The 62,929-nt window shown below is 38.7% G+C and overlaps 4 protein-coding genes across 4 annotated transcripts; 1 reads left to right on the forward strand and 3 right to left on the reverse strand.

Moving 5' to 3' along the window:
• Positions 1-3,067: 3,067 nt before the first annotated feature.
• Positions 3,068-10,075, reverse strand: LOC100888632 (kyphoscoliosis peptidase). The gene is made up of 5 exons (XM_003723753.3): positions 9,896-10,075; positions 8,238-8,892; positions 6,194-6,426; positions 5,063-5,223; positions 3,068-4,355 (listed from the first exon to the last, which is right to left on the reverse strand). The coding sequence occupies exons 2-5, from the start codon at positions 8,781-8,783 to the stop codon at positions 3,100-3,102; spliced, it is 2,196 nt and encodes a 731-aa protein (XP_003723801.2). The 5' UTR covers positions 8,784-8,892; positions 9,896-10,075; the 3' UTR covers positions 3,068-3,099.
• A 6,154-nt stretch (positions 10,076-16,229) lies between these two features.
• On the reverse strand, positions 16,230-23,774 carry LOC115927402. Its single transcript, XM_030993215.1, has 5 exons — positions 23,658-23,774; positions 22,044-22,698; positions 20,079-20,311; positions 19,090-19,250; positions 16,230-18,686 (listed from the first exon to the last, which is right to left on the reverse strand). The coding sequence occupies exons 2-5, from the start codon at positions 22,587-22,589 to the stop codon at positions 16,327-16,329; spliced, it is 3,300 nt and encodes a 1,099-aa protein (XP_030849075.1). The 5' UTR covers positions 22,590-22,698; positions 23,658-23,774; the 3' UTR covers positions 16,230-16,326.
• Positions 23,775-28,892: 5,118 nt separating this feature from the next.
• Positions 28,893-37,373, reverse strand: LOC100888570. Its single transcript, XM_003723752.3, has 5 exons — positions 37,148-37,373; positions 34,865-35,516; positions 33,082-33,314; positions 32,071-32,231; positions 28,893-31,669 (listed from the first exon to the last, which is right to left on the reverse strand). Exons 2-5 carry the CDS (start codon positions 35,408-35,410, stop codon positions 29,310-29,312), a joined length of 3,300 nt encoding a protein of 1,099 aa, XP_003723800.2. The 5' UTR covers positions 35,411-35,516; positions 37,148-37,373; the 3' UTR covers positions 28,893-29,309.
• A 2,717-nt stretch (positions 37,374-40,090) lies between these two features.
• On the forward strand, positions 40,091-57,714 carry LOC592910 (LIX1-like protein). The gene is made up of 5 exons (XM_792410.4): positions 40,091-40,198; positions 47,693-48,222; positions 53,192-53,355; positions 54,092-54,232; positions 55,587-57,714. The coding sequence occupies exons 2-5, from the start codon at positions 48,057-48,059 to the stop codon at positions 55,986-55,988; spliced, it is 873 nt and encodes a 290-aa protein (XP_797503.2). The 5' UTR covers positions 40,091-40,198; positions 47,693-48,056; the 3' UTR covers positions 55,989-57,714.
• Positions 57,715-62,929: the final 5,215 nt, after the last annotated feature.

A 62,929-nucleotide genomic window follows, 5' to 3' on the forward strand; every position in this document is an offset into this window, starting at 1 on the left:
TAAAAAAATAAATAAAAAGGGAGGGGGTTAATTAAAAACATCCCCCCCCCCTGCGTACGCGCCTGCTTGTATGTATGCGTCAATACGGGCCGGACTTGTTGCCTTATAAGTACCCCTTTATCGGAGATTTTTGGAACACGAATGCGGTCCCTCCGAGTGGGGGGGGGGGGGGGGGGGGTCAAGAGAGCTGAGAGCTCCGTGGAATTATTGCCAGCCATCCCACCCCCCCCCACCTCCCAAACTGCTTCTCTCCATCTTTTTGTTTCTTTCGATCCATGCATCTCTCTCTTTTGCACTCCCATCACTCCACCCCGATCTCTCTCTCTCTCTCTCTCTATCTCTCATACTCTCTCTGTTTGACTCCCTTCTCTCTTTCTCTCTCTCTCTCTCTATCTCTCGATCGAGTATTTTGTAAGACATTCTTGAGTGTGAACAGTCATTCTCACTCTTTTATTCACTCCCGCTTCTAATCTCTATGAAGTTTTCGCCAATCTTTTTCTCTTTTATTATGGATGTGTATTCTGTTCTAGACCCCCCCCCCTCGTTCCCATTTTGAATTTCATCCATTTTCTTCCACGAATCCTATACTTTTTTGTGTTTATAGTTACAACTTCATATTCTAAAAATCAATTCTGTCCACTCTATGCTATTTAAAGAATCAATAACAAAGATTCATTGGACATTATTGCAAAATATATTTTCTTCCATTTACAGTCATAAAAACATAGAATGTGTGATCTTGAACATCTTATGAATAAATAAATGCAATATATACTACACACTATAATAACAATTACAATAACAAGAACAAAACAATAAAATATAGAAAATATTAGTTTGCATAGAGTCTGTCATTTTCTTTGGTCCTCCCTGAGAATACTGTTAATACAATTATATACATTATTTGTGTAATCTTATTGTCATCTTGAATATCTGATGAGAAAATAAATGCAATATACACAACACACTAATAAAAAAATTACAAGAACAAGATCAAAACAATACAATATAGACAATATTATTTTGCATAGAATCTGTCATTTTCTTTGGTCCTTCCTGAGAATACTGTAAATATAAGGTACAGCGTGCAACACCAGACATCGTTTAACAATTAAAAAAAATATGAGATGCATGGCCCTACGTGTTATCAGAGTCTGTGATATGGTGTAATATTGAAGCCCTAAAGATATTGCGCTTCAAAATGATCATTTATAGGGCCTCGAAAAAGTAAAAATCTTTGAGTGACCGGTATTACCATACTCATTTCCCCCAGTAGACTGTAGTGTTATGAAAACCGTTAGGAAAACGCAAAATGAAATTTCGATTTTCAATCATGAATATCTTGATACTGCAGACAGGCGATCGGCTTGTACAAAGCCAAGGGATTCCTGAATGACCTAAAGGTTTATAATTAGTAGCATGAGCTAAATCAAGGATTTTGTTTAAGGATCTGAGACAAAGTTACACAATCCCTTTAATCCTTGAAAGACATATTGGGGGAGGAGTGGGGTTATGGGGGGGGGGGGGGCGGCGAAAGATACTACTAGAAACACCGCATGGCGTTACCCACTTTAAGTTGTAATACTGTAACAGGATCATAACAACTTTCAGGAATTCAGATTCTTAGGGGAATTCTGATATCTTATTGCTTAACTTAAAATAAAATTATGTTCGGGTTACATAAATATTATTCACCTTTCGGTAGGGGAGAGGTGTATTACCCAAAATAATTTATCTTTAGGACAATTATTTCTAGGGTTTCTGGATCTGCAATGATCCCTTAACCTGCCAATCATGAGGTTATACAGATAGTTTTTGCATTTCTGTTTCCCGATCGGAAATCTGCCATGATGGGCAAACTACCCCCCCCCCCTCCTGCACACCTGCCCCGTTATCATATACGCTGATGATTTGGTCTCTTTATACAGACTTGATTGTACTTCACGTCTTCATTGCCATCAAGGCACATTGCATGTCAGATGAAGGTTAGCGTTTCACTTCTTGTTCCATTCCATAAGCCATCTCCCTACGAAATCATGCTTCCTCGCTTTCGGCTCCGAGTCCGCAGCGAACACGCTTAGGGTGTATAACCCTGGACTTGGCAGCTTCACGTCACAGGTGAAAGACGGCTTCCCGGTTTCCGATTTAGTTTTAGAAATCTTACACCTGCTATCCTCTGCTTGGAAGATCACACTAAAGGGTTTGTCCCGAAGTACTGTGAGCGTGCAGAGTCCGTCAGCGTCGGCGGGGAGGGTCGAGCAGTGTGGCGCTTTTGTTGATAGACCCATCTGGAAAAACTGGGGGTCAGGTCCCTTGGTGCCTCTGACATCTGGAAACATTGCCTTGGTGGTTGCTTTGGCGCAGTCGGCCAGCCACACGCCTGCATTTGACTTGCCTGTCTCGTCTTCGGTAAAGACCACAAGGTCGTAGATTCCCGGTTTCTTGACCCTAAGTCGTATTCTTGTGGATGTGATTTCTCCCTCATCCGACCACCCAGCTTCGATCAAGGAGGAAGTAACAGAAGAGCTCTTGTCCTTACGCCCGCCCTCTGCGGTTTCCAGGTGCGCAGTGATTCTCCGATTCGTGCCCGGTTTGTGAGTAAAGCACAACTCACCTTCTCCGTCGGACAGATCAAGCCTCTTTGAAACCCCATCGTCTAAGCCTAATCCTGAATCCCAGAAGATGGATTTTGGTCCATAGGTCGTTTTCCTTCCAGGATACGTCGGTTTCTTGCAAACTTTCTCGTTCACCACCAACCATATGCCAACGTAGTCATGCTTCTCGCTACCTTCCGACTTGGCAAACAGTCGGAATGCAAATGTGCCTGTCTTATCCATACGGAAATGAAAACGCGTTATGCGTTTTGTTTCCATGACGTAAGTATCTGCAAATACTTGACGTTTAACTTCATCTTCTTCTAAACCTATCTTTAGGTTGAAGCGGAATTCGACAGATGATTCTGGCCTACTAAACACTTCAAAGGTACCTTCCCCGTTTTCACACACCACTCTGCTTTGTGTCGCTGTTTGTAAACCTAGAGAGTGGAACTTAGCTTTAGGTCCTACGTCGGTGGCACCTTTTGGAAAGGGCTCCTTCTTGCTAGGTTTGCGACAACATACTAGCCATTGACCTACAAACTCGTTTTTTCGGCGTCGGCACTGATTCGGTCTTCGGCTTAGCAAAGAGTGTCAGTTTGAAGAACCCTTTCGTCTTGAGTCTAAGGCTAACGGTTGTAACCTGTTCTGTTTCCGTTTTGTTGGTCTCTACAACGTAGTCTCCATCATTATTTGGTGATTCGGAAATATCCTTCAAGCCAGCAATAATCTTCATTTCCTTGGTTGTATCACAGGTGATGACTAATTGCCCTTCTCCTTCTACTGTAACTATTGTCGATGTGAGGGTGTCCCTGAGGCGGAGACCGAGTCCTGCAAATTTAGCATTTGGACCGGAAACGCGGCTCATATCTGGGAGGCGTATCGGGTCGAATTTTCCTGTGCAAACAATAATATAGGTCAGCCTACAAGAGTAGTCCTCATGGTCAGACTTTACATACATGGTAAGAGTGTATTTCCCGGCAGAAGGACACCGGACGTGGCAAACCACCCAGTCGTCAAAATGTTCGCAGTAAACGGACGATTCCATCTTCTTGTTCTGATCACCGACTTTGCAAACGTCTACACGGACAGAAGAAGGGCCTTCATGAAGCTTCTTGAAGACCACATGAGCACTTCCTGCAACTGCCTGAACGGTTGCTTCGTTCTTATCAGCTGGGGTCAAGCCATAGTCCGGCAAATTCAAAGGTGCACCATACAAGTTTATCTCTTCAGTGGACATAGGATCGAGTTTCTCACCACCTGTTGCTTTGATTACATAGCTTACTATCGTATTACGGATGGCATCTGAGGGTTGTTCTGGATACAGGACCTCAGTGTTGCCATTGTCGTTGCGCTGCCATGAAATTTTCCCGATGAGGACGAAACTGTACCTACCAGCTTTTGGAAGACGGATGCTGCAGGACAGTTCGTTCTTATTCCACCACTGCAGCGCCACTCCTTTCAGTTTCGTACCATCCTCATTCTTAACGATGCAGAATGTGTTATAGAGCGCCCTCTCCAGTTTGAGCTTGATCAGGCAACTGTTACTTGGTGCCTTGATGATACCTTCTTTGTGGCTCACACATTCGAGTCCGGAGAACTGCGCTAGGGCTCCTAATACAGGAGTGTTGTTCCAGTCTTCAAGGGATTGAGTGGAAAATATCTTCTGGATGTCTACGCCTTTCGGGAAATGGTGGTTTGCAAAGCTCTTTGGCTCCGCTAAGAATTGGCCCTCCTTCCAATGCCTTGTGAAAGCAGTATCTGAATGAATAGGGATATTGGATGAAAACAAAATTAACGGATGGAATAACTTCGTTCGAAAAAAAAGTTAATGCAATATTTTATAATTTGGAATACCGATACAATCCCATCATGATAATATTCTAATCAAGAAATCGCTAATAATATCATTGTCATTTACGTTTTCCTGACATCCTATTTGTGAGGCGAGATCACTCGGTGGTAAAGCAGTAGTCTCGTAACCGGGTGTCCAGGGTTCGAAACCAAATCAATGCGCTAGTGCCCTTTGCTAAGGCATTAAACCTCATTACCAAGTCCATGGAGAGGACTTGAAGCCGTCGGTCCCCTGGTCGCTTACTTACAATCATACACATGCTTTCTCAGCAGTCGAGTAAAACAAGCAAAAAGTTTTTAAAAAAACAACTAACCAAGCAAAAGTTTATCAAACCTCATTATCAAGTCCCTCGGAGATGACTTAAAGCCGTCGGTCCCCTGGTCGCTTGCTTACAATCATACACATGCCTCCTTATCAGTCAGGTTAAACAAGCAAAGGAAACCAATTGACCAAGCAAAAGTTTCTCAAACCTCATTATCAAGTCCCTCGGAGAGGACTTAAAGCCGTCGGTCCCCTGGTCGTTTAATTTCACATGCTTTCTTATAGCAGTCAAGTAAAGCAAGCGAACCAACCAACTAACCAACCAAGAGTATCTCAAACCTACAGCACTTACCAACACTGCCCGCAGCCCATGTACAGTCGCATAAAAATGTGCTGCCATTCAGGGTGACCCTGTTCCAAGCATGGGTCATCTTGGACAGATTCTCCTTGCCTGGCCAATATCCGCTTCCTTTAGCGTATCCAGTGATCTTCACGCACTCTACGCCTGCTTTCCTAATTGGGAGAAAACATAAATATGATTATTGATTGATTTATTGATTTATTGATTTATTGATTTATTCATTTATTCATTTATTCATTTATTCATTTATTCAAAACACGGCAAAAAAGACATTCGGCATCTGAGCTAGTTAACAAAGGGTCCATGAAATAAATACTATGTATAATTGATCGTCTACTTCTTCGAGTCACTAACGAGTCCTGATTGGGAGAAAATATTATATAATTATTGATCGATTGATTGATGCAATCAATTATTCATTTCTTCATATATTCATTTATACATTTATTCATTTATTTAACACAGCAACAACAACAAAATTCACAGCCAGTTTTTTTCTTCTTTAACATTACTCATTACAATGAAAGTATTAGCACCCGAAACTTGAAGTTCTCTTATTTGGCATCGAGGCAATCAAACAATTTCATAATGTTGTTTTGTTCTTCTTTGTTCTTCTTCGTCTTCTCCTTCATTTACCCCCTCCTCCTCCTCCTTCTTCTATTATAATGTCTCCTGCGACTTTATAATCACCATCGTGATCATGATCATCGTCATCTAGTTTTTTTCTTCTTTTTTCCTTCTTCTTCCTCTTCTTCTGATTAATAAAGAAAGGAGCCTTAAAGTTGCGCATATTTTATTAACTTTCATTCTCCATGCACTTTAAAAATGATATCAAATTATTTTGTCTTTATGTATGATATCAATATCCACATTCAGTCAATAAAAGTGTTTTTGAATAATTTAATTTGTCACTAAATTAAATTGAATTGTAATAACATAATTAATAAACAACAATATAACTGTGATATAATCATGTTATTATGGTAATTTAGGGACATATCAAATTATTCGAAAATATATTCATGTATATGGACACTTAACATTCCATACTTTAGTCGGTGGATTAAACCATGGACTAAAGTTAGTCCACTTTCAAGAATACCACCCAAAGCATGTACTTACGCGCACATAGCCACCATAAGATTGCTGTATCCGCCACAGACTGCGAGTCCGGTCCGTAGGACAGCTTCAGCCGAGTTATCCCCGTACATTCCTGTCCGGAACCCTTCAACGTTGTACTCCGTGTTATGCGCCACCCAGCGAAATATGACCCGTAGTTTTTCTAGCTCTGAGTTGGCAACCGTAGTCAGATGGGCAACAAGTTGATCCATGTCTTTCCGAAGTCCCGGGGGCGTCTATAGATTCAGTAAAGAAAAAGAAAAACACAGGGACACAAATCAATGAGTAGATAGGTATATATGACAATTATTGCCTCATGCGAAAAGTGTATCCACGTCTTTTCGAAGTCCCTGGGGAGTCTATAATAGATTCAGTAAAGAGCAGGAAAAACACAAGGAAACACATTAGCAGATAGGTAGGACAATTGACTCCTGCCCGGACTGTATATGCCGGATGGACGATTACCACCTGCACAATTTACTTACTAGAAGAGGTTGACTGGCAATGGGGGGGGGGGGGGGGGTTGAGCCGTTTTCCTATATTTATACGGGCCGCTCTATATTTTGGCTTGAGGGCCGGCTGATTTGTGGTCTGTGGGCCGGTTGGTTTGAGGTCCATGGTTAGAATGGACTGATTGCCTCGAAATTCCCGGTAACAGTCCGACCCCCCCCCCCCTTCCACCTAGGGGTGAGGGCACTCGCCACCTTGAATGTTGATAGTAATTTCCTTAAAATAGTGCGTTCGAAGAATGATTACCAAGACCCACGTAATTATACATAAAAGGGAATGTGATTGGTCTTGATGGTGTCTCGCATATACAATGAGAAATATATATATCTAAAAACTATGAATGAACACAATAATTGGCCATGTATATTAGGGTCTTTTTTCAATGAATTATGAGTTGTAAAGAAACAAGTGACTGTCTTCATCAGTCAAAAGAAGACGAAAGTCTCCTTACATGCAGGTTTCTCCATTTGAACAGGGAATCAATAGTGGTATACATTACGTAGTCTTCAAAGGGAGGCAGAAAAGATGCTAAATTATGAAATTAGATAAGAAACGAACTGATAATAAGAATATGATGGGGAGGGGGAGGTAAACGTTGCCCAATTTGATCGAAAATCATTTTCCTGTAATATCATATTTTCAGAAAAAAATAGATTTAAGTTTTCGAGTGCTCCCTCCCTGTTTGTGATTAGGTCCCATTGTCTGACTTTATTATTAAACTCGAGTCCCATCCATCAGTTCAACTTAATTTTAAAATTTGCCCCTTCCCCCCCCCCCCCCCCCTAAGATGTCCCGGCTGTTTTTATTAGCAAAACAAAATACGCAGAAGGGCACTAATCTTTATAGGGAGATTTTGATATTGCGTTAGCCGAAAAGGGTGAAATAGTCTCCTTGTCCCGGTTTTAACCGACCAATAATAATATAGAACGCTTAAAAAAATTATAATTATCCAGGTGACCGTATTCAGTTACTATTCCGCAAAAACTTTAAAAAACGCAATTACTAAACCTGTTACAACTGCTACATTTCTATGACAAATTTGCTCTCAGCCAATCAGATGCCATGATTTCAGTAGCTTATAACAGTAGCTTGTAACAGTAGCTTATAACAGTAGCTTGTAACAGTAGCTTGTAACAGTAGCTTGTAACAGTAGCTTATAACAGTAGCTTGTAACAGTAGCTTGTTACTCGTTATTGATATCAAGTTTCATGAAACAGGGCCCTACATTAAATTGTTCATTTTCCTCTCCCTTTTAACGGGACCCGCATTTACAGCTTGCTCGATGACATTAAAGCTGCACTACTTATAGCAACTTTCGCCCTCTATATAGCAAACAATGCCTAATCGGTGACCATTGGATCCCATGATCCTCTTTTTCTTATTTTAATTGAGAGCTTGTTTGATGAGATAACCACCTGTCAGTGACCATAGGGAGGTCTAATCGTTCCTGGCCGAACCAGTGTGATGGTGCTTTAATTATGACAGCCGATTTTGCTTTCATGAATTACGGGTATATAATTATATACAGTGTACCTACCTCTATTGCATGTTTATCCAGTTTCTTCATTTGGTTGTAGTCGGGTATCAGGGCTCGTTTGCCTGGCCAGAACGTGTCCTCAATCTTTAAATCAGGAGTGTCTTTGCTCAATGGAAACGCGGCTCGGCCGAACACTGGTATCGGCTCCTCTCGGTATTTTGCGACATTCACCGATGGATCAAAAGGCGATACGGTTTTGGGGTCAGTCGGGATTTTGTAAGGAGCGCTCTGTCTAACATTTTGTTTACTCTTCCTCTCGATCGAATCTGGTTCGTCACGCTGCTGATTAATAACAACGCCGTCATCGATACCGGTCGTATGTCCATTTATTACATTTTTATGTTTTAAAGGGTGAGCTATCTCCTCATTTACTTTTACCGATTGTCCTTCTGTAACGTTTCCGCTATTTTGTTCAGTGTAACCTCTGCTTTCGTCTACTGTTGCTCTCTCATTGATGACGTCATTACTTCGTTTGATGCCATTATGACGTCGGACGTCGACGTTGCTTTCAACGACTGCGGTGCTCTTTGATCCTCCGCAGCCCATGATGAGACTGGTTACCAGTTTTTCATACGTCCGAATATCTGCCTTCTGTTCAGTTCTAGTGGAGAATCATTAATTGAGAAGCGATACGCAACCTATCTGTCATGATTGTCTGTAAAATAAAAGATAAAAAAATGTCTACCTTAATTACTTTTCATATCTTTAAAACATTGATGCCTAAGCAGCGATTATAAAGGCTTACTTGATATTCAGCATATTCTTTACAAAATTCATGTTAATCCTCGCTTGGAATGGCCGGGCAGGTCGGTTATCCAGATGGATGATTTTGAACAGTAATTTGATCAAGTTCGTGGTGGTCAGATCATTTGAAGCATAATTATCTTCCGTAAGAGCTCATGGCAAGTATTGATAGCTTTAAATTTGTTAAATGCCCGGATACACAACGCCCATGTTCTATTACAAAAGAAAATCCATGTGGCGTCTCCAATATCCTGTTCCCCATTATTATTGTTCTGTTTTAATTTTCAGATATTGAATGCAATCATTTTCATGCTGAAATAAAACTTGATTTTGTGAAGCAGTACATTAATGATTGAATAACTAATGACTGAAAGAGCTATACATTCATTTCTTGCAATGTAAAGCCATTCCCACGAACGTGAATCACACACAAAAAATATAAAGATGTTTTTTTTTTGCTGCATTGTGTAGCTCACATAATATGCGTTGCGTTGCAAAATCATCTATTGTTACGTCACAATCATTCTCTATTAAATCATAATTTCGATTCGGTCGTCATTAACCTGTAAACCTGTGACCGCACAATGCTGGTCGATTCATTTACCATGTTAATATCTCTCTCTCTCTCTCCCTCTCTCTCTCTCTCTCTCTCTCCCCCTCTCTCTCTCTCTCTCTCTATCAATTATATTACGCTCTTGTATTGGACACGTTGTAAACAATGAAATTATTGTTCATTCCACAGTCACACCACCAAACCAAATCCAAACCGACTGACTTTTTAGCCATTTGAAGTAATGTAACACTGTACGATCGGTCTGTTGTCGATCTTGTTGGTGTAACCGGGATATAAATATTGGCGAAGGAATACAATCATACGGTTCATACCAGTCACAATCAATTATATATATACGTACCATTTTATGTTCGTCTCGATGTATTCGAATCCATTCCAATTTGTCATCTCCCGATCTCTTTTGATGTTCTGTTCCTTCTGTCTGTTTCCACAATAATAGGCTGGTAACAAGAGGCATGGCATACAAGAACATACTGTAATGTGATTAATTATAGGACATTTACAACGCAGGTACCCTCAATAGTAGTAATTCCCTTACTACCATTTCATGTATTGATTATATTTCCCCATGCACTAGCTATATAATTATGACAATGGGACTTTGGACAAAATCATCTAGTCTTCCTTCATACTTCTCATGGTATTTTTGTCATTGCATATGAAGGTAAATATCAATAAATTTGTAACATAATCATTTGTATTGCATGGTACATTATCGTTTAAAAATCGTTGTTGATTTGATAATTAAATATTGATGAAAAAGGTTTTTAAAGTCATCAACAGATCAAAAGTAGCTCTTTAAATGTATGACAAATTGAAAGGTCTGGGATTAAGAATAATTTTGTTAATGAAAAGGACCTCTCAAATTAATGTCTGCTCGCACATACTTAATGGGACCGTACTCTAGAGATAAGCTGCAATGACAAATAGAGCGTTTGGTCGCTTAGTAACAATGGTCGTGTTGCAAGTTGAATGAAATGGTGACAGAGAGATAATGAGAGAGAGGGAGAGCGTATAGATTTCACACACCAACAAAAAATTAAAGATTTCGATTTAAGTATAATGTACGGAAAATAAGTAAGAGGTTTCGAAATATAAACAATTAAAGATTTCGATTTAAGTATAATGTACGGAAAATAAGTAAGAGGTTTCGAAATATATACTCTTATTTCCACGGAGTTAAAGTGACACGGATTCCGAATCAATTTGACTCGGATTGTGTGGCATCAGCTGAGAATTGACTCAATTCAGAGTCAATATGACTCCTTTTCCGTGTCACTTTAACTAGGAATGGAGTTGACTCCCAGCTGACGCCATTCAGAGTGAAATTTGACCCCGTGTCATTTCTATATATATATATATAGAAATGACAGGCAAGGTAAAACAACAAAAAAAGTAAAATGTGGGGAGCCTAAATAAAAAGCATAGCTTTTATGTGAATATAGGCTCCCGTATACTGAGGAACACAATATATAGCAGGTCTGAATTTAAAAGGAATTGTAGGAGGCGAAAACGGAGTAGTATAGTCTGAGATTCTAGAGACGTACAAGGAGAGTGAATTTGAGAATAAAAGAAAAAAATAGAATAAAGAGTAAAGAAAATAATATAATAATGATAAGTAGGAGAAGGTGAAGAAGGAAAGAATGAAGAAGAAGAAGAGGAAGACGAAAAAGAAGTGGAAGAAGAAGAGGCAGAAGAAGAAGAGAAAGCAAATTGATGAAATCAATGGCATTGTAAAATAATTATAAACAAATTAAGAGGAGACAGAGGGCGGCAGTGAACTAAATACCAATAAAAGGTAATAAAGCCCAGTTGTACTTCTTGTACATCATCATTATAGACAGACTAAAAAGGGGGCAAGACAGTGTTGATAAAGTTTGGAGATAGAATCAAAGGGAGAAAGAGAGAGAAAGGGAGAGAGAGAGAAAAAGGGAGAGAAAGAGAGAAAGAGGGGGAGGGGTGCAGACAGGTATAGGCAACAGGAAAAAAGTAATATACAGTGTGCGGATACTAATTTTCATGATAACATAATTATTATAGGCGTTAAAAAAAAATGTTTTATTGCCCTTTGCGACCGACCCAAAAATCCACGGTAGGCTTTTTAAAAAAGCTTCTTTTTTAAAACCGTTTTTTTAGAGAATTAAATAAAAAATGAATACAAAAATGTGTAATAAAGCATTAAAAACTGAGAAATACCAGCCAAAAAGAGGGAGGAGGACATTTTTTAAAAAGATTTCCGACCGACCGACCCATGTTTTGGCACCTATAAAGGGCAAAACAACTTATTTTGTTTAGGTCTAATAGGGACTTTTAGATTCGCACGAAGACAACGGGGATTGCTACGGTCGACGTCCTTTTAATACACTGCCTTGAATGGACGTCACACGTTTCAGTCCACGCAAATCTAAAAGTCCCTAATAACAAAAATTATGACGCACTGCATTCCCATCTGAGAGGATGAGTGAGACTAAGTTACCCTGAGGTAGCAAGCCCATGTAGGTCCCATTGGGGTTTAAATTGGGGTCCCACCATATTGGCCTATATGTGCATGCTGTAGTCACATTGAATTAAAAACGGGCAGAAGAGAACATGAATATTATTTATTAAACGAAGATCGCTAGACACTAATACAGTTCTCATCAAAGGGGTGTCTCTTTTTATGCGTCGACACAGGAAGACTTTATTTTGGAAATAATCGGGCGGTGGGGGAGTTAACCTACAGCCACCCTCCCTATACCGCACGCACCCACCAATAAAATATTAATGCTACGGGCATGAATATTATTCCAAACTTGCGCGTTTAATGTCCTTATTAATTTTGTTTGCCATTATCGTATTATAATGCTCATTTTTGTTTAAACATTAGTTGTACATTATATTATGGACTACTATCCCATTTTTTAATTATGTTTTCTTAATGCGATGTACAATTTCATTGTCACCGTGACGTCGGGCACAAAAATAGTAACCCATGCAGTGGAAATGTTACTTTTAATTTATTTTAGCACGACTTGCTTTCTTCTTTCTTTTTATTGAAAGAGAAATTTTAGCTAACAGATCAACAAAATGATATATGTGTTAAATAAAACGTCATTAAAAAAAATCTAAAGAGGTCATTATAAACGTTCCCATCCTGCCCGGCCGGATTGATAAAGAGAGAGAGAGAGAGAGAGAGCGGGGGGGGGGGGTACGTTTAATAAGAAGAATATCACAGAAGATTACATTTTCAGATGAGAGAGAAGGGTGCTAAGGTAGTGACTTCAATGCTATATGTACAAAGATGTATAAAGATAATCTGAGAGTTTGATTGAAAACGGACGATTTTTAATGATAAAAGTTGGGAAAAACTTATCTGACGGATTCCTTAATTCTCCTAACTATATTATTACAATATAATTACATTTTTGGTGAATTTAAATCGCCACAAAGCTCTCATACCATTCCAGACAATTAAGAGTTTTTAAAAGTCTGTCTCATGTCTTCTTTTCAAGGAAAAACGGTTGGGAAAATTTACTTTTAATCACTGTTAGAGGGTGTGGCACAGTGACGCCTTCAAAGAAAACCATAAATAAGTTGTGGTTTGAGAATTTCCACAGGATAAGGGTTAGTACAGAAGAAGGAATATAATAAATAACATCATACAAAGTTTATACAGTTTTCTCATCAACCTTCAACAGTGTTACCGAGTCACTTTAAAGATTGGGACTTGAAGTTAACGTTAAAACCAAATTCATATCATGATGTCATAATCAATGTCTCGCCTGAAACTTGTTTTGTACTGAAAATAAATAAGAAACTGACAACAAGAAGAATTGAAGAATTTCAAAAGACCTCTGGTAGGCCTATATACAAACGAATTACAGTTCTTAAATAGCTTCTTATGATTCACTTTTGCCCAATTTCTTCCTTTCGACATGGGCATCCAGATTTTAAACGGTTGAGGAACCATGTTCAGATCGATCGAGATTGATCGATAACGCGAAGGACTCATTCTACCAGCGCAAAGTTGAACATCTTAAGAAATCGGAGCCTGGGATTAAGTGGCATCAGCAAATCCGTCATCTTGCTGGTATCCGTAAGAAGCAGCTTAATCTTTCATCTGACGGCAGATCAGATATTGACATTGCTAATGAGCTAAACACGCACTTCGCTGCCATCTGCTCTTCATTGCCACCACTCGATCGACAGGGGTGCTCTGTCGGCTTAATTTTCTACCAGCGCCCTCACCCCCTCCTGTGATCGACCGTCGGAGGGTTTATAAGCGCCTATGCACTTAGCTCTCCCCATTTTTTCTCCCTCTCTCTCTTTCTGTTTGACTCCCCTTCTTTCTGTCTGTCTCTCTTTCTTTTTCTCTCTCTCTCTCACCCACACACATTCACACTGTCCATTTTCAGTCTCAGTCTCTCACTCTCTCCAGCTAGCTCTCCCAACCCCCCCCCTCTCTCTCTCTCTCTCTCCCTCGATCGAGTCTATACTCTTGAGTGTGAACAGTCATTCTCACTCTTTCATTCACTCCCACTTCTAATCTCTGTGAACTTTGCGCCATTTTGTTTAATATTTTTATTTTTACTATAGATGTTTACCTGTTCTAGACCCCCCACCCCCCCCCCCCGCCCTCGTTTCCGTTTTGAATTCCATCCATTTTCTTCCAAAAATCGTATATATTATTTTTGCTTATAGTTGCAAAATCATATTTTAATAATCAATTCCGTCCACTCTATTCCACGCGATTTAAAAAAAAATGATAACACAGATTTTCATTGGACATTATTGCAAAATATATTTTCTTCCATTTACAGTCATAAAAATATAGAATGTGTGATCTTGAACATATTATGAGTAAATAAATGCAATGTATACTACACACTATAATAACAATTACAATAACAAGAACAAAACAATAAAATATAGAAAATATTAGTTTGCATAGAGTCTGTCATTTTCTTTGGTCCTCCCTGAGAATACTGTAAATATAATTATATACATTATTTGTGTAATCTTGTGTCATCTTGAATATCTGATGAATAAATAAATGCAATATATAGAACACACTTAAAAAATTACAAGAGCAAGATAAAAACAATACAATATAGACAATATTATTTTGCATAGAATCTGTAATTTTCTTTAATCTTCCCTGATAATACTGTTAATATAATTATGTACATTGACTGCATAAGGAATAGCGTGCAACACAAAGAAAATTCACTAACTCATAATTTGAACAAATTACATATGGATGGAAAGATTTTCTCTTGAAAAACACGAACAATTTGCTGAGAAATCATGTAGATATCTGATAGGCGTAAAATGCAATTTTTCAAGACCCTCCTTAGACCCCCGAACGTCCCTGAACGTAAGTCAAACACACAAGCGTAGCGAGCTCTGAATTGTGACGTCACACACTGGACGAACAGCTCAATGCCGTTTAGCAGTATGCAGCTATAGCCAGCCGTGTCCCGTATGTGACGTCACAAATATTGACGCTCTACAAAGGACCGCTTAAGGCAGAAATCTGGATCTCAAAACTAACATTTTTGAGAGTTGATTACTGCGGGCCCCAAACATATTTTGAAGAGAAGACTTGTTGTATTTGATCGGCAAGGCTTCCCCTTCGCAATGATATGAGTTTTGCATCAATTCAAAACACTTTTGATTCTTCGTGTGGCTACTTTAATCCTTGAAAGGCAAATTGGGGGAGGGGTGGGGGTTATATCATAATGGAGGAAACGTCGGAAGCGGGTCGGAAGATACGACTAGAAACACCACATAGCGTTACCCATTGTAAGCTGCAATAAAACGATCTAAAAACTTTCAGGAATCCAACTTCTTACGGCAATTTTGATACCTTATTGCATTATCTAAAATAAAAAAAATCATGTTCAGGTTTCATAATTTATATGTAAATGTCATGTTTGCACGTTAACCATAGTGTCGTGGCCAAGTGGTTTAAGGCGCTTGACTAGCGGGGGACGAGGGTTCGAATCCCGATACGGCACTAATGATTTATATCCTTTGACAAGACATTAACCTGCACTTCCTACTCTCCACCCAGGTGTTAAATGGGTACCCGGTAGGATTCGACCGTCATTGTTTGTCAAACAGTTTTTAGGCGTCAAGTATAGCACATCGCTGGAATGCTCCCCAGGGAGTGGAGATTGTGTTCACAGTGTGTGCGGGCAAGCACTGAATCCAATGACCGGGTATATACCTGTATAAAGCGCTTAGAGACATCATAATGTTAAGCGCTATATAAAAGCGGAATGTTATTATTATTACAAAAGGTGAGTCACCTTATGCCCTTTATTTGTCACAGTCATTGCAATCATGTCTTCGGTTTAAGACCGTCGAACAAAGTGTAGAGGGGGGGGGGGGGTACATCGATAATATACTGGATACGCCGCAAAGCACTCTCACCAAAACCCGAGGGACTAACTAAACTGAACAATCCTAAGATCGTGTTTGGATGGAGATAGTAGAACTACATGTGGCGCAGTTTCGTACCCATACCTTGGGGGCAAACCATATCATCTAGTACATTTATTGTGTTTCTGGATTTACAATGATCCCCTAACCTGCCAACTATGTAGATAGTTTTTTTTGCGTTTCTGTTTCCAGGTCGGAAATCTGCTAGGATGGGCAAACTACCCCCCCCCCCGCATCCCTACCCCTTTATACGCTGATGATGTGGCCTCTTTTTAACAAACTTGATTGTACTTCACGTCTTCATTGTCATCAAGGCACATTGCATGTAAGATGAAGGTTAGGGTTTCACTTCTTGTTCCATTCCATGAGCCATGTCCCTACGAAATCACTCTTACTCGTTTTCGGTTCCGCAGCAAACATGTTTAGGGTGTATAACCCTGGTCTTGGCAGCTTCACGTCGCAGGTGATCATGAAGGACGGCTTCCCGGTTTTCGATTTTGTTTCGGAAATCTTACACCTCTCATCCTCTGTTTGGAAGATCATACTAAAGGGTTTGTCCCGAAGTACTGTGAGTGTGCACAGTCCGTCAGCGTCGGCGGGGAGGGTCGAGCAGTGTGGCGCTTTTGTTGATAGACCCATCTGGAGAAACAGGGGTTCAGGTCCCATAGTGCCTCTGACCTCTGGAAACATTGCCTTAGTGGTTGCTTTGGCGCAGTCAACCAGCCACACGCCTGCATATGTGAAGGACTTGCCTGTCTCGTCTTCGGTAAAGACCACAAGGTCGTAGAGTCCTGGTTTCTTGATCCTAAGTCGTATTCTTGTCGACGCGATTTCTCCCTCATCTGACCACCCAGCTTCGATCAAGGAGCTCGTAACAGAGCTCTTGTCCTTACGCCCGCCCTGTGCGGTTTCCAGGTGCGCAGTGATTCTTCGATTCGTGCTCGGTTTGTGAGTAAAGCACAACTCACCTTCTCCATCGAACAGGTCAAGCCTCTTTGAATTTCCATCGTCTAAGCCTAATCCTGAATCCCAGAAGATGGATTTTGGTCCATATGTAGTTTTCCTTCCAGGGTACGTCGGTTTCTTGCAAACTTTCTCGTTCACTACCAACCATATGCCAACGTAGTCATGCTTCTCGCTACCTTCCGACTTGGCAAACAGTCGGAACGCAAATGTGCCTGTCTTGTCCATACGGAAATGAAAGCGCGTTATGCGTTTTGTTTCCATGACGTAAGTATCTGCAAATACTTGACGCTCTACTTCATCATCTTCTTTACCTTTCTTTAGGTTGAAGAGGAATTCGACAGATGATTCGGGCTTACTAAACACTTCAAAGGTACCTTCCCCGTTTTCACACACCACTCTGCTTTGTGCCGCTGTTTGCAAACCTAGAAAGGGGAACTTAGCTTCGGTTCCGATGTCGGTTGCACCTTTTGGAAAGGGCTCCTTCTTGCTAGGTTTGCGACAACATACGAGCCACTGCCCTACAAACTCGTTTTTTGTCGGCACTGATTCGCTCTTCGGCTTGGCAAAGAGTGTCAGTTTGAAGAACCCTTTCGTCTTGAGTCTAAGGCTAACGGTTGTAACCTGTTCTGTTTCCGTTTTGTTGGTCTCTACAACGTAGCCTCCATCATTATTTGGTGATTCGGAAATATCCTTCAAGCCAGCAATAACCTTCATTTCTTTGGTTGCATCACAGGCGATGACTAATTGCCCTTCTCCTTCTACTGTAACTATTGTCGATGTGAGGGCGTCCCTGAGGCGGAGACCGTGTCCTGCAAATTTAGCATTTGGACCGGAAACGGTGCTCATATCTGGGAGACGTATCGGGTCGAATTTTCCAGCGCTAACAATGATATAGGTCAGCTGACAAGAGTAGTCCTCATGGTCAGACTTTACATACATGGTAAGAATGTATTTCCCGGCAAAAGGACACCGAACATGGCAAACCACCCAATCGTCAAAATGTTCGCAGTAAACGAACGATTTCATCTTTTTGTTCTGATCACCGACTTTGTAAAGGTCTACACGGACAGAAGAAGGGCCTTCATGCAGCTTCTTGAAGACCACATGAGCACTTCCTGCAACTGCCTCAACGGTTGCTTCGTTCTTGTCAGCTGGAGTCAAGCCATAGTCTGGCGAATTCAAAGGTGCACCATACAGGTTTATTTCTTCAGTAGACATAGGATCGAGTTTCTCACCACCTGTTGCTTTGATGACGTAGCTTACTAGCGTATTGCCGATGGCATCTGAGAGTTGTTCTGGATACAGGACCTCGGTGTTGCCATTGTCGTTGCGCTGCCATGAAATTTTCCCGATGAGGATGAAACTGTACCTACCAGCTTTTGGAAGACGGATGCTGCAGGACAGTTCGTTCTCGTTCCACCACTGAATCACCACTCCTTTCAGTTTCGTACCATCCTCATTCTCAACAATGCAGAAGGTGTTATAGAGCGCCCTCTCCAGTTTGAGCTTGATTAGGCAACTGTTGTTTGGTGCCTTGATGATACCTTCTGTGTGACTCACACATTCGAGTCCGGAGAACTGCGCTAGGGCTCCTAATACTGGAGTGTTGTTCCATTCCTCAAGGGATAGAGTGGAAAATATATTCTGGATGTCTACACCTTTCGGGAAATGGTGGTTTGCAAAGCTCTTTGGCTCCGCTAAGAATTGACTCTCCTTCCAGTGCCTTGTGAAAGCAGTATCTGCATGAATAGGAATATTGGAATAAAAATAAATTATAGAATGGAATAACTTCGTTTAGAAGAAATAGTAAATGCAATGTTGGACTATACCGACACAATCCCATCATGATACTTTTCTAACCAAGAAATTACTAATAATATCATTGTCAATTACATAATTATGTTTGAGCATCCTTTTTGGGAGGCGAGATCACTCGGTGGTAAAGTAGTAGTCTCAAAACCAATTTAATGCGCTAGTGCCCTTTGCTAAGGCATTAATCCTCATTACCAAGTCCTTCGGAGAGGACTTGAAGCAGCCGGTCCCCTGGTCGCTTACTTACAATCATACACATTCTTTCTTAGCAGTCAGTTAAAACAAACAAAGCACACCAACCAACTAACCACTAAAACCTACAGCACTCACCAACACTACCCGCAGCCCATGTACAGTCGCATAGAAATGTGCTGCCATCAACGGTGACCCTGTTCCAGGCATGGGTCATCTTGGACAGATTCTCCTTGCCTGGCCAATAGCCGCTTCCTTTGGCGTAGCCACTGATCTTCACGCACTCTACGCCCGCTTTCCTGATTGGGAGAAAACATAAATATGATTATTGATTGATTTATTCATTTATTCATTGATTCATTTATTCAAAACACGGGGAAAACGGCATTCGGCAACTTAGCTAGTTTACAAAGGGTCCATGAAATAAGTATAATTGATCGTCTTCTTCTTCTTCGAGTCACTAAGCCACAATCCTGATAGGGAGAAAATATTGTAAAATTATTTATCGATTGATTGATGCATTCATTTATTTATTCATTCATTTATACATTTATTCATTTATTTAACACAGCAACAACAACAAATTAACACCTAGGCTAGTTTACAATGGGGTCTATGAAACAAATACATTAGGTTAATGGCTCTGAAATGGACTATCCAATCGTTTTATCATTCTATTGTTGTTATATAAGTCTTTGATTTCGTTATATTGTGTTATTGTTTTTTATGATGATTTTCGGAAATAAAACAAATAAACAAACTCTTTATTAGATTATCAAAATCCAGTGTTGGATGCATTACATCACGTAGGGGATTAGTGCTTATAAATCCCACTTGGTGCAATGGTCTGATAAATGTGGGCAGGCTAAGCGAATACAAATACAAAAGTATAAAAATCAATCTTTGATATAAGCCTAAATTTATTGGATGATACGAAATTATCAGAGTGAAAAATCTTTATTTCTAACGACATATATAATTATTATCAATCATGTAACTGCAACGGCAAAAGGCACGTCCGCCCCCTTCCTCATCGGAAGATGGCAGAACAAAAAAAAAGGTGAGGAAGATGTATGATATCAATATCCACATTCAGTCAGTAAATGTGAATGCATGTATAAACTTACGCGCACATAGCCACCATAAGATTACTGTACCCGCCACACACCGCGAGTCCGGTCCGTAGGACAGCCTCAGCCGAGTTGTCCCCGGGCATCCCTGTCCGGAACCCTTGAACGTTGTACTCGGTGTTATGCGCCACCCAGCGAAATATAACCCGGAGTTTTTCTAGCTGTGAGTTGGCGACCGTAGTCAGATGGGCAACAAGTTGATCCATGTCTTTCCGAAGTCCCGGGGGAGTCTATAGATTCAGTAAAGAAAAAGAAAAACACAGGGACACAAATTAATGAGTAGATAGGTATATAGGACAATTATTGCCTCATGCGAAAAGTGTATCCACGTCTTTTCGAAGTCCCTGGGGAGTCTATAATAGATTCAGTAAAGAGCAGGAAAAACACAAGGAAACACATTAGCAGATAGGTAGGACAATTGACTCCTGCCCGGACTGTATATGCCGGATGGACGATTACCACCTGCACAATTTACTTACTAGAAGAGGTTGACTGGCAATGGGGGGGGGGGGGGGTTGAGCCGTTTTCCTATATTTATACGGGCCGCTCTATATTTTGGCTTGAGGGCCGGCTGATTTGTGGTCTGAGGGCCGGTTGGTTTGAGGTCCATGGTTAGAATGGACTGATTGCCTCGAAATTCCCGGTAACAGTCCGACCCCCCCCCCTTTCCCCTTGGGGTGAGGGCACTCGCCACCTTGAATGTTGATAGTAATTTCCTTAAAATAGTGCGTTCGGAGAATGATTACCAAGACCCACGTAATTATACATAAAAGGGAATGTGATTGGTCTTGATGGTGTCTCGCATATACAATGAGAAAATATATATATCTAAAAACTATAAATGAACACATTATTATTAGTGAGTATATTGGCCATGTATATTAGGGTCTTTTTTCAATGAATCATGAGTTGTAAAGAAACAAGTGACTGTCTTCATCCGTCAAAAGAAGACGAAAGTCTCCTTACAGGTTTCTCCATTTGAACAGGGAATCAATAGTGGTATACATTACGTAGTCTTCAAAGGGAGGCAGAAAAGATGCTAAATTATGAAATTATATAAGAAACGAACTGATAATAAGAATATGATGGGGAGGGGGAGGTAAACGTGGCCCAATTTGATCTAAAATCATTTTCCTGTAATATCATATTTTCAGAAAAAAATAGATTTAAGTTTTCGAGTGCTCCCTCCCTGTCTGTGATTAGGTCCCATTGTCTGACTTTATTATTAAACTCGAGTCCCATCCATCAGTTCAACTTAATTTTAAAATTTGCCCCTCCCACCCCCCCCCCTAAGATGTCCCAGCTGTTTTTATTAGCAAAACAAAAAACGCAGAAGGGCACTAATCTTTATAGGGAGATTTTGATATTGCGTTAGCCGAAAAGGGTGAAATAGTCTCCTTGTCCCGGTTTTAACCGACCAATAATAATATAGAACGCTTAAAAAATTATAATTACCCAGGTGACCGTATTCAATTACTATTCCGCAAAAACTAAAAAAAACGCAATTACTAAACCTGTTACAACTGCTAAATTTCTATGACAAATTTGCTCTCAGCCAATCAGATGCCATGATTTCAGTAGCTTATAACAGTAGCTTGTTACTCGTTATTGATATCAAGTTTTATGAAACAGGGCCCTACATCCCTGTGGATCATCCCAACTCGTCGCCTTTTAACGGGACCCGCATTTACAGCTTGCTCGATGGCATTAAAGCTGCACTACTTATAGCAACTTTCGCCCTCTATATAGCAAACAATGCCTAATCGGTGACCATTGGATCCCATGATCCTCTTTTTCTTATTTTAATTGAGAGCTTGTTTGATGAGATAACCACCTGTCAGTGACCATGTAGGGAGGTCTAATCGTTCCTGGCCGAACCAGTGTGATGGTGCTTTAATAATTATGACAGTCGATTTTGCGTTCATGAATTACGGGTGTCATAATTATATACAGTGTACCTACCTCTATTGCATGTTTATCCAGTTTCACCATTTGGTTGTAGTCGGGTATCAGGGCTCGTTTGCCTGGCCAGAAAGTGTCCTCAATCTTTAAATCAGGAGTGTCTTTGCTCAATGGAAACGCGGCTCGGCCGAACACTGGTATCGGCTCCTCTCGGTATTTTGCGACATTCACCGATGAATCAAAAGGCGATTCGGTTTTGGGGTCAGTCGGGATTTTGTAAGGAGCGCTCTGTCTAACATTTTGTTTACTCTTCCTCTCGATTGACTCTGGTTCGTCACGCTGCTGATTAATAACAACGCCGTCATCGATACCGGTCGTATGTCCATTTATTACATTTTTATGTTTTAAAGGGTGAGCTATCTCCTCATTTACTTTTACCGATTGTCCTTCTGTAACGTTTCCGCTATTTTGTTCAGTGTAACCTCTACTTTCGTCTACTGTTGCTCTCTCATTGATGACGTCATTACTTCGTTTGATGCCATTATGACGTCGGACGTCGACGTTGCTTTCAACGACTGCGGTGCTCTTTGATCCTCCGCAGCCCATGATGAGACTGGTTACCAGTTTTTCATACGTCCGAATATCTGCCTTCTGTTCAGTTCTAGTGGAGAATCATTAATTGAGAAGCGATACGCAACCTATCTGTCATGATTGTCTGTAAAATAAAAGATAAAAAAATGTCTACCTTAATTACTTTTCATATCTTTAAAACATTGATGCCTAAGCAGCGATTATATAGGTTTACTTGATATTCAGCATATTCTTTACAAAATTCATGTTAATCCTCGCTTGGAATGGCCGGGCAGGTCGGTTATCCAGATGGATGATTTTGAACAGTAATTTGATCAAGTTCGTGGTGGTCAGATCATTTTGAAGCATAATTATCTTCCGTAAGAGCTCATGGCAAGTATTGATAGCTTTAAATTTGTTAAATGCCCGGATACACAACGCCCATGTTCTATTACAAAAGAAAATCCATGTGGCGTCTCCAATATCCTGTTCCCCATTATTATTGTTCTGTTTTAATTTTCAGATATTGAATGCAATCATTTTCATGCTGAAATAAATCTAACTTGATTTTGTGAAGCAGTACATTAATGATTGAATAACTAATGACTGAAAGAGCTATACATTCATTTCTTGCAATGTAAAGCCATTCCCACGAACGTGAATCACACACAAAAAATATAAAGATGTTTTTTTTGCTGCATTGTGTAGCTCACATAATATGCGTTGCGTTGCAAAATCATTTATTGTTACGTCACTATCATTCTCTATTAAATCATAATTTCGATTCGGTCGTCATTAACCTGTAAACCTGTGACCGCACAGTGCTGGTCGATTCATTTACCATGTTAATATCTCTCTCTCTCTCTCTCTCTCTCTCTCAACGTATATTACGCTCTTGTATTGGCAACGTTGTAAACAATGCATTATTGTTCATTCCACAGTCACACCACCAAACCAAATCCAAATCGACTGACTTTTTAGCCATTTGAAGTAATGTAACTGTACGATCGGTCTGTTGTCGATCTTGTTGGTGTAACCGGGATATAAATATTGGCGAAGGAATACAATCATACCCGTCACAATCAATTATATATATATACGTACCATTTTATGTTCGTCTCGATGTATTCGAATCCATTCCAATTTGTCATCTCCCGATCTCTTTTGATGTTCTGTTCCTTCTGTCTGTTTCCACAATTATACGTCCTTGTTTTCACGAAGTGATGGTAGTGAGGAAAATCGTAACGCAAAGTGAATGCAATTTTTTTCACTACCGTCACTTCGTGAAAACAGCGACGAATAATAGGCTGGTAACAAGAGGCATGTCATACAAGAACATACTATAATGTGATTAATATAGGACATTTTACAACGCAGGTACCCTCAATTATAGTAGTAATTCCCTTACTACCATTTCATGTATTGATTATATTTCCCCATGCACTAGCTATATACTTATGGCAATGGGACTTTGGACAAAATCATCTAGTCTTCCTTCATACTTCTCATGGTATTTTTGTCATTGCATATGAATTAAGGTAAATATCAATAAATTTGTAACATAATCATTTGTATTGCATGGTACATTATCGTTTAAAAATCGTTGTTGATTTGATAATTAAATATTGATGAAAAAGGTTTTTAAAGTCATCAACAGATCAAAAGTAGCTCTTTAAATGTATGACAAATTGAAAGGTCTGGGATTAAGAATAATTTTGTTAATGAAAAGGACCTCTCAAATTAATGCCTGCTCGCACATACTCAATGGGACCGTACTCTAGAGATAAGCTGCAATGACAAATAGAGCGTTTGGTCGCTTAGTTACAATGGTCATGTTGCAAGTTGAATAAAATGGTGACAGAGAGATAATGAGAGAGAGGGAGAGCGTATAGATTTCACACACCAACAAAAAATTAAAGATTTCGATTTAAGTATAATGTACGGAAAATAAGTAAGAGGTTTCGAAATATAAAAAATTAAAGATTTCGATTTAAGTATAATGTACGGAAAATAAGTAAGAGGTTTCGAAATATATACTCTTATTTCCACGGAGTTAAAGTGACACGGATTCCGAATCAATTTGACTCGGATTGTGTGGCATCAGCTGAGAATTGACTCAATTCAGAGTCAATATGACTCCTTTTCCGTGTCACTTTAACTAGGAATGGAGTTGACTCCCAGCTGACGCCATTCAGAGTGAAATTTGACCCCGTGTCATTTCTATATATATATATAGAAATGACAGGCAAGGTAAAACAACAAAAAAAGTAAAATGTGGGGAGCCTAAATAAAAAGCATAGCTTTTATGTGAATATAGGCTCCCGTATACTGAGGAACACAATAATAGCAGGTCTGAATTTAAAAGGTATTTTAGGAGGCGAAAACGGAGTAGTATAGTATGAGATTCTAGAGACGTACAAGGAGAGTGAATTTGAGAATAAAAGAAAAAAATAGAATAAAGAGTAAAGAAAATAATAATGATAAGTAGGAGAAGGTGAAGAAGGGAAAAATGAAGAAGAAGAGGCAGTAGAAGAAGAGAAAGCAAATTGATGAAATCAATGGCATTGTAAAATAATTATAAACAAATTAAGAGGAGACAGAGGGCGGCAGTGAACTAAATACCAATAAAAGGTAATAAAGCCCAGTTGTACTTCTTGTACATCATCATTATAGACAGACTAAAAAGGGGGCAAGACAGTGTTGATAAAGTTTGGAGATAGAATCAAAGGGAGAAAGAGAGAGAAAGGGAGAGAGAGAGAAAAAGGGAGAGAGAGAGAGAGAGAGAGAGGGGTGCAGACAGGTATAGGCAACAGGAAAAAGTAATATACAGTGTGCGGATACTAATTTTCATGATAACATAATTATTATAGGCGTTAAAAAAAAAATGTTTTATTCCCTTTTGCGACCGACCCAAAAATCCACGGTAGGCTTTTTAAAAAAGCTTCTTTTTTAAAACCGTTTTTTTTAGAGAATTAAATAAAAAATGAATACAAAAATGTGTAATAAAGCATTAAAAACTGAGAAATACCAGCCAAAAAGAGGGAGGAGGACATTTTTTAAAAAGATTTCCGACCGACCGACCCACCCATGTTTTGGCACCTATAAAGGGCAAAACAACTTATTTTGTTTAGGTTTAATAGGGACTTTTAGATTCGCACGAATACAATGGGGATTGCTACGGTCGACGTCCTTTTAATACACTGCCTTGAATGGACGTCACACGTTTCAGTCCACGCAAATCTAAAAGTCCCTAATAACAAAAATTATGACGCACTGCATTCCCATCTGAGAGGATGAGTGAACCGGGACTAAGTTACCCTGAGGTAGCAAGCCCATGTAGGTCCCATTGGGGTTTAAATTGGGGTCCCACCATATTGGCCTATGTGCATGCTGTAGTCACATTGAATTAAAAACGGGCAGAAGAGAACATGAATATTATTTATTAAACGAAGATCGCTAGACACTAATGCAGTTCTCATCAAAGGGGTGTCTCTTTTTATGCGTCGACACAGGAAGACTTTATTTTGGAAATAATCGGGGCGGTGGGGGTGTTAACCTACAGCCACCCTCCCTATACAACACGCACCCACCAATATTAATGCACCAGGCATGAATATAAATCCAAACTTGTGCGTTTAATGTCCTTATTAATTTTGTTTGCCATTATCGTATTATAATGCTCATTTTTGTTTAAACATTAGTTGTACATATGGACTACTAGTATCCCATTTTTTAATTATTTTTTCTTATGATGCGATGTACAATTTCATTGTCACGTTGGGCACAAAAATAGTAACCCATGCAGTGGAAATGTTACTTTTAATTTATTTTAGCGCGGCTTGCTTTCTTTTTAAAATTTGTATTGAAAGAGAAATTTTAGCTAACAGATCAACAAATGATATATGTGTTAAATAAAACGTCATTAAAAAAAATCTAAGAGGTCATTAGGGTCATTATAAACGTTTCCATCCTGCCCGGCCGGTACAATACGGACCGGACTTTGATATTGTTGAGTTAAAAGTACGCCTTTACGGGAGATTTTAGGAACACGAATACGGTCCAGCCGGGTGTGTATGTGTGTGGGGGGGGGGGGGGGGGGTAGGGGGAGGTGAGCTCTCTGGAGTGTTTGCCCCCTCCCCCCCCCCATCCCAAACTGCTTCTGGCGTGCCTGCACACATTGTGACACACATACACACACTGTCCATTTTCTGTCTCATGCAGTCTCTCCCTCTCCAGCTAGCTCTCCCCATTTTTTTTTCTCTCTCTCTCTCTCTCTTTCTGTTTGACTCCCCTTCTTTCTGTCTGTCTCTTTCTTTTCTCTCTCTCTCTCACCCACACACATTCACACTGTCCATTTTCAGTCTCAGTCTCTCACTCTCTCTCCAGCTAGCTCTCCCAATCCCCCCCCCCCTCTCTCTCTCTCTCTCTCTCCCTCGATCGAGTCTATACTCTTGAGTGTGAACAGTCATTCTCACTCTTTCATTCACTCCCACTTCTAATCTCTGTGAACTTTGCGCCATTTTGTTTAATATTTTTATTTTTACTATAGATGTTTATCTGTTCTAGACCCCCCCCCACCCCCCCCCCCCCCGCCCTCGTTTCCGTTTTGAATTCCATCCATTTTCTTCCAAAAATCGTATATATTATTTTTGTTTATAGTTGCAAAATCATATTTTAATAATCAATTCCGTCCACTCTATTCCACGCGATTTAAAAAAAATAATAACACAGATTTTCATTGGACATTATTGCAAAATATATTTTCTTCCATTTACAGTCATAAAAATATAGAATGTGTGATCTTGAACATCTTATGAGTAAATAAATGCAATATATACTACACACTATAATAACAATTACAATAACAAGATCAAAACAATAAAATATAGAAAATATTAGTTTGCATAGAGTCTGTCATTTTCTTTGGTCCTCCCTGAGAATACTGTTAATATAATTATATACATTATTTGTGTAATCTTGTGTCATCTTGAATATCTGATGAATAAATAAATGCAATATATAGAACACACTAAAAAAAAATTACAAGAGCAAGGTAAAAACAATACAATATAGACAATATTATTTTGCATAGAATCTGTAATTTTCTTTAATCTTCCCTGATAATACTGTTAATATAATTATGTACATTGACTGCATAAGGAATAGCGTGCAACACAAAGAAAATTCACTAACTCATAATTTGAACAAATTACATATGGATGGAAAGATTTTCTCTTGAAAAACACGAACAATTTGCTGAGAAATCATGTAGATATCTGATAGGCGTAAAATGCAATTTTTCAAGACCCTCCTTAGACCCCCGAACGTCCCTGAACGTAAGTCAAACACACAAGCGTAGCGAGCTCTGAATTGTGACGTCACACACTGGACGAACAGCTCAATCCCGTGTAGCAGTATGCAGCTATAGCCAGCCGTGTCCCGTATGTGACGTCACAAATATTGACGCTCTACAAAGGACCGCTTAAGGCAGAAAATCTGGATCTCAAAACTAACATTTTTGAGAGTTGATTACTGCGGGCCCCAAACATATTTTGAAGAGAAGACTTGTTGTATTTGATCGGCAAGGCTTCCCCTTCGCAATGATATGAGTTTTGCATCAATTCAAAACACTTTTGATTCTTCGTGTGGCTACTTTAATCCTTGAAAGGCAAATTGGGGGAGGGGTGGGGGTTATATCATAATGGAGGAAACGTCGGAAGCGGGTCGGAAGATACGACTAGAAACACCACATAGCGTTACCCATTGTAAGCTGCAATAAAACGATCTAAAAACTTTCAGGAATCCAACTTCTTACGGCAATTTTGATACCTTATTGCATTATCTAAAATAAAAAAAATCATGTTCAGGTTTCATAATTTATATGTAAATGTCATGTTTGCACGTTAACCATAGTGTCGTGGCCAAGTGGTTTAAGGCGCTTGACTAGCGGGGGACGAGGGTTCGAATCCCGATACGGCACTAATGATTTATATCCTTTGACAAGACATTAACCTGCACTTCCTACTCTCCACCCAGGTGTTAAATGGGTACCCGGTAGGATTCGACCGTCATTGTTTGTCAAACAGTTTTTAGGCGTCAAGTATAGCACATCGCTGGAATGCTCCCCAGGGAGTGGAGATTGTGTACACAGTGTGTGCGGGCAAGCACTGAATCCAATGACCGGGTATATACCTGTATAAAGCGCTTAGAGACATCATGTTAAGCGCTATATAAAAGCGGAATGTTATTATTATTACAAAAGGTGAGTCACCTTATGCCCTTTATTTGTCACAGTCATTGCAATCATGTCTTCGGTTTAAGACCGTCGAACAAAGTGTAGGGGGGGGGGGGTACATCGATAATATACTGGATACGCCGCAAAGCACTCTCACCAAAACCCGAGGGACTAACTAAACTGAACAATCCTAAGATCGTGTTTGGATGGATATAGTAGAACTACATGTGGCGCAGTTTCGTACCCATACCTTGGGGGCAAACCATATCATCTAGTACATTTATTGTGTTTCTGGATTTACAATGATCCCCTAACCTGCCAACTATTATGTAGATAGTTTGTTTGCATTTCTGTTTCCAGGTCGGAAATCTGCCAGGACGGGCAAACTACCCCCCCCCCCCCCGCATCCCTACCCCTTTATTATATACGCTGATGATGTGGCCTCTTTTTAACAAACTTGATTGTACTTCACGTCTTCATTGTCATCAAGGCACATTGCATGTAAGATGAAGGTTAGGGTTTCACTTCTTGTTCCATTCCATGAGCCATGTCCCTACGAAATTACTCTTACTCGTTTTCGGTTCCGCAGCAAACATGTTTAGGGTGTATAACCCTGGTCTTGGCAGCTTCACGTCGCAGGTGATCATGAAGGACGGCTTCCCGGTTTTCGATTTTGTTTCGGAAATCTTACACCTCTCATCCTCTGTTTGGAAGATCATACTAAAGGGTTTGTCCCGAAGTACTGTGAGTGTGCACAATCCGTCAGCGTCGGCGGGGAGGGTCGAGCAGTGTGGCGCTTTTGTTGATAGACCCATCTGGAGAAACAGGGGTTCAGGTCCCATAGTGCCTCTGACCTCTGGAAACATTGCCTTAGTGGTTGCTTTGGCGCAGTCAACCAGCCACACGCCTGCATATGTGAAGGACTTGCCTGTCTCGTCTTCGGTAAAGACCACAAGGTCGTAGAGTCCTGGTTTCTTGATCCTAAGTCGTATTCTTGTCGACGCGATTTCTCCCTCATCTGACCCCCCAGCTTCGATCAAGGAGCTCGTAACAGAGCTCTTGTCCTTACGCCCGCCCTGTGCGGTTTCCAGGTGCGCAGTGATTCTTCGATTCGTGCTCGGTTTGTGAGTAAAGCACAACTCACCTTCTCCATCGAACAGGTATAGCCTCTTTGAATTTCCATCGTCTAAGCCTAATCCTGAATCCCAGAAGATGGATTGTGGTCCATAGGTAGTTTTCCTTCCAGGGTACGTAGGTTTCTTGCAAACTTTCTCGTTCACTACCAACCATATGCCAACGTAGTCATGCTTCTCGCTACCTTCCGACTTGGCAAACAGTCGGAACGCAAATGTGCCTGTCTTGTCCATACGGAAATGAAAGCGCGTTATGCGTTTTGTTTCCATGACGTAAGTATCTGCAAATACTTGACGCTCTACTTCATCATCTTCTTTACCTTTCTTTAGGTTGAAGAGGAATTCGACAGATGATTCGGGCTTACTAAACACTTCAAAGGTACCTTCCCCGTTTTCACACACCACTCTGCTTTGTGTCGCTGTTTGCAAACCTAGAAAGTGGAACTTAGCTTCGGTTCCGATGTCGGTGGCACCTTTTGGAAAGGGCTCCTTCTTGCTAGGTTTGCGACAACATACGAGCCACTGCCCTACAAACTCGTTTTTTGTCGGCACTGATTCGCTCTTCGGCTTGGCAAAGAGTGTCAGTTTGAAGAACCCTTTCGTCTTGAGTCTAAGGCTAACGGTTGTAACCTGTTCTGTTTCCGTTTTGTTGGTCTCTACAACGTAGCCTCCATCATTATTTGGTGATTCGGAAATATCCTTCAAGCCAGCAATAACCTTCATTTCTTTGGTTGCATCACAGGCGATGACTAATTGCCCTTCTCCTTCTACTGTAACTATTGTCGATGTGAGGGCGTCTCTGAGGCGGAGACCGTGTCCTGCAAATTTAGCATTTGGACCGGAAACGGCGCTCATATCTGGGAGACGTATCGGGTCGAATTTTCCAGCGCTAACAATGATATAGGTCAGCTTACAAGAGTAGTCCTCATGGTCAGACTTTACATACATGGTAAGAATGAATTTCCCGGCAAAAGGACACCGAACATGGCAAACCACCCAATCGTCAAAATGTTCGCAGTAAACGAACGATTTCATCTTTTTGTTCTGATCACCGACTTTGTAAAGGTCTACACGGACAGAAGAAGGGCCTTCATGCAGCTTCTTGAAGACTACATGAGCACTTCCTGCAACTGCCTGAACGGTTGCTTCGTTCTTGTCAGCTGGAGTCAAGCCATAGTCTGGCGAATTCAAAGGTGCACCATACAGGTTTATTTCTTCAGTAGACATAGGATCGAGTTTCTCACCACCTGTTGCTTTGATTACGTAGCTTACTAGCGTATTGTCGATGGCATCTGAGGGTTGTTCTGGATACAGGACCTCGGTGTTGCCATTGTCGTTGCGCTGCCATGAAATTTTCCCGATGAGGATGAAACTGTACCTACCAGCTTTTGGAAGACGGATGCTGCAGGACAGTTCGTTCTCGTTCCACCACTGAATCACCACTCCTTTCAGTTTCGTACCATCCTCATTCTCAACAATGCAGAAGGTGTCATAGAGCGCCCTCTCCAGTTTGAGCTTGATCAGGCAACTGTTGTTTGGTGCCTTGATGATACCTTCTGTGTGACTCACACATTCGAGTCCGGAGAACTGCGCTAGGGCTCCTAATACTGGAGTGTTGTTCCATTCCTCAAGAGATAGAGTGGAAAATATATTCTGGATGTCTACACCTTTCGGGAAATGGTGGTTTGCAAAGCTCTTTGGCTCCGCTAAGAATTGACTCTCCTTCCAGTGCCTTGTGAAAGCAGTATCTGCATGAATAGGGATATTGGAATAAAAATAAATTATAGAATGGAATAACTTCGTTTAGAAGAAATAGTAAATGCAATGTTGGACTACCGACACAATCCCATCATGATACTTTTCTAACCAAGAAATTACTAATAATATCATTGTCAATTACATAATTATGTTTGAGCATCCTTTTTGGGAGGCGAGATCACTCGGTGGTAAAGTAGTAGTCTCAAAACCAATTTAATGCGCTAGTGCCCTTTGCTAAGGCATTAATCCTCATTACCAAGTCCTTCGGAGAGGACTTGAAGCAGCCGGTCCCCTGGTCGCTTACTTACAATCATACACATTCTTTCTTAGCAGTCAGGTAAAACAAACAAAGCACACCAACCAACTAACCACTAAAACCTACAGCACTCACCAACACTACCCGCGGCCCATGTACAGTCGCATAGAAATGTGCTGCCATCAACGGTGACCCTGTTCCAGGCATGGGTCATCTTGGACAGATTCTCCTTGCCTGGCCAATAGCCGCTTCCTTTGGCGTAGCCACTGATCTTCACGCACTCTACGCCCGCTTTCCTGATTGGGAGAAAACATAAATATGATTATTGATTGATTTATTCATTTATTCATTTATTCATTTATTCATTAATTCATTTATTCAAAACACGGGAAAAACGGCATTCGGCAACTTAGCTAGTTTACAAAGGGTCCATGAAATAAGTATAATTGATCGTCTTCTTCTTCTTCGAGTCACTAAGCCACAATCCTGATAGGGAGAAAATATTGTAAAATTATTTATCGATTGATTGATTCATTCATTTATTTATTCATTCATTTATACATTTATTAATTTATTTAACACAGCAACAACAACAAATTAGCACCTAGGCTAGTTTACAATGGGGTCTATCAAACAAATACACTAGGTTAATGGCTCTGAAATGGACTATCCAACCGTTTTATCATTCTATTGTTGTTATATAAGTCTTTGATTTCGTTATATTGTGTTATTGTTTTTTATGATGATTTTCGGAAATAAAACAAATAAACAAACTCTTGATTAGATTATCCAAATCCAGTGTTGGATGCATTGCATCACGCAGGGGGTTAGTGCTTATAGATCTCACTTGGTGCAATGGTGTGATAGATGTGGGCAGGCTAAGCGAATACAAATACAAAAGTATAAAAATCAATCTTTGATATAAGCCTAAATGTATTGGATGATACGAAATTATCAGAGTGAAAAATCTTTATTTCTAACGATGTATACATTATTATCAGTGATGTAACTTCAGAGGCTAAAAAGCACGTCCGTCCCCTCATCCCCATCGAAAGATGGCAGAACAACAAAAAAGGCGAGGAAGATGTATGATATCAATATCCACATTCAGTCAGTAAAAGTGAATGCATGTTTATATATACTTACGCGCACATAGCCACCATAAGATTACTGTATCCGCCACAGACCGCGAGTCCGGTCCGTAGGACAGCTTCAGCCGAGTTGTCCCCGGGCATCCCTGTCCTGAACCCCTGAACGTTGTACTCCGTGTTATGCGCCACCCAGCGAAATATAACCCGGAGTTTTTCCAGCTGTGACTTGGTAACCGTAGTCAGATGGGCAACAAGTTGATCCATGTCTTTCCGAAGTCCAGGGGGAGTCTATAGATTCAGTAAAGAAATCGAACAACACAAGGAATCATTTATGAGCGGATAAAGGTCATTGCAGAACAAATTGTGAAATACACGGAGACGAAATACTGGATACGTGCTCATGAAAGTTATGTAATCATTAATCATTATAGACAAGCAGTGCACTCCATTAAACACAGGTGGAAGTATTCTTTGAAAAGTGGAAACAAAGGCTATTTATGTAGCACTTCTATCGCTGTAGGAGTTATTATTTCAAAATGTACAAAGTGGGATCTCTTCATGTTTTGAAGATCTTTGGATATTCGGGGTCATTGCAGTAATGTGCTAACCGTAACAGTTAGCAGATTATGTAGGATAATAATATTGCCTCATACCCGGAGTGTATATGCCGGATGCACGATTACCACCTGCACAACTTACTTCTGAGAAGGGGTTGACTGGAAATGTAGAGTTCGGGGCAGTTTTCTTCGACGGGCCGCTCTATATTTCGGCTTGAGGGCCGGTTGGTTATAGGTCCATGGTTTGAATGGCCTGATTGCCTCGAAATTTCCCGTAACGAGTTTCACTCCATGCCCCCCCCCCCCCTTTAATGTTGATAGTATGAGTTCCGCAAAATGGTGCATTTGAAGATTACCAAGACCAACGTAATTATACATAAAAAGATTGTGATTGTTGTTGATGGTGTCTCGTATATACGACGAGAAAATGTAATATTATTTAAAACTATAAAAAAATCAATCATTCATGAGTTGTAAAGAAAAAAGTGACTGTCTTCATCTGTCAAAAGAAGACGAAAGTCTCCTTACATGCAGGTTTCTCCATTTGAACAGGGAATCAATAGTGGTATACATTACGTAGTCTTCAAAGGGAGGCAGAAAAGATGCTAAATTATGAAATTATATAAGAAACGAACTGATAATAAGAATATGATCGGGAGGGGGAGGTAAACATGGCTCAATTTGATCGAAAATTATCTCCCTGTATATATCATATTTTCAGAAAAATGTTTTAAGTGCTCCCTCCCTTTCTGTGATTAGATACCATCGTCTGAATAGAATTAGACTAGAGTCCCCTCCATCAGTTCAACTTAATTTTAAAGTGTGCCCCCCCCCCCCCAGATGTCCCGGATGTTTTTATTAGCATAACAAAATACGCAAAAGGGCATTAATCTTTAGAGGGGGATTTTGATATAACGTTAGCCGAAAAGGGTGAATGTGTTTCCTTGTTTCCGCTTACATTCATTACCCCGGTCACCGTATTATTACTAGCGCCCGTTTCATAAAACTTGTTATCTATAACAACAGTTAAATTTCTATGACAAATTTGCTCTCAGCCAATCAGATGCCATGATTTCAGTAGCTTATAACAGTAGCTTGTAACTTGTTACTGACATCAAATTTTAAAGTTTACATGTTCCTCTCCCCGTGGATCATCCCATCTCTTCGCCTTTTAACGGGACGCACATTTACAGGTGCCCGTTTAACAGCTTACTCGATGACATTAATATGACATACCAGTCAGACGGTTTTGCTTTCATGTATTGGGGTTATCATACCTACCTCTATTGCATGTTTATCCATTTTCTTCATTTGGTTGTAGTCGGGTATCAGGGCTCGTTTGCCTGGCCAGAAAGTGTCCTCAATCTTCAAATCAGGATTGTCTTTGCTCAATGGAAACGCGGCCCGGCCGAACACTGGTATCGGCTCCTCTCGGTATTTTCCGACATTCACCGAAGGATCAAAAGGCGATTCGGTTTTTGGGTCACTCGGGATTTTATACGGAGCGCTCTGTATAACATTTTGTTTACTTCTGCTCTCGATCGTCTCTGGTTCGTCCTGTTGCCTATTAGTAACAACGCCGTCATCGATGCCGGTGAAATGTCCATTTATTACATTTTTATGTTTTAAAGGGGGAGCTATCTCTTCATTTACTTTTACCGACTGTCCTTCTGTAACGTTTCCGCCATTTTGTTCAGTGTCACCTCCACTTTCGTCTACTGTTGCTCTTTCATTAATGACGTCATTACTTCGTTTGATGCCATTGTGACGCCGTACGTCGACGTTGCTTTCAACGACTGCGGTGCTCTTTGATCCTCCGCAGCCCATGATGAGACGGTTACCAGTTTTTCATACGTCCGATTATCTGCCTTCTGTTCAGTTCCAGTGGAGAATCATATTACTTGAGAAGCGATACGCCACCTTTCTGTCGTGTCTGTAAAATAAAATAAAAACAAAATAATGTCTACTTTAAATAGTTTTCTTATCTTTAAAAACACTGATGATTGAGCAGCGATTATTTTCTTAACTTATGCTCTGGTTGAAACCTATGCTACTTGATATTCAGTATTTAAATGACTGTAAAATGTAAACCCACACTTGTCTTGGTTGGTGCATCCGGAAAGGCCAGTTCTTCGCATAGCTGATTTTGAACAGTAAGTTGATCAAGTTCACATGAATATTTCAGGAATCGTGTATAACTCATGCAATACGAAATATTCGTGGTTGTTAGGTCAATTTGATGCATATTTTCCTTGAAATCCAACGGCACAATATTATTGACAGGTTTATTTTGCATAGTGTCCGGATACACATAATCCATGATCTGTAACAGAAGAAAATCCACACGGCGCCACCACAAATCCCTGTTCCCAATTTTTTTTTAAAGTTTTAGTTTTTCTGATACTAAAAATGCATGGTGAAATACAATGTAACTTAATTTGGCCGGGGTAATGAATTCAATGAAAGAATTAAATGACTGAAAGATATAGATTCATTTTTTACAATGACAATGTGTAGTCATTCCCACGAGAGTTAAACACACACAAAACGTATTTAAAGTTTTTTTTTTTTATTATTGTATTGCGTAGCTCAAATTTTAATGCGTTGCGTAGCAAAATGATATCATCTATTGTTACGTCACAATCCTTCTATTTTATATTTTCAGCTCCTAGATTTGATCGTCATTAACCTGTAAACCTGTGACCGGACATAATTATGAGGCCATATGACTGATAATTATGAGGCAATTTAGCCCGTTTTTTGGTTTTTCACATACATTTTAATGCCTGTCGATTCATTTACCGTGTGAATCTCAATCTCTCTCCCGTAAGGGTAATACAAAGTTTTGGTATGGGGTCATGAATTCGGTTCAAATTAACATATTGGAAGCATATATGCCATCCTACAATATTCAGTGATCGTTGTCGCGGTTGAAATCGACTCCAAAATTATGAAATTGTAAATAATAAACTCTCAATGTCAAGATATTAATTAAGCTATAAAACAATGTTTCTTGACTAAAATCGACCGATTAGCTATTCCCGTTTGGATATATCACAACTACATATTCTGATATTTTCATTATCGCAGCTATACCATACGGCCGTATGCGCTATTTGAAATTTATCAAAATTTACCGGGATCACCGGTAAATTTTTATATTCAATTTTTCTCGAAAGCAGAAGTGTTTTAGGGGCTAAATTTCCTTGTGCTTATAATACATCAACAGGGGCATCTAAATATATCAAAATTGTAAAGAATCACTATCCAACCAATTTTCAAAATTTCCCAAAACTTGCTCTCAATCTCTCTCTCTCTCTCTCTCTCTCTCTCTCTCTCAATCAACTTATATTACGCTCTTGTATCGGCAACGTTGTAAACAATGCAGACTATTATTGTTTATACACAGTCACACCGCCAAAGCAACTCCAAACCGACCATTATTTTGAAGTAATGTAACTGTTCGATCGGTCTGAGGTCGGTCTCGTTATAGTTTAACTGGGATATAAATATTGGCGAATGAATGCAATCATATAAGTCTACGTTAAAGTTTTAGATACGTACCATTTTATGTTACTCTCAATGAATGTATTCAAATCCATTCCAATTTGTCATCTTCTGATCTTTGTTGATGTCCTGTAATTCCTTCAATCTGTCTGTTTTCACGGTAAGATGGGGGCGATGTCATACACGAAACATACTTTAATTGACTAACTATAGGATATTTTACAACGCAGGTATCCCCAATAACATAGTAAATCCATTGCTGCTATTTCGTGTAATGATTATATTCCCCCCACCAACTATAATCATGACAATGGGACTTTGGACAAAACCATCTAGTCTTTCTTCATACTTCTCATGGTATTTTTGTCATTATTATGTAGATAATTATCACTAAATTTGAAACATAATAATTTTTTATTGCATTATACATTATCGTTTAAAAATCGTTGTTGATTTGATAATTATATATTGAGGAAAAAGTCATCAACAAATCAAAAGTAGCTCTTAAAATGAATGACAAATTGAAAGGTCTGGGATTAAGAAAAATTTCTTAATGAAAAGGACCTCTCAATATTAATGCCTGCTCGCACATACTCAATGGGACCGTACTCAAGCTGCAATGACAAATAGAGCGTTTGGTCGCTTAGTTACAATAGTCGTGGTGCATTGAATAAAATGGGGAGAGAGAGATAATGAGAGAGAGAAAGAGGAAGAGAGAGAGAGAGGGAGAGAGAGAGAGAGAGAGAGAAAGGGGGGGGGGGGGGTCGAGAGAAATATAATTTTAAAGAGGAGACAGAGGGCGGTAATGAACTTAATACCAATAAAATGTTTTTAAAATGTACTTCCCATCATCATGTATAGACATACTTAAAAAAGGGGGCAAGACAGTTAAAGCTTGGTGAAAGAATGACAGGGCGAAAGGGAGAGAAACAGAGAGAGAGGGAGAGATAGAGGGAAAGGTAGAGGGAGGTGCAGACAGGCAAAGGTAATAAAAGATTTAAAAAATATAATACACTGCATGTGCAAATACTTGTCATGATCGATTACATGATAGGACGCACTTCATTCCCATCTGAGAGACCATGCAGGGAGGTCACAGGACCTTTCACCTCCCTGGAGAAACTGAGTAGACCTGGGGGTGTTTCACAAAGATCCTAAGTTGAACTTATCTCTAAGATGGACTTAAAAATCATGGAAAGCCGTTAGCATCTTTGAAAATATTTTTAAAAAGTTATTTAAAAGGCATAAAATGTTGATTCAAATCATTCATATTTTTTTATTATCAAGGAGATTTTATGTTTTTGATGTGGAATTTATAAAAAGTCTAAAATACCGTATTTTCGCTTTTGAATATATTTCATTTTAAGGTTACAAATGGCTCTCCATAATATTTAAGTCCAACTTAGAGTTAAGTTCAACTTAGGACCTTTGTGAAAACACACCCCCCCCCCCCCCCCCCCCCAGGACTAAGTTACCTAGGTAGCGAGCCTATTATGTGGGTCCCTCAAGGGTTCAAATTGGGGCCCCACGTTCTTGGCGTATGTTTATATCGTCCCATTAAACTAAAAACGGGCAGAAGAGAACATGAATACTAATTGTTTAACCAATGAAGATCGCTAGACACTAATAAAATTCTCATTTATGATGCGTCGACCCAGACTTGATTTTGGAAAGAATTGGGGCGGTGAGGGGGTGTTAACCTATTTACTGCCCTCCCTACCGCATGTACCAACCAATTAATGCACCAGGCATGAATATTAATCCACACAAGTCACGTGTGTTTTATGTCCTCATCAACTTTGTTCGCCATTATCTTATCATAATGCTAATTTTTAAATAACATTAGTAGTACTTTATCCATATGACGATTTGTAATGCTTTGCACTATCTCATATTAATTGTTTTAATTATGTTAATGTACTTTTTTTTTCTTAATGCGATGTAAAATTTGATTGTCACTCCGGGCACAACAATAGTATTACAATTTAACAGTAACCCATGCAGTGAAAATTTTACTTTTAAATTAAGCGCGACTTGCTATCTTTGGTTAAATTTTTTAAAAAATTGGAGAGAGAGATATTTAAGCTGACAAATCAACAAATGATAGCGTCATCTAAAACATCAGTTTAAGAAAATTATCTAAAGTGGACATAATTATAAACGTTTCCATCCTGCCCGGCCGGGGTGAGAGGAGGCCTAAAGGGGGAGGCCGGGGGGGGGGGGGGGGAGGGGTAGGCCTCTGTTTGATAAGAACAGAAGAGGGACGCGGAGGTTAACTTCAAAATCAAATTCATGTTATGATGCCATAATCATATGTCTCGTGGAAAATCGTTTTGTACTGTTGAAAATAAAAAAGAAACTGATTACACGAAGAATTGAAGAATTTCAAGTAGGCCTACAATGGAATTACAGTTCTCAAATAGTTTATCATTATGATTTACTTTTGCCCAAGTTCTTCTAATTTTTTCTGCTATCCCACAACCACTTTTCTTTTACCAACTCGTCATCATAACCGATCCATACGAAAAAGTGGTCATCGTCATTTATCATAACCCTTCTTTTCGTATCTCTCAGAAAGAAATTTTTTAGAAAAACAAATATTGTGGAAAAGAAAAGAAATAAGTTGAAACTTATATGCAAACTGGTCGAGGAAATAGTACAAACTTTATTTGCGATTTTGTTTATGAGAATATTTTTCATCAGTAAATGTGTACTTCATTTATTTGTAACCTTGTATGGAAATGTAAAAGTTCACTCGCAAATTTATGTAGACCTATGTGAAGATTTTTTTGTAAAATGTTATAAATTATGTACAATTTTCTGTATGAGAAAAGAGAATAAAAACCTATGAGAATAAAAAAACACACACACACACCACACACAAAAAAAAAATCATCTATTTTGTCCTTATCATCTATAAACTGTTGTTCAGTTTTCCATCGTAGATGGCGTTTTACCTTTTTCGAAGACGCGACCGAAGCTAGCTCAGAACAGTTTTTGTCCATTTGTTTTTGATCGAGAAAAATTAACTCTATTTTCTAAAGCTGTGGCCGTGGCGTGGTGGATGGAGGAACCGTCATTGTGCAGGATTTTGAGGAGCCAGACGTGGTAAATTACTTACAATTGTATTATTTTGAGAGTGTGTGATCTGTGAGTTAGATGTGTAGGTTATGAAAAGGATGATGTATTTGTGTCAATTATTGAGTCCCTTTCTTTACGCGACGCAATATCGAATCACAACATAATTCCGCTGAAGCTCCGGAGCGGCAATGGCCTTATCTACTCTAGTCTGTCGCTGGGCCTTGCCTTAGCCGAATCCGGGCTAACTCGGCCCACGGGACTACTCGGCCCAGCTGGAAAAACTGGGCCGAGATGTCCCGACCTGATTAATCGATCGAGAGATACCAATGTGTATTATGTTTGTGCTCTTTGTGACTTAATAATGCCCTTTCCAACCTAAATCTTTAATGGAATTGTGTTAAATGATACCAATGAAGACAATCTATGACTTATCTTTCGGTAAAATGACAAAAAAAATGACATTTCGGACAATTTACTCACAGCTCGCAATCCGCATTGCCGCACGTACATTAAATGTGCGTTGCTTCTACTCGGACCACTAAAATTTGAGCAGTGTTTTCGTCGGTAAATCACTGCAAAAATATCATTTTTATCTCGTATGAAGGTCTATTTTTTATTCCTGACACAGATTTCATTATTGAGAAGTCGAATATAGTACATTTTAGACGAGTTGGTTGATGTTTGTTCACATTCTTTCGTTCTGGCCGTAAATTAGCAGACTACTGCCTAGTGCTACCGCAGCAGCTCAGCTCAGTGTGCAGCTAGCCGTACAGCGCCGCCGGCCGGGTCGGCGGGGGAATTCACTGACTCGGCGCCCGTACCGGGCCGCTGCACTGCATTGCATGATTGTACTGTCCAATTTGATCGAGTGATGTGAGTATAACTAATCAAACTAGATCTATATCTACTGTATTATCATTATTCATTCCGAGTAGAATATCCAATTTGATTTAGTGAGTAAACTAGACCTAGATCTATATCTACTGTAGCTACATCATTATCATATACTAGATTAGTCATTCAGAGTAGAATATCCGATTAATGAAGGAATGGAATTTTTCTTTTTTCATAATCAGATAATCATATTTTACTCCTAAAAGTTAAAGACTTGATAAAATAGCTAGATCTAACGTAAGGGCCTAGCCTAGTACTCTAAGCAGAGAAGTGAGCTGAAGAATCGCCTTATTTTTTGGAGGGGGCTGCTTCCAAAAAATTCTACGAAAAGAAGGTATTGGCTTCAAGTTTTTTGTATAAATAATGCAGCCCCCACCACCCCCCCCCCCCAAACAAACCAAAAGATCTCCTTTTTGTTCCCCTTTTCTGGGAATCAAAGAGATATATACAAAGCAAAGCAATTAAGACATGATATTGCAATGACGTGCCGGTGCATGGAGGGGCAGGGGCAGAGGCGGCCCTCCCGGGGATGGGGGGGGGGGGGGCAAAGTGCCTCCCACTTTTTCAGATACCCCAAAAGTGCCCCTTTTTACATAGGAAAAGTGCCCCTTTATTTTGTAAGAAGTGCCCTTTTCATTTGACAAGTGCCCCTATTACTTAGTAAAAGTGCCCCTTCCCCCTTTCACCTCTGACGAGTGCCCTTTTTTTATTTTTGACACATGCCCCTTTTCCTTCGACATGTTCCCATTTTCCTTTGCAATAAGTGTCCATTTTCCATTCTCATAAATCTTGAAATAATCTTGAATAAGTGCCCTTTTTAATCTCTAGTAAGTGCCTCTTTTCAGGTACGAGAAGTGCCCCTTTTCACTTTTAATAAGTGCCCCCTTTACCTCTGATAATTGCCCTATTCAAAACTGAGAGGTGCTCCTTTTACTTTGACAACTTCCCCTTTTTTCCTTTGTAAGAAATGCCCCTTCTCCTTTTAATAACTATCCCCTTTTTTTAAACTCGGATGAGCACACCTTTCATTTTAACATGTGCCCCTCTTATTTTCTAATAAGTGCCCCTTTTCCTTATGATAAGTGCCCCCGTTAAAAAGAAATAGTTCCTTCCCCTTCTCATAACTGCCCCTTTTAAAAATCTGAACGGTGCCCCCTTTTCATTCAACAAATGCACATTTTCCTTTATTATAAGTGCCCCTTTTCATATCTGGTCAATGCCCCTTTTCAACTCTGATAATTCCCCTTTTAATAATGATACGTGCCCTTTTCCTTTCTAATAAGGGAACTATCCCCTTTTCACCTCTTATAAATGCCCCTATCAAAATCTGATGGGTGCCCCTTTTCCGTCAACAAATGCCTATTTCCCATTTTCGTAAACGCCTCTGTCTCATTTTCACCTCTTATAATAATTCTTTGTACTTTGACACGTGCTCCTTTTCTTTTCGTATAAGTGTCTTATCCCTTTCGATAATTGTCCCCTTTTCTTGTAATCATTAAACGTGCCCCTTATTTAAGGCGACTGAGAGCAATTTCCCCAAAGTTCGCTCGCTGCGCTCGCTCGCATTTAAAGATGATATAATTATGTTACTTATCAAAGGTCTTTTCAGTCTTCCGTTATGAGAATGTGCTTATAACCCCATCACGATTGGCTTTTTTCCTCTTTATAAGATGTAATTTTTCGCACTGCGACCTCATACAATGTAGATCTTTGAAATTTTTCACGCTCGCTTCGCTCGCTCGTAAATGCATATTCAGACATCACACCCAACTGTAAAGTATGATGCTTAAGCGATATCTTGTATGATGTATGAAGAAAAACAAATATTGAAATCATCCCTGATAATGTAATCACAATGTAGGGGTATATACCAATGTCTAAAAAATTGTATATTTTCGCTTTGAGATTTCCCACTGTAGGTGCCCTTTTTTTCTCCAGAAAGTGCCCTTTTTTGTTGGTGCCCCCCCCCCACTTTGGAAGTCGCTCGGCCGCCCCTGGGCAGGGGGATCTTAATTCTTGTAAGCCTTCTCCTGGACCTTTGGTCAACTGGTCATTAATTTAACCGTTCCTCAAATTTCTAAAAGGCAGCTGCCCCCCCCCCCCCCTCCCATCCATCTCGGCCGGGTATGTAATCAGCAACAGAGGCAAAGATCTATGAGCAAAATCAATTTTTATATATTTTTTTGGGGGGGGGGGCTGGGGGTTAACAGATTTATATCTGATATATCGTCCCTGTTTTCACGAAGTGACGGTAGTGAGGAAAATCGTAACGCAAAGTGAATGCAATTTTTTTTAACTACCGTCACTTCGTGAAAACAAGGACGATATTGTGTACCTGTATAAATATGTATACTATAAATAAATAATAAATAAAAAAAACAAATTTGCATTACAACGTGGCATAAAATTAATACACGATTACACCTGCTTATCATTTGTTATTTTGAGTCAGCTTGACGTCATATTGTTGGAATTTGTATCTTGGAGTCGTAAACAAATAATGTTTATTGCTATTATGTGTGTTTTTCAAACATGTCTCATTTTTATTTAATTGTTTTAACTTTATTTATTTAGATTTTTTTTTGCCTTGTAAATTGCATATGAAATAATACGTACCAATACCACAACACAAGGAATGGTGTGGCGTGTCATCTGCATGTTACAATTTTTTTTTTGGGGGGGGGGCTGGGGGTTAACAGATTTATATCTGATCTTGTGTACCTGTAAATATGTACATACTATAAATAAATAATGAATTAAAAAAATAAAATTGGATTTCCACAATGTGGCATAATACATAATGGAGACAATGTTGATGATGTAAGGGATGGAGATGATGAGAGGGATTGGTGAGGGATGGAGATGATGAGAGGAATGGAGACGATATTGATAATGAAAGGGATGGAGACAATGTGGGGGATGGAGATGATGAGAGGGATGGAGACAATGTGAGGGATGGAGATGATGAGAGGGATGGAGACAATGTGAGGGATGGAGAATTAGAGATGATGAGAGGGATGGAGACAATTTTGATGATGTAAGGGATGATGATTAGAGGGATGGATGAAGCGTGGAAGCATTGACGTTTTATAAATTATTAGAGATAGAAGACAATTCCTTGTACCGATCTCGACTCTTTATCCTTACCTGAATTCAGTTCTGTCCCCTTCTCGTGCGAAGCGCGGAAGCTTTGATGTTTCATTAAATAATTAGAGAAACAAGACGATTCCTTTTACCATTCTCGACTCTAGATCCTTGTCTGAATTCAGTTTCCCCGCTCCCGCGCGAAGCGTGGAAGCGTTGACACTTCATAATTAATTAGAGAAAGAAGACGATTCGTTGTACCGTTTTCGACTCTTAATCCTTATCTGAATTCAGTTCCATCCCCCCTTCCCGCGCAAAGCGCGGAAGCTTTAATGTTTCATTAAATAATTAGGGAAAGAAGACGATTCGTTGTACCGTTCTCGACTCTTAATCCTTTTTCTTCCTACGTCCTCTTCCTTTTTTCTTTTTTTCTCTTTTTTTTTTTGGGGGGGGGGCGACCGCCCCCACTGCCCCCCCCCCCCTGGCTACGCGCCTGCCCCTCCAAAATAAAAGAAGAAGGCGATTCTTCAGCTCACTTCTCTTACAGTACTAGGCTAGGCCCTTACGTTAGATCTAGCTATTTATCAAGTCTTTAACTTTTAGGAGTAAAATATGATTATCTGATTATGAAAAAGAAAAATTCCATTCCTTCATTAATCAAATATTCTACTCTGAATGACTAATCTAGTATATGATAATGATGTAGCTACAGTAGATATAGATCTAGGTCTAGTTTAGTCACTAAATCAAATTGGATATTCTACTCGGAATGAATAATGATAATACAGTAGATATAGATCTAGTTTGATTAGTTATACTCACATCACTCGATCAAATTGGGCAGTACAATCATGCAATGCAGTGCAGCGGCCCGGTACGGGCGCCGAGTCAGTGAATTTCCCCGCCGACCCGGCCGGCGGCGCTGTACGGCTAGCTGCACACTGAGCTGAGCTGCTGCGGTAGCACTAGGCAGTAGTCTGCTAATTTACGGCCAGGACGAAAGAATGTGAACAAACATCAACCATCTCATCTAAAATGTACTATATTCGACTTCTCAATAATGAAATCTGTGTCAGGAATAAAAAATAGACCTTCATACGAGATAAAAATGATATTTTTGCAGTGATTTACCGACGAAAACACTGCTCGAATTGTCCGAGTAGATACAACGCACATTTAATGTACGTGCGGCAATGCGGATTGCGAGCTGTGAGTAAATTGTCCGAAATGTCATTTTTTTGTCATTTTACCTAAAGATAAGTTATAAATTGTCTTCATTGGTATCATTTAACACAATTCCATTAAAGATTTTGGTTGGAAAGGGCATTATTAAGTCACAAAGAGCACAAACATATACACATTGGTATCTCTCGATCGATTAATCAGGTCGGGACATCTCGGCCCAGTTTTTCCAGCTGGGCCGAGTAGTCCCGTGGGCCGAGTTAGCCCGGGCCTCCCCTTAGCCGAGGCAGCGCAGCTGGCAGACAGTGTCTTCCCCGAAGAGAATGGGCTCAGCTCAGCTGTTGTGATATTCATGTTCACTTTCGCTTATGATCTTATCAAAGTGAGCAAGAAGTAGACCTACAGGCAAATGATCTGAAAAAGAAAGAAGAAACGGTTGTGTTGTGACCAATAATAATAATTTGACAAACTTCTGTTCTGAGTCTTGTTGTGATAAAACTAAAAGTTTGAATTCTGGAATCTGGTGATGATGCGATGCTTTTGGTTTTTGGTTCCCTTTCATTTTCCAGACTTTCTTGAAAATCAAAATCACAATCATGTGTGATGTTTGTTGCGAAATATGATTTTCCTTTTTCTCAAGATGTTGTCAATTTGTGTTGTGTAATTAGTCTAACTGGGAGCTCTCAAATACATTTGGCAATCATTTGGAAGCTTTGGATAAGGAACTTTTCTTTCCTTTTTAGAGAAGTCAAGCCCAAGGCCTAGAATCTACTTGTAATGTGTATTTTGGTTTAGTTATCTTACCTTGGAAGTTAGCATAAAGTTATACAAAACTTATTTGCCCCTCGGTGTCCGCTAGTGGGTTACTATTCATTTGGCATTGTGCAGTTATGGATGAACATCATATGGACCCACTGTACTTTTATGAGCACCTTTTTATTTGATTTTTGAACTCTGCACCCTCAGTTGTGATGTTTGTTGACAGTTTGCGATGCCACAGAAGTCTGGACATATATACCAATTGCTCCTGTCCAGTACCACCTTACATGTAGATGTAGATTCAAATTGTCCTTCTTCAGTGTCCAGCACTTGTCAAGATTTGACTTGAGAGAATTGAGTGATGGACTTTCTGCTACATACATGACACATGTATGATGGATTCGGGCTAACTCGGACCAGGGGACAGCTCGGCCCAGCTGCAAAAACGGTCATTTTTTGTCATTTTACCCTAACCCTAACCCTAACCCTAAACCTAAACATGCAAAAACTGACCGTTTTTGCAGCTGGGCCAAGTTGTCCCTGGTCAGAGTTAGCCCGACTCTGATGGGAGACCATTCCATTCGTTAACTACTCTCTGTGAAAAAGAGCACTGCCTCAATTTAGATTTTATGTGTTTCTTTTGTCATTCGAACTGGTTGTTATTGTTATTGTTATACAGGTTGTAGATCTAGTTATTATTGTTTAATATACATGTACATGTAGCTGGTATTGTTATTGTACTTATAGGCCCTACTACCCTAGTTGTTATTTTTGGGGTGTAAATTGTAGTCCGATGGACCTTTTGTTCTATTGTGTGTGGGACAACATTTAAAATGTTCTGTTCTTTCATTTCTGTATATTACAACCCCAAATTTTCCAATCAGACGTGTGGCAATAATTGTTTGAAAACACTGATGCAACAAAATATAATCGGGAAAAATTATTTAAAAAAACATAGTGACTGAGCTTCAAACAGATCAGGGCGTCATTTCACTTTCAAACTGTCAGAGCTGCAGAAGTAGGAGTTCATCAACATCCAATTCAAATATGTATATTTTTTATTAACACATGATTCTTCTGCTCCTCAAATTGGCAACATTTACAGGACATGTATTTGTATTTTCCTTTCTTTCATAGAACCAACTTTAAAAAGAAATAATTAAAAGAATTAAATATACCTGTACATGTATATTTCACGAAAGACTACTGTACATGTATGAATGAAACATAAAAAATTACAATAATATCAAGTACTGTAATTGCCAATTTGAAGACTTTGTTGATTTCATGTTGAATACTAAAATCACTTTAGATTCATATTCATGAACAGCATAATGAACTGCACCTGGAATTCATGGACCCATTTTTCCAGCTATTTTGTACTTTCTGTTCATGCACAATTTTTAATGCATCTAGCAAAAATAAAAATGTAAATGTCAAAGTTGACACTGAAGTGACTGAACTGCTACATACCTGTACATGTACAGCTGTAATAGGGCTGTTATGTGTACAGACTACAGAGTGTTTGTGCAGTATAATGTCGCAAGAATGCACTTGATTGTAATCCCTGTCCAATTTTGTGTTTTTCGTTTATTTCTACAGATTCTATTGGAGGACTGTCTTCATACATGTTCTACAGGGACATTTTCAATTAAAGAAATTTAATTTGTACATGCAGTCCACAATGTAAACCAGAATTTATCAGAAGCATTGGAATCAAATTGCCTAATTTGGAATAAATTCAACCATCAAAGCGTCACTTTAAACGTTACTCCAAGAAATTCAACCATCAAAGCGTCACTTTAAACGTTACTCCAAGAAGTTCAACCATCAAAGCGTCACTTTAAACGTTACTCCAAGAAGTTCAACCATCAAAGCGTCACTTTAAACGTTACTCCAAGAGAAGAATCATCATGGCCTATCGGCAACCCCTCCCCCTCTCCACGAGGATCAGATCCAGGCAGCGATGAGCCTGGCGGCTACTGTGAAGGGGCGTCTCCCGCCCCACGGCGTCTCCCCCCGGGGCGGGGAAGGGGGTCACATGACGGACCAGAGGGCCAAGGCGGTGCTGAAGGAAGCGGTGGATGCGGTGGTGAACAGCTTCGCTAAACACACGCAAGGTTATGGAAGGGGTAAGTTGGTTGCCTAGAGATTCCTTTCACAAGATTAGATGTATGTTGTACATGTACAGGTACATGTACATGTATGCAGTAAAAGGGGTCAAGTTTCCTCATTCTAACCATTTCACCTCTTTATTTATTTATTTTTCTTTCAGGAGGTGTCCACACTTGTACAAGAATTGCTTTTTAGTGGACCCCTCTGTTTCCAATATGTATTTGTTGTAAATGTTATAATCGATTTGTAATGTTTTGTTGGAAACATGAATAAATTGAAATTGAAATTGAAGGGGGAGGTAGCTATGACTACCAAAGATAACTATTACAAACACCATAAAAAACACTATTTATCTTGATAAATTATCTATTATCTTGCCTCGTACCAACAAAAGTTGAACGCCAAAACTTGCTGACATTGAAAAAACCACTGGTAGCTTTTCTTAATGATCTTTTAATAATAGTTTCATGTTTTCTATTCTGCTGCCTCATAAAGTATGAAAGAAAATAACAAAACTGTTGCTGACATTGCATCATGTACATGTACAGTATGTACCTAATGGTAGCTTTTCTGAAAATAAAACTCCTCAGTCACACCTTTGCGTATTTGGCTTGCGTATTGCTGCGTATTTATGGCAAGCCATTTTAACATTTATTCCTTTTCTTACTATCAAGAAATCAAATTCTGGCCATATCAAGAATTACCATTGTTTTGTAAACAACAGAAAATCATTTCTTAATATCAAGAAAAAGGAATAAATGTTGAACGGCTTGCCATAAATACGCAGCAATACGCGAAGGTGTGACTGCATGAGGCATAAGTCATTTCCATACAACAAATACATGTACATGTATGCTACATGTAGAAATGAATAGGGGCAAGGAGAATATAGAGGAGACAAACGCTGCATATTTTTTATGATGAAGAGAATTGATGTGTTGGAGGGAGCAAGGTCACGCACTGTCTGCGTAAATAAAGAGAGGCTTCGGATCACAATGACATGTAAACGTGCACCATCGCATTCCTACTCTTTCCATTCAGTATTGATGTACATGTGTGGGATGGGTATGGGATGGTGGGCTATTAAAACAAGATGATATGAGAAAAACAATGTGTGCACAGTGCATATTTTTGTTGGTATTGTTTTTGTTTGTTTACAGATTTTTCTTGAGTATTGCTTACGTGTGCATGCCTAAAAGCAGGCTAAAATATGAACACAGCATTGCACTGTACTGTACTGAATTATTTAACATAGTTGTTGATGTTTTGTTTGTGTGTTTTAATTTTGGTTGCAATACCCCCAAAAAGAAAAAAAGTATTGCAGTTTAGAGTGTCCATCAGTTAGACATTTCAAATTATTACCTGTAGTTCTGTATGTATAAATATACAATACATTGCATTGTAAATTACATGTCCATCATGTGATGTACAATGTATGTAATGTGTACACTGGGCCCAGTCGTACAAAGAGTTGTGATTGATCCAAATCAATCTCAAGTCCTCCAATCAATCGCAAGCTTGCAGTCTCCTATCTCTCATAGTTGCGATTGATAGCAAATATTCATACCCTTTTTACCAAGTACATGTACATCACATGTATACATGTGAAAAATAGATATGTCCCTATTTATGTGTCTTGAAAATGTGACATATTAAAGCTTACATCTTAAAAAGTGTTCGACAAAGGCCCTAATTCAACCAGTCCAGCTTTCTTCCTTCAGTTAATATGAATGAAAAACACCATTAAACATCAAATATACAGGTGGTCTAGTTGCTGAATGTTTATGTTGGTCTACAGGTATTATTTAGTCTACTTGTCATCGGCTCAAACTCACTTAAATTTCCATTTTTCCCTTTCTCATAGAAAACAAGTTTATCAAAATATTTCCTTCTAAGAAAGGCAACTCATCCTTGGAGAACACGTAATTCAGCCAATCCACCTTTCATTCTTGAGTTGCATACATGTACATGTACATGTACACAAAAAAAACACATCAAATTTACAAGGAGTATGAATATATTTAAAATTAGTTGTTAATAAATGTTTACATGTATGTGCATGTGGGCCTACAAGTTGTATTATTCAGGCTACTCAATTGTCATGGGCTCAAGCTCGCTTTCCATGTTTCCACACTCGAGGAAAACAAGTTTATCAATATATTTCCTTCTGAGAAAGGAGGCGCATCCTTGAAGAACTAAATAATCCTGTGTTGGTACAACACAAAAACAAGATCAGCCTACATGTAGGAGCCGTCCATTGTGTACCATATGAATAGAAAGATTTGAATAACAATTCAACGGTGCAATGCTGTCTTCTTATGGATTGTGGAATGGTTAGGGGGAGATGTCAAGCCGCTTAGTTTCGCTACTGCGGTAGTCTGTGTAGTCTGTATGAAAAGACGTGTAAAACATGTAGACCTATTTAACATGGGAGTTAATTGTGTGTTTTTCTCATAGTTTCTTTTTTGATAGCATTCTTCTTAGTTAAAATCTAAAATTACACATTGTTAAAACCTCTTTGTGAGCAAAGAGATGCAAGCCTACAGGCCAGGGTACCTTCTAAATGTTACAATCAATACAATTGTGTACATTAGGAATTCATGTGTACACTGTACAGCACACCTGTACATACTTGTACAATTTTTTACTTGGCTTTCATCATCATGGCATTTTTGCATCAAAAAGCATTGTGATCATGGTTTTGACTATGATTATTTTTGGGGTAGTAACATTAATGTATCGTAATGCACTTTCTGTGTTATGCACATAAATATATATGCCTAGTGTCGTAGTCTACAGTTTAAATACCGGTAGTTATTTTTATCCATTCACACCTAGATGTATATGTGTAAGCAGTCTGATATCTGTAGACTATTAACCTTCAAGTCTCCTTTTTCCATTGTCCTATTCAAAATAGGATTTGTCATGCCCTTTGCATTCCTTTATTACCTCTGACTACTGCCTTGCCCGTTTCTAGACTCCTTTATTACTGCCTTAAATACTTAAAAGTTCTCCAGAGACTTTGAAAAATGTGAAGTGCTGCAAGCTTGATAAATTCACAATCTTGGGACAAGTTCAGTACATTTTCTGTCTGTCTCTTTTTTCTCTCTGTTTATCTCTGTCTGTTCATTTTTTCTCTCTTTCTCTCTGTTTATTTCTGTCTGTTCATTTTTTTCTCTCTTTCTCTCTGTTTATCTCTGTCTGTTCATTTTTTCTCTCTTTCTCTCTGTTTATTTCTGTCTGTCTCTGTTTTCTCTCTTTCTCTCTGTTTATCTCTGTCTGTTCATTTTTTTCTCTCTTTCTCTCTGTTTATCTCTGTCTGTTCATTTTGTTCTCTCTTTCTCTCTGTTTATCTCTGTCTGTTCATTTTGTTCTCTCTTTCTCTCTGTTTATCTCTGTCTGTTCATTTTGTTCTCTCTTTCTCTCTGTTTATCTCTGTCTGTTCATTTTGTTCTCTCTTTCTCTCAGTTTAATCTCTGTCTGTTCATTTTGTTCTCTCTTTCTCTCTGTTTATCTCTGTCTGTTCATTTTTTCTCTCTTTCTCTCTGTTTATCTCTGTCTGTCCATTTTGTTCTCTCTTTCTCTCTGTTTATCTCTGTCTGTTCATTTTGTTCTCTCTGTTTATTTCTGTCTGTTCATTTTGTTCTCTCTTTCTCTCTGTTTATTTCTGTCTGTTCATTTTGTTCTCTCTTTCTCTCTGTTTATCTCTGTCTGTTCATTTTTTTTCTCTCTTTCTCTCTGTTTATCTCTGTCTGTTCATTTTTTTCTCTCTTTCTCTCTGTTTATCTCTGTCTGTCTCTTTGTTCTCTCTTTCTCTCTGTTTATCTCTGTCTGTCTCTTTGTTCTCTCTTTCTCTCTGTTTATCTCTGTCTGTTCATTTTTTTCTCTCTTTCTCTCTGTATTTCTCTCCACCCCCTCTCCCCTCTCTCTCTCTCTCTCTCTCTCTCTCTCTCTCTCTCTCTCTCTCTCTCTTACTCTTCCCATCTTCCACTGTCTGTATTAAAGTGTAACCCCAGGACTTTTGATATATGAATGTTATGTTGTTTTGGTACAACTTAGCAAAATTTACAATCAGCATACAGTACATGTACATTATGTGTTTGATTTAAAAATTGAAAAAAAGTTAAAGAAATAAGTTACATGTACAATTAACATGTTTGTACAGAGTAGTAATGTACAATGTCCTGGTACTGTATACATGTTCTGTACATCTTAATAGCGCAACATGTACAGTACGTGTACATAATGTACATGAGTTCTACAGTATTTGCTAAAAGCTAGTCAACCTTTATCTATCACATTTAATGTAGATTCAGGACTATTACATATAATTCATTTTTGCAGGTACATACCGGTACATATGTACATAGTACATCTAAATTTGAAATGATTAATATATAACCCAGACAAAATAAATTGGCACCATGTTGGTGGAAATTCCTTGAATACTTGTACATGTACATGTACCTTCATGATACTTGAAACTTGAGTTTAACATCTCACACCTCTCAGGACCCTCCCGGGATGCTTTTCTGAAAGCGATGTTTATGTTATAGAAGTAAAACAATTTTTATTTGTCATTATAACAATCATAACAAATCAAAATAAAGACATATCTGCACAAGCACTAATGATTATTGTTAATTCCGTGCAATTTGAAATTATGATAATGAACATTGTTTTTCCCTATCATTAAAGATTACATTGTATTCAGAATTCAGAATACAGCCCAAGGTATGTCCTGAAAAGAGCGTTTAACCTTAGATCCTCCTTTTATTGTCATTTCATGATCATTATTTTTAAGAAGTCTTTCATAAAATAATTAAAAAATATATGTACGGTAAGTACATTGTATATGTTATTACATTACACTGTACTGTATCTCCCTTACTGGAAGTCCATCTTGTTATTTTATTATGATTATTATAAGTACTATTTCATGAAACATGAAGACTAATCCTCTCCTCTTCCTCTTTTTCTCACCAGTAAACGTCGTTGAGGCTTTGCAAGAATTCTGGCAGATGAAAGCAGCAAGAGGAACAGAATTAAAGAACGGCCCGATCGTTGTATATGAGTCCGTCCCCTCGTCCAGTGCACCATACGTCTGCTTTGTAACCCTCCCCGGGGGAAGCTGTTTTGCAAGTTTTCAGGTAAAATTCATAAACCCTGAAAATTCAAAATTTTCTCTATTTTGTTGCTGTTGTTGCTTTTGTTGTGTTTTTTGTGGGGGAAGGGTTGTTAGGATGTTAAACAATTATGTTTGTTGAATGACAAGATGGTTTATCCCCCTTCCTCTAAAAAAGAAAACAATCAAAAGAATAAATTAATACATTGTAAATACAGAAATATAGAAATGGATGGATGAATGAATAAATAAATGGGTATGAAAAAAAGAAAGAAAGAAACAAGAGAGAAAGAGAAAAAGAGAAAAAGAGAGAAAGAGAAAAAGAAGAAATTGTGGACAAGGGATGACGACTCTTGATATCACATTATGATTATTGCCAATTAATAGAACAAAGGAAAGTGAAGGGGACAAGCAGAAGAGATTAGGTTCATGCATAGTTCAACCATTTTCATATTTTGTGTACATTATTCAATGTACCTTAGAATGTTTGGGAATCAAATTTACTATCTCTCTCTTTCTCTCTGTCTGTCTCTCTCTGTCTCTCCTCCCCATACCCCCTCTCTATCTCTTCCTCTCGCCCTGTTTGGTCTGTCTCTCTTTCTCTATCTCTTCCTCTGGCCCTGTCTTTGTATGTATGTCAGTCTGACTGTCTCTCTCTCTACATTAAATAATAATAATAATATAAAAACGGTGCTTATAAAGCACTTACCACCAAAGTCTCTAAGCGCTGTACATGTATATATTTATCTTTATCTACTCAGGACTGTCCCACCAAGGCAGAGGCAAGAAGGAGCGCAGCTAAGATAGCCCTCATGAACTCAGTCTTCAATGAACACCCAACCAGGAAGATCACAGACAAGTTCTCACAGCAAGCCGTCGATGATGCCAAGAAATCATTTGAGGTAAAAACAAACAAACAAAGAGTTCATGATGGGGCTGTTCACATATAGATAAATAAGTGACGTTCAAACATATTTTTTTAAACTGCATTAAGAATCTAATTTTTCTTTATATTTTATTTTGTTTTTAAATCTCACTAAATCATAAAGAATGGTAACAGAATTGAATAGCAAGATGAACCTTTAATACACCAAGAAATATTTGATGTTCACTCGTAGATAAGTTAGTGAGGTTCAAACAGAATTATATGAACTGCAATCAGAATCTCATTTTTTCTTCAAATGTGAATTTTTAAATCTCACTAAATACAGTAGTGAAGGATAATAAAGGAATTGGATAGCAAGATATACCTTATACCAAGAAATATTTTGAGGTATTTGTTTTTAAGCAATATGATCACAGGGCTGTTCATACAAAAGTAAAGTATTCAGAAGCTGATGTTGATGATTACACCATTATCAGAATCACAGGTTCTTGTACAATAGCTGTAAACAAAGATCTCACCAAGTAGTGATATTGCATTTCTATTCTCTCTATCTCTCTCTTCTTTTTTGTTTTGGTTTCTTAAATGTTTCTCATGTCCATTAAAACATGTATACTGGTAATGGTACGAGATAATACATGTAGCACCCTTAGTCAGCCTTTAGTGTGATTTATATTAAAGAACAATCATTATTACTAGCCTTGTGCTCACTGTGTAACAATGAAAGTTAATAGAGCATGCAGTCTTTAATGGAGGTCAGTGGAAGTTTAAAAAAAATTCTAAAGGAATCAGAATGTGCTCATTTCTTTCTTTCCTTCTCAATACAATCCACATTGCAGGGCCCCGTTGAAGACGAGCAAGACCCTAGCACCAGTCTTCTTGCATTTTGAATGTGACCACTTCTCTCTTTGTCTTTGTTTGCAAGATACTGTCACCAGTCAAAAAATCTAAAGGAATCAGATTGTGCTCATTTCTTTCTCTCCTTCTCAATACAATCCACATTGCATCGTCCCATTGAAGACGAGCAAGACCCTAGCACCAGTCTTCTTTGCATTTTGAATGTGACCATTTCTCTCTTTGTCTTCCCAACACAATACACATTGCAGGGTCTTATTACATGTTTGCAAGATACTGTCACCAGTTATGAATTCTGAGGAATCAAGATTGTGCTCACTTCTTTCTGTTCCTTCTCAATACAACCCACATTGCAGGGACCCATTGAAGATGAGCAAGACCCTAGCACCAGTCTCCTTTGACTTCAGATTAGTTTGAATGTGACCAATGTTTGTAATATACTTTCACCAGTCAAGGATTCTAAGAAATCAGATTGTGACCATTTCTTTCTCTCCTTCTCAATACAATCCGCATTCCAGGGCCCCATTGAAGACGAGCAAGACCCTAGCACCAGTCTGGGTGCCTTCCGCTTCATGCTCGAAGCCAACCGTGGCAAGTCCATGCTGGAGTTCCAAGAACTGATGACAGTCTTCCAACTACTCCACTGGAACGGCAGCCTCAAAGCGATGCGTGAGCGCGACTGCTCGCGACAGGAGGTCCTCGCCCACTACTCTCACCGGGCGCTCGACGACGACATGCGGTCCCAGATGGCGTTAGACTGGATCTCGCGGGAGCAGGAAATGGCCAACATCATCGCCCGCGAGCTGGCGGTCGCCGACGAGGAGATTGAACGGGCAAGGCATGCTGGGAGGGAGCTCAGGTTTCCGAAAGAGAAAAAAGACATTTTGATGTTGGCTTGTAGCCAGATCGGTCCATTGTAGAAAATCCTTTTGTAGTCCAGAATGCACAGGTTACTCTCTACCAAAAACTCTGACTGCATTTCTTTTAAAAGTGCTGATTTTTAATGGCATGGTATCTTACTGACATTGCTACCACTGCTTAATGTATTTGCAATTTCACCATCTTTATTCTTTTGATGAAGGTGTACGTGGAGTAATTTTCTGTTTTCTGTACCCAAGCATCATCATGCATGCATCATCAGTTCTTGATGCATTCTGGGATATGGCTGTCGACCCATCAACACAGATGGCAGTATATACATGTAGAAATCTGAAGTTGTGTCATTAGAATACCCTGTCGTTAAACCATATTCTGACATTTATCAAATTTTATTCTTACAAAACTCTTCGTTTTGCTTTGTTTCTTAACACTTGTCACAATATGAGTACTGTAAACAAACAGTACTTTGTTGAATAGTACTACATAGAACCTTTGAGAGAAATACACATTTCCATAATGTGATATTTGACATTTGTCTTCTGTAAAATGTATAGTGGGACCAAAATTATCTGGATTTTTCCTTACAAATCATTTGAATCAATATGCTTTTCTGGCTGGGAGTTCTGTTGAATATTTGCTAGTGCAAGCTTTATTAAAGAGGTTATAGAGAAACTCTACAAAGTTTCAGGAACCTTATTTTAGCTTTGGATTCATGACATTACATAATACATGTATGATGAAATTCATTATAATGTTTCAGTTTGGGTTCACTGCACTATAGTTATAGGGCTTTGACATTAGGAGATAAGAAATCTATAACATTGCGAGTTGATCGGAACAGACAGGCACAAACAAAACAGTACTCTTTCCTAATCAGTTTAACTGTCATTTGAACAGTGCTATTTGGGGTTTATCAGGATAACAAAGCTTTTACAATTCTTTGTTTAAATTTATTGAAGTGTCTTTTGAACAATACTATTGTACTGATATTTTGAAAATACATTTGATGTTTTGGTTATAAAGGAGATTTTATAGATATCAAACAGTACCTTGAACGGAAGCTACATTTTGTAACTTCTTTGAATATTTGAACTTTATTTTTGAATGATGTAGACTTTCTGTGTCGAATAACTTTGTTGATGCGTCATTCAATGCCTTGTATTCATTTCCACTAGGCTCTGACTCAGATTCACTTGTTGGGAAATAGTGGTGGCTTAAATCAATAATATCTAGGTACAGTCAAACCTGCTTTAGTGACCACCTGTCTACAGAGACCACATTTTTTGTTTCCCTTGAAAATGGTTTCTTATTGAAACATGTACTAAAGGAACCTGTCTACAAAGACCATCTGCATACAAAGATCACTGTTTGTGTTTCCCTTGGCGGTCGCTTTAGACAGGCTCGACTGTATATCAGTTGTCGCATTGTTGGATAGTACGATAAGACTTGTATTGTGTATTGTTACTTTGGGAACATTTCATACAAATATATTTGGTCTTGACTTTGTCGGTGTCATTAGGGGGAAAATATGAAGTAAGGAAGGTTATTGGAGACTAGATTACATGGATATTGACGATAGCTTGATATTAACCGAAAATGTAGAATATTTGTTTTTCACTCTGTCTCATGCAGACAAAATATATTGTAGAGGTACAAATATGTTTGCTCAAATATAAAAACAGATAGGAAAATATCTTATTCTACAACTACAGAGCTGCCAACCATTCCATTTTTGCAGGAATTACTCTGTTTTTTTCCTCCAAATTATGGTAGTATGTTTTTCTTCATAAAAATTTTTTTTTTATTTATTTTTATTTTATTTGATTTTTTTATTTTGTTTACATACCGCACGTTAAACAACTGCCCTAAAATGTTGATTTGATCACAAATTCAATAGAAAACTAATTTTAAAACATACTTGAAAACATACTTGAAGAGAAAAATATTCTCAAAAAGAATGAAATGCCGATAATACCAAAATAACCACCAAAAAATACCTGCTTGTATGGAAAAACAGCATGAGGAATGGACATTTCTGCATTGGAAGTGTGTCGTGCGTGGTTGTGAGTTTCGTTTTAACAAATTCCTGTTTTTTTTTGCCATCATGGTTCCTTTTTTTGGTCACACAAGGTTGGCAGCTCTGCATCTACCACAAGCTTTGTATTTCATCCTAAAAACATTTTGTTAAGTGTTATTTTAATGTGCAGTAACCATACAGGGCCCTCGGAGAGAACAGTATTAATACTGATGAGGCTACCCTGGGTAAATAAGACATATTAGATCGGTTTTTGGTTGGTTGTGAGTTCTTCATGTGACCAGAAATATTTCAACCATTTTAAAGTTGCTCTAAAATAGTACTATTTGGGAGTACTACTTTGGAGCTAATTTTTTTTAAATTTATTTAAAAAAAAAAAATTATTTGTAAATTTGTAAATAATAGTTAATACTAATCTATAAATGTAATTGTTTTTTTCTTTTGTTGTTGAAAACAAATTATTAATGCAGGATATAAAACAAATAAACCCTGCCTTCTTTTTGAGGTACATGTACCTGTAATTAAAAACTATGGGCCTCAGTGACTCCTATAGTACTATTGGAGTCACCTCTTGCCCATAGTTTTAACCAGAACCTCTCAAGACAGCGTATATTTGTATATTATTGTTATTATTTTACCGCAAGTGCTTTTTAATATATTTTTCATGTCGTTTCTCTTTATGACATACAAATTCTTTATTTACTTGTGCAAAATGTGAGCAACTCTTTAAATTAAGTTTACTGTATGTTGGAAAGATGTTTTTTTTGTATTCATTTCCATTGGGAATTGGGTCATTTCTCTAACACAGGGAGATGGTCATCGGTTTCCACGTAAAGTTGGTTATAATTCGCTGACACCAGACTTGGTGGAAATACCATTTATGGGTGTAAAAGCCTGCACAAAGCTGTTGTTCCATCGGTAAAATACCCCCTGGTCTCTCGGGAGAGTCTTCGGGTGATGGAAATGTAAGATACTGACTTCTGGGGCTTTTGATGGAAAATGCAGAGTATTACATACAATGTAAGGCCTGTTGGTCATAAAACTGAAGGCTAATTCTGGTGAATGACAACACCCAAACACCCAAGTAGTGTAAACTTCCCCATGAGAGCCCACTACTATGCCTTTTTAATTCAGAAGTCAGTTAATTAACTTGATTCAGACACACATGCAATGTGCATGTAGTGTTGTATATTTAGTTACTATTAGTAACACAGGGTTACGACATGAAGACATTTCTTGGTCTCTAATTGAACTTGTAGTGGAAGGGTAGTCGTATATCATTTAAAATAAAACAAAATTGGTGTACAGTATGTCAGAAAGGGATTAGATGAGAGAAAATTGTAAGCAATACTGATGTCTTATAATAAGAATAGTAGTTTTGAGAAAAAAATTACATGACAAAATTTACAGTTCTTGTTATGATGAATTCTATTTGCGATTAAGGTTATTTGTGAACTACAAGAATTTGTCTAAAAATGGAACCCTTTGAAATTCCTCCGTCATATGATTTTTGATCGTTTAGCTATTGTCATTTAGCACTTAGCAATTTTAAAATGCACATTACTATTCATCAGTATTCAGAGCACCTACTGTATCTCAAAGCTGCCAAATTGGAGGGAAAGTATGCATTTGAAGTTTCCGTGTTTCTTAAAATTGAAATAATAATTATTATTAAATAACTACTGTGAATTTTTAATAATAAAGAATGTATTTTCTTTGGGAGTATCAGTAAAGTAAAGATATTGAAAACAGTTTCAGACTTGAATACAATGTATGAAGATTATATATTTTGCGTAGTATATCAATCAATTGCAGTGTAAAACTTGTTTTCACAAGCTTATTGTGTTCTGAAGCACACTTTCATTTGTATTCCTGAAAAGCTATAGCCTAATAAAACCGATAATTGTCACATGCGCATGCCAATTTGCTCAAAGATCAATTTCATAGAAAAAAACTAGAAAGTCATGAAAAAACCTGGAAAGTCATAGGAATTGTGAGTGGCGGTGGAGGCCATCAGAAACACAAGAAATACAAGAAATAAATGTATATCACTGCATGGTATATATACAATGCTAGGATGCCGCAACCCATAACAAAAAATGGTACTTATCTAGTCACTGAAAAAGTATTTCAAAATGATTCTTAGAAAGTCGTGGAAAGTCACAGAAGTTGGTTCTCAAATTTCTATTAATATGGGAGAGAATTACTCTGTATTAGAGCTCCATGAATTATTTTTTGAGCATGCACAGGTATGAGTGTTAAAATTATCTCTCTTTCTCTCTCTCAATAGGCTATATATGCATGATTGTATATGCTCTGCTGCCCTCTGTTGATTCCCAACTGTCCAACCTAACACTGTATTCTTCTTTTTCATATTCTAATGTATGTACTCGGTATTGGAGTTAAACAAAAGTATTTGAAAGTGTAATACTTTTCTTTTTTGAATTGCCAAATTTTTTGCAAATTATTGTTGATGTATTTTATGGTATGGTGCATGTGAAGAAAAAATAAATGTATATACTCCTGCTTGCCTTTGCTCTGTAAAGTGTAGAAAATCGTCCACTGTTTTTGTTTTAAATGATTATTCTGTTTCTTGAGTTATTGTTTTGTCCTGACAAATGTATATTCAAACTATTAATCTCTTACTGTGTGATATTTATATTCTATACTCGAGCGTTTTCGTTGTATTCTTTCACATTGCAAAGCTGTTTCAGGGACCCGTTTCACAAAGCCTTTTTTCGATGACAAATGACAAAAGTCAGTGGCAAATCTGCTGATAACCAATCAGAAGCAAGGATTTCAGTAGCTTATAACAAGAGCTGTCATTTGTCACCGATGACAAGTTTTGTGAAATCGGGCCCTGGTGTGTGTGCACTTCTTATTTTCATTGGAATGGTTTAGCTAAAGTTGGAGTGTTTTTTTTAAAGTCAATGTACAGAGAGAATTAAACTAATTTGAAGATGGAAATGGAGATAATTTGTCATTCAATCATCTTCTGTTTCGTTGACTACAGCTGTTTTTGTGTGTGTATGTGAGAGAGAGAGAGAGAGAGAGAGAGAGAGAGAGAGAGAGGAGGGGGGGGGGGGAGAGAAATAATAAAGGAAAGAGATTGAGGGGGGTGGGAGGATCTGGACATGTTCGAATGAGAGAGAGAGAGAGAGATGAATTTATAAGAGAGAAAGACACACATAGACAGATGAATAAATGAGAGAGAGAGAGAGAGAGAGAGAGAAAGAGATGAATTTATAAGAGGACACCTTTTTTTTTTTCTGGTCTCGAAATTTGAAAATTTGTCATTTTGTTCCGTTGGGGGGGGGGGGGGGGGGGGGGGGGGGGGTAATGTCACCTTTTTTAGGTCAGCCATTGGCATAATTTTTTTTTTTTATTTTTTATTACAAAAACAAATATAAAGGGGGGGGGGGTTCACAAAAATCATACACAAAACATACACATAAAAAAAACTCAAGGGGGGGGGGTTTAACCCCCCCCCCCCCCCCTGCATACGCGCCTGTGTGTGTGTATGTGTATATGTCAGTGATGGGTGCAGAGCTCTAGAAGTTCTGGAGACAGAGAGAGAGAAGAAAAAAAAAACATTGGAGGTAAAGTGAATAAGAAAAGCGGAGATAGGAAGAGAGACCTACAGAGACAAAAAGATGAACAGCGAAGGAATAACCAAGAAGAGGAGATTGAAACAGATATCAAAATGAAAACGGAGAGGAAGATCAGAGGCAGATCTAATAATACATGGTTTCTCGCATTATTTGGGGGTGAGGGGAAGGGGATACACGTGCCCTCTTGACCATCCCCCTCCCTGATCTGATTGCAAATTACACATGTAGTTAGATGTTGACCATCGACTGCATGCAAATGTATAGGCCTATGTAAATAGATAAAGACACAGACGCTATCAATTTTTTATTTTCGCGTCAACGATACCACGTAAATCGCAACGGTATCATTCATTGAATTTGTGTCCGATTGTTCAGCTGCCAAACGGGATGTAGTCTTATATCGGCAACTCATATAATCTATTATAGGGACAATTTAAGACTATTATCAATATCCATTTAAAATTATTTCTCGGCTACAAGACTAAACAACAACAAATTATTCATATATAAATTTGAATCTCGTGTTTGCCCGATCGCCTTTCTTTTAGATGGAAATAATGAAAACATCTGTAAAATAGTCTGTATTTGTAGACTAAATTTCATAAAGAAAAAATGATATGGGAAAGATGGAAATTTGGGCATTATTTTAACTCTTTTCCACAAAACTTCATTCAAAGTTTGAACTACTTAAATTCCTTAATAGTAATGGGAGAATAGTGATGGATTTTTTTCCTATTCAGTTTTCTTCGTTTTTTCTCTTATACCCCAATAAACACTTGGTATTTGCCAGTATATGTTTTTTTTTCTTCAAATCTATAATATCGCAATTTTGCTCATTATGACATTAAGTCCCTCTGTAATAATACTTATTTTAACAAGAGGGCGGGTAAACACGATCTGAAAACTAACTCAGCAGCCCCCCCCCCCCTGAGCACTTTTTTTTTATCCTCGAAAATTTAAAAATTTGCATCCCTCCCCCCCCCCCCCCCCCCCCCCCCCCCCCCCCCGCCCCCTACTTTGATAAACGTTCCGCGGGGCCTGTGTATATACGCATACAACACTGATCTTTATGATGTCTTTAACGTGACATATCTTCTTCTCCCCTTGCAAACGAGAAAGAAAACAAGGTCATTAAAAGGGATTAAGCGACAAATAATGATTGTGATTCAACTTGATGCGAATATTTGCTTGAATAAGCATTGCTATTCACCAGAATCTTCTTTGTAAAAATAACTTTTACAACTGATCTCAGCCATGCTTACTGAGTTGAGACGTTCCATTCAATTTAAAATACTCATTAAAGAATACACTTCTCCTAATCTGAAAGTGATCTTAC

This window comes from Strongylocentrotus purpuratus, unplaced genomic scaffold, assembly GCF_000002235.5.
Source record: "Strongylocentrotus purpuratus isolate Spur 01 unplaced genomic scaffold, Spur_5.0 spur5_scaffold_20, whole genome shotgun sequence".
Lineage (NCBI taxonomy): Eukaryota > Metazoa > Echinodermata > Echinoidea > Camarodonta > Strongylocentrotidae > Strongylocentrotus > Strongylocentrotus purpuratus.

What these genes read in the sequence shown, in the direction of transcription:
- LOC100888632 (XM_003723753.3), bottom strand. Translation starts at nt 8,783, where the DNA reads ATGGGCTGCGGAGGATCAAAGAGCACCGCAGTCGTTGAAAGCAACGTC. An exon ending in CTTATGGTGGCTATGTGCGC is followed by an intron (nt 5,224 to 6,193) that starts GTAAGTACATGC and finishes TCTCCCAATTAG; the next exon opens with GAAAGCAGGCGTAGAGTGCG. An exon ending in ATGGGCTGCGGGCAGTGTTG is followed by an intron (nt 4,356 to 5,062) that starts GTAAGTGCTGTA and finishes CTATTCATTCAG; the next exon opens with ATACTGCTTTCACAAGGCAT.
- LOC115927402 (XM_030993215.1), bottom strand. Translation starts at nt 22,589, where the DNA reads ATGGGCTGCGGAGGATCAAAGAGCACCGCAGTCGTTGAAAGCAACGTC. An exon ending in TGGATAAACATGCAATAGAG is followed by an intron (nt 20,312 to 22,043) that starts GTAGGTACACTG and finishes CTGAATCTATAG; the next exon opens with ACTCCCCCGGGACTTCGGAA. An exon ending in CTTATGGTGGCTATGTGCGC is followed by an intron (nt 19,251 to 20,078) that starts GTAAGTTTATAC and finishes TCTCCCAATCAG; the next exon opens with GAAAGCGGGCGTAGAGTGCG.
- LOC100888570 (XM_003723752.3), bottom strand. Translation starts at nt 35,410, where the DNA reads ATGGGCTGCGGAGGATCAAAGAGCACCGCAGTCGTTGAAAGCAACGTC. An exon ending in CTTATGGTGGCTATGTGCGC is followed by an intron (nt 32,232 to 33,081) that starts GTAAGTATATAT and finishes TCTCCCAATCAG; the next exon opens with GAAAGCGGGCGTAGAGTGCG. An exon ending in ATGGGCCGCGGGTAGTGTTG is followed by an intron (nt 31,670 to 32,070) that starts GTGAGTGCTGTA and finishes CTATTCATGCAG; the next exon opens with ATACTGCTTTCACAAGGCAC.
- LOC592910 (XM_792410.4), top strand. Translation starts at nt 48,057, where the DNA reads ATGAGCCTGGCGGCTACTGTGAAGGGGCGTCTCCCGCCCCACGGCGTC. An exon ending in GCTGTTTTGCAAGTTTTCAG is followed by an intron (nt 53,356 to 54,091) that starts GTAAAATTCATA and finishes TTATCTACTCAG; the next exon opens with GACTGTCCCACCAAGGCAGA. An exon ending in ATGCCAAGAAATCATTTGAG is followed by an intron (nt 54,233 to 55,586) that starts GTAAAAACAAAC and finishes TCCGCATTCCAG; the next exon opens with GGCCCCATTGAAGACGAGCA.